The sequence below is a fragment of the Schistocerca americana genome, chromosome X, assembly GCF_021461395.2.
Source record: "Schistocerca americana isolate TAMUIC-IGC-003095 chromosome X, iqSchAmer2.1, whole genome shotgun sequence".
Lineage (NCBI taxonomy): Eukaryota > Metazoa > Arthropoda > Insecta > Orthoptera > Acrididae > Schistocerca > Schistocerca americana.
In genome coordinates, this window is record NC_060130.1 from 432,671,759 (window position 1) to 432,743,847 (window position 72,089).

A 72,089-nucleotide genomic window follows, 5' to 3' on the forward strand; every position below is an offset into this window, starting at 1 on the left:
TTACCCTCTCATGTGGAAATTAAAATGTGCTTCTTCCAATAGTTTATTCGTTATTTCTTTTCTGCATGTCCTTACAAATGAATCCACATCGTTTCATTGTCCTACGAACACTCGTTTTACTCGGGCGCACTTTCAAGTGGCAAAAGTTTAATTATCACCAACCTGTAAATAGGAAACTTGATAAATTTCTTACAAAATGTCTACAGAGGAAGACGATTTCCCAAAAGTGAAATAATGCTGTAACTGTTTTACATCAGAAGAAATGAGTCAGAGAACACATGAAAAATTATAGACCTATGATTTCCGCTCCGTGATGTGCAAGATCATCAAGAGCCAGACCCGAACCGAATATGAGTGGTGCATTAACGTCCGTTGGCTGGTACACCGGTCAGCCTGGGTGTCGTTTTATGATGTTTCCCTCGTTCTTTTGGCCAAACGCTGGGCTGGTCCCCAAATTCTGCCTCAGAAAATACTGTACACGAACAGTTAAAATGGTAGAAGACGCAGAACAAAATTTACACGAGTTACAGACGTATGGCGCACGCGATTCCCTCACTTTGAATACCTTGACGGTTGTGGGGTTAAGAAAGTTAATAAAATTCTTGTGGGTTTCAGGCCGCATTGTCAGCTGTAAAATTCGGACGTTTCGGCGACTGTTGCAAGGCGCCTTCCTCAGTGTGTGTTGTTAACTGCTGATTGAGCACCAGTATCGTTACTTATATGCTATGGGGGAGTGCTGTCATTGGATATGAGGGTGAGGAGGAAGGGTATTAGGAGTTCATTTTATTGGTCTTTGCATTACGTGTTGTCATTGACGCAAATAGGTGTTTTCCATTGGAGTTTCCTTTATTGCTTGCCATTGGTGAAAATCGGCAAATAGGAAACTGAGCGGCGACTGCAGCGTAGTGTCATAGTTGACAATGCGGCCTGAAACCCAGAAGAATTTGATTGACTGTGGCAACGGCCGCGGAAGCCTACGTTTACGTTAAGAAAGTTATCTAGCTACAAAGTTAAATAACAAAATAAAAACTGACAAATTCTGGATAACCTGACTCTACTACAAGGGATAAAAGACAGGGAAAAGAAACAAGAAAAGATGTACAAGATCGCCAACCACATAATTGTTGGATTTTGATCAGCCAAAGGAACAAATTAGAAATAGAAGTGCATACAGAACAATGGGTTACTTGCAGTTGTTGAACGTAATTGAAGAAAGGAAGGAGTATGACTGACCACTTTGTCCGAGATTCATATATCTTGAGAAAACGTTTCACGGTGTATCAACAAAATCTGGACAGACCGTCTTTAAGGAACAAGGCCTTGATTCATGTTGTTTCAAACCTGTAGAATTCATGTGTCAAAGGAACAGCTTTCGAAGGACTTGATAAGAACAGTGCAAAAGTCAGACCTAAAAGAGCAGTCGGCCAACGAGATCCCACAACATCAAATTTATTGTCAGCCACCGAAGAAGAAAGTTATTGTTAAATGTCCTCTTGGTGAAAGACTTGTCTTTTTTCTGTATCAAGTGATACGACACTGTTCAGAGACAGTTGTAAATACTCATGACATTCCTGTGGAAATGGAATTTACAAAGATAAGTAATTCTTCTTATCTATTTTATAACAAAGTGAACTAATATTTTATGTGTTGTACTATCCACTCGGTTTCCTCATACAGCAAAGTAAAAAACGCATCATTTTACCGACGATTGTGTTTTTGTCTGGTACAACAGAAAGCTAATCACCTTCTACTGGTTTTCCTTTCTTCATACCTTGAACGGCTTTATTTACGGTGTCTGATATAACTGCCGGGATTTCATTATTAACTATTTGTTTTCTGAATCTACTCTTTCACTACACAAATATTAGATAATGTTCTAATGTTTACACAATTGTCTTTTTGCTGTTAGTTACTATGTCATCTGCCATTTTACCTAATCAGATGTAAAGTCTAGCAGATGCAAGTTTTAGTTTTGCTTTCTTCAGTCTCTTATTGACTTCAGTTGTTTGTGTTACCAAATTTTGGTTGTGATGCCTCACATTTCTCGAAGAATTTACCAAACATATTTGCTTAATTCAGCATGTTCTATCATGTTTATCTTATGTCTTGCTTGAAACTCTTGTCACCTGTTTAATATTTGCTATCTTCCTTGAGATTGCTTTGTTCGTGCCTGATAAACAATTTTTGCTATTTGATAAGTACCTTTGCTAAATAATTGCCTCTTTCATCTATTTCTGAATAAGTTTTGTTTTCTAAGTATTTGACGTTAATAGCCGACTGTCATAAACTGCTTAAAATATCAAGTTTGGTTACGTAACTATCACTCTTGTGATTTTATTGCGACTGTTACCATTAACAAGAGAAATGCACGTTACATGAAGGCACGTTGATCGATATTGCGCTTTCTATGGGTGTATTGCTACTGACGCCATCTCTGCTTCCATAATTCTTGAAGTATGTCTAATTATTAGCAACTGCTTCATCTTCACACCATTAAAATGGAAGTCTCGTCGATTCAAGCTGGTTTCGAGTTACTCACAGGTGAATGTTTCTGAATTTTATAAAAATTTGAACAACTTTATGGTACCTCAGAACATATTCAAGAATCACTATGCAAATTTTTCCAGGTTCTCGCACCGGGACCGTAAAGTGGCCTCAGTAACAGACAGATTATCTTACAGTTCGACCAAACAATGTTCGCGCTTGACTATGGGGTTATCACTGTGCGCGGGAATGAAACAGAAGTATTCATCTACAAGATGGCTTCAAATGGCTCTGAACACTATGGGACTTAACAGCGGAGGTCATCAGTCCCCTAGAACTTAGAACTAGTTAAACCTACTTAACCTAAGGACATCACACAACACCCAGCCATCATGAGGCAGAGAAAATCCCTGACCCCGCCGGGAATCGAACCCGGGAACCCGGGCGTGGGAACATCTACAAGAGACAATTGAAACATAAAGGGCTAAGTATAATCTTACGAGGCCGGTGTTAACCGCCTTCAGGAGGAGAAGTACGCAAGGATTACTAATGGCGCTTTGCACATGTGGAATCTCACGTAGTCAAAATGAACCGTATGTTTTCAGGCACATACTGCGCTTGGTCGACATATACACTTGAGTCAATCTGAAACAGAGACTCGTATAATTAGTCCGAACAAACAAGGAAATAAATGATAACTAATGGCACTATTGTGCTACAGAAAATTAGGCAACTGACCGACCGGTGATTTCTCTTCTGCCTAAGACCTCACTGAAGTCCGCTTCCGTATCTGAGTGGCCAGCGCAGCTGACTGCCATACGGAGAATCCGGGTTCGATTTCCGATACTTTTGCCTTGCTGGGAGGACAGGTTCAAATGGTTCAAATGGCTCTGAGCACTATGAAACTTAACTTCTGAGGTCGTCAGTCCCCTAGAACTTAGAACTACTTAAACCTAACTAACCTAAGGACATCACACACACCCATGCCCGAGGCAGGATTCGAACCTGCGACCGTAGCGGTCGCGCGGTTCTAGACTGTAGCGCCTAGAACCGTTCGGTCACCCAGGCCGGCGAGAGGACAGGAACGGGGCTCACTCAGCCTTATGAGGCCAACTGAGGTGCTGCTTGACCGAGTAGTAGCGGTTCCAAGGTCAAGAAACACGACAACGACCGGGAAAGCGGTGCGCTGAACATTTGCCCCTCCATATAGCATCCAATGAGGCCATTGACAGAGGATGGCACGGCGGTCTGAAGGAACCGATTGGCCCGTCTAGGACCAGAACGCGGAACTAAGAGTCGCTGAACTGCATTGTTGTAGGATCAAGTGGTCAACATACTGCTCTCTCGGCGGATATGGAGCTGATGCCAGCATTTGGCCTTCAGGGACTTCTTGAGTTATCCTCAGGAGGCCGAGTAGAGCCCTTTCTGTTCCTCCTATCAGGAACATATTTCTGGTGTTACTGGAGTCCAACCAAGGCACTCCTTGCGAGAACACACTGACATCTCAATCACACAAATGGACTAAACATGGAAACAGAAACCTAGACCCTAATATTAAAATATCATATATATTGATATTTTATATTTATGGAAGGTGCAATGTAGAATCAACACCCCCCCCCCCCCTCCCCCCAAAAACTGGGCGCCAAAATGTAACAGTACTGTAAAGCTGGAGAAAACCAGAGTGAAACATGAGTATTTCTTTCTTGTCTGGATGGGTTCGAGTCTTCCTGTGGGCGTAGTAGGGTCCATAAATGGTTTGGGAGACAGAGGAGATGTGTGGGGAAGCGGTAGATAGACCAGCCAGCGGTGGACATAAACACAGTCATTTATTCAATCATTCAACTTGATTCGTCCATGAACATGACCGAGTCTTTAATTGTTCCATCCGGCTAGCACAGTCTTTCAAGTGTATTTCCTTCATCACATAATATTCCGCGCTGAACGGCAGGCGTAGTCACGGCCAGAGGCGCAGATAGTCAAGCTGCTTACTCACGAAGAGAACACGGCATGTGTCAGTACTCGATTTCCCAGTAACTTCGCTCAGTGGAAGAGGGGTCAAAACAAGCGAACATATCTCTAGGGTTATCCATAGATACTCGACGGTTTCTGGGAAACGGCGTTCAAATTGTTCTCCGCAAGTGATATGACATTTAGCACGCTCAATCTTGAGCTGAAGCAGTGGCACAGTTGGTAGCGTCGCAGCTTCGCACTTTTGAGCCCCTTGGTCCAAAACCTGATTCAATTTAATTTTATTTTATTTCATTTATGTACCCATGTTCGTAGAAGGTTACTACACAAATGTTTGATATTAAATCAGGGCATACAAATGCGTTATATTAACTGGGTCCCACAATAAGTGTCTTATATTTGTTGTATAATATTTATGAGTATGATATTTTCAGGAGACACAAGCTTTTTAAATTCTCATACTCTTATATTTAATTCTTGTACCAGTTATTATATTAATTCTTGCATTTTATTTTTATGTTTATTCTTTAGGAAGATTTGGTGCATTCTCTTGGATGATTCCGTTCGTAGGAACATTCGAAACATAGAAATTCCGAATACCATGAGCATCGTGTGAAAGCAAGTTCACCACAGTGATATTTCTCCGTATGAATCTCACTTTCGAAAGAAACGTCAACATTGCCGAAGATTTCGCGCCTTGAAAATAATTTCGCGGCAAACCACACATGACGGATATTTTTTTTCCGATAACTGGCGCTTGCAATTGAGTATGATTCCAGATGAACTACAGAAATTTCACAGATAACAAATTCAAATAATTTTCTTATTCTTTTATTTTTTTTAAATTCATACACCAGACAGACATTTTGTAGAACAATAAGGACAACGTTACTTCAACATAGATTTGAAAACATTCGTGTAGTAATCTTCTAAGGATATCTGTAGATACAAACAAAAACAAAAATGAAAACAATAATCGTATTTCGAGCACAGTGTGCAAAAGTGTAAAGTCGCGTCGCTAGCTACTGTGGTATCACTTCGGTCGAACATGGTCATGCACTAATAGGAGCATAGAAAACCTCGAAACTATGGCCGTCGTTTTCTCAGAAACGGTCGAGTATTTACGGACAAAGCGCGACACGGATTCGGTTTTTTTCACCCCTCTTCCACTGAGCGAAATTTCTGGGAAACCGGGTTATGGCACTTTTCGTGTTCTCCTCGGCAGTGAAGCTTCTACACGGCGCGCTGATTCGGCGACGGTGACGCAAGCGGCGCACGAGTCTTTATAAAGTGAGTCTTGTTGCACGCCGGTAAAGACGCTCGTTACGTCGTTATTACGTGTACTCGCCGTGAGGCCGACAGAGGCAGAGGCCGTGTATCGCCTTTTGTGATCGTTCGAGTCGCTAAACAGCGGTAGACATTTTTGCAGACGAATTAAAGGAGTGACTCATTATATCCTCAGATGGTATACACACTGCAGTTTTGGAAGCTATTGATCTCTTTATGTTCTTTGAAAGTGTAAACTTGCCAACTTTTGGAAAAAAATGACCCCACAACAGTCTGTCTAAATGGTGAAATTGGGCGGATTGAGAGCTAACTGACAGTGGCTCAGTTAGTAGATTGCAGACATTCGATGATAAAGATCCCGTCATCGAAACTATCCAGACTACATCTTTCTTATGCGAAAATTGCCGCCAAGTGGCAGCTTGGTACGAAGTCCACATTAAATTCGACGCAAGTAGGGATTGACCTTCAGAAATGATTCAGTTGTTAAAACCGAAGACTGAAATGTCTAACACCAAACCACAATTTGACAAATACACTCCATATTGTCAATAAATTACACATACCGGTATCACTCAAGAACTGCACCAGTGTGTCTGAAATTGCCCTAGTAGTTTATAACTAAAGGCAAGGATTGCTGAATGTGACCTTCAAGCACACTTTTGAAATTTTTCTGCCTCACCAGGTTCTCGCAGGTGAGACAAAAATTTCAAAAGTGCCAGTCTGACTTATTCGCCATCAGGAAAGTCAATAATTACAAAAAATGTTCAAATGTGTGTGAAATCTTGTGGGACTTAACTGCTAAGTTCATCAATCTCTAAGCTTACACACTACTTAACCTAAATTACCCTAAGGACAAACACAAACACCCATGCCCGAGGGAGGACTCGAACCTCCGCCGGGACCAGCCGCACAGTCCATTAATTAATTACATCTAATGCTAAATTTAACCTTTCATTTAGTTTCTGTGTAATTGATAGGTACAGCATTTTTACTGAAAATAGATGACCAAAGAGCTTTTTTCTGAGATATGAGGTTCACGTGGTTGTACCGGTTGGCTGATTCGGGGGAGGGAACCAAACAGCGAGGTTATCCGTCCCATCGGGTTAGGGAAGGATGGGAAGGGAAGTCGGCCGTGCCCTTTCAAAGGAACCATCCTTCTATTTACCTTAGGCGATTTATGGAAATCACGGAAAACCTAAATCAGGGTGACCGGACGCAGGTTTCAACCGTCGTCCTCGCGAATGTGAGCCCAGCTTGCTAACCACTGCGCTACCTCTCTCGGTTGATTGTACTGAGCTGAGAATATTTACAAATGGTTAGTTATGTCAGTGAAATGCAAAATTATGTCAACATTGCCCATCTGAGACTTACTTTCAACACACTTCAAAATTTACAGCAGTACATTGATTGCAGTTTCAAAATGTTGATGAATATTGAATTGAGGAATTCTGTACAGGTTGACTTTAGAGTAAAATGGGATAAAGATATTAAACTACATGAAAAACTAAACTATAGCATGCTATTATGTCCCTCTACCTCTAATAGGAGCAAGATATTTTTCGTGTGTCAGGGCAGACTACTTTGCTTACGTACGTTGACATTAGTCATGCCCTACGTTCTTAGGATTGTGATGAGTAACTTTTATGTGAGAAAAAAGCTCTTTCGTCACATATTTTCAGCAAAAATGCTGCACCTATCATGTATACAGAAACGAAATGAGAAGTCAAATTTAACATTAGATGTGACTAACAGCTTTCCTGGTGTCTTACAGCAAACACGTCAGACTGGCACCTGTGTTTCTCCTTGGTGAGATTGAAAAGCTCAAAAGTATGGTTCAAATGGCTCTGAGCACTATGGGACTTAACTGCTGTGGTCATCAGTCCCCTAGAACTTAGAACTATTTAGGCCTAACTAACCTAAGGACATCACACACATCCATCCCCGAGGCAGGATTTGAACCTGCGACCGTAGCGGTCGCGCGGTTCCAGACTGAAGCGCCTAGAACCGCTCGGCCACTCCGGCCGGCTCAAAAGTATGTTTGAAGGTAAAGTATGTTTAAAGGTAAAGTATGTTGAAGATAAAGTATGTTTGAAGATCAGATTCACTAGCGATTACCGGCAGTAATAAACTACTAGGACAACTTCAGACACACTGAGGCAGTTCTTCAATGACACCGGTATGTGTAATTGATAGAGAATATGGAGGGTATCTGTCAGATTCTGCTTTGGCGTTAGACATTTCATTCCTCAATTTTAGAAACTATATCATGTTTGAAAGAATTTCCCTACTTGCATCGAGTTTAACGTGGACTCCGTTCCAAGCTGCCACTTGGCGGCAGTTTTCGGATAAGAAAGCTGTAGTTTGGGTAGTTTCGAATACGGGACCTCTGTCACCGAGTTTCTGCCATCTACTGACTGTCTTCAAATACACTACTGGCCATTAAAATTGCTACACCACGATGATGACGTGCTACAGACGTGAAATTTAACTGACAGGAAGAAGATGCTGTGATATGCAAATGATTAGCTTTTCAGAGCATTCACACAAGGTTGGCACCGGTGGTGACACCTACAACGTGCCTCGTGTAAGGAGGAGAAAAGCGTACCATCACGTTTCCGACTTTGATAAAGGTCGGATTGTAGCCTATCGCGATTGCGGTTTGTCGTATCGCGACATTGCTGCTCGCGTTGGTCGAGATCCAATGACTGTTACCAGAATATGGAATCGGTGGGTTCAGGAGGTTAATACGAAACGCCGTGCTGGATCCCAACGGCCTCGTATCACTAGCAGTCAAGATGACAGGCATCTTATCCGCATGACTGTAACGGATCGTGTAGCCACGTCTCGATCCCCGAGTAAACAGATGGAGACGTTTGCAAGACAACAACCATCTGCACGAGCAGTTCGACGACGTTTGCAGCAGCATGTACTATCAGCTCGGAGCCCATGGCTGCGGTTAGCCTTGACGCTGCATCACAGACAGGAGCGCCTGCGATGGTGTACTCAGCGACGAACCTGGGTGCACGAATGGCAAAATGTCATTTTTTCGGATGAATCCAGGTTCTGTTTACAGCATCATGATGGTCGCATCCGTGTTTGGTGACATCGCGGAGAACGCACATTGGAAGCGTGTATTGCCGGCCGAGTGGCCTAGCGGTTCTAGGCGCTACAGTCTGGAACCGCGCGACCACTACTATCGCAGGTTCGAATCCTGCTTCGGGCATGGATGTGAGTGATGTCCTTGGGTTGGTTAGGTTTAAGTAATTTTAAGTTCTAGGGGACTGATGACCTCAGAAGTTAAGTCCCATAGTGCTCAGAGCCACTTGAACCACTAGAAGCGTGTATTCGTCATCGCTATACTGGTGTATGACCCAGCGTGATGGTATGGAGTGCCATTGGTTACACGTCTCGGTCACCTCTTGTTCGCATTGACGGCACTTTGAACAGTGGACGTTACATTTCAGATGTGTTACGACCCGTGGCTCTACTCTTCATTCGATTCCTGCGAAACCCTACATTTCAGCATGATAATGCACGACCGCATGTTGCAGGTCCTGTGCGGGCCTTTCTGGATATAGAAAATGTTCGATTGCTACCCTGGCCAGCACATTCTCCAGATCTCTCACCAATTGAAAACGTCTGGTCAATGGTGGCCGAGCAACTGGCTCGTCACAATACGCCAGTCACTACTCTTGATGAACTGTGGTATCGTGTTGAAGCTGCATGGGCAGCTGTTCCTGTACGCGCCATCCAAGCTCTGTTTGACTCAATGCCCAGGCGCATCAGGGCCGTTATCACGGCCAGAAGTGGTTATTCTGGGTACTGATTTCTCAGGATCTGAGCACCCAAATTGCGTGAAAATGTAATCACATGTCAGTTCTAGTATAATATATTTGTCCAATGAATACCCGTTTATCATCTGCATTTCTTCTTGGTGTAGCAATTTTAATAGCCAGTAGTGTACGACCAATTTTACCATTTAGATAATCTATTGTAGGGTCATTTTTTCCAGAAGTTGGCAAGTTCACACTTCCAAAGAAAATAAAGAGGTCAGTAGCTTCCAAAATTGCAGTGAATATACCAGTTGAGGATATAATGAGCCACTCCCTAAATTCGTTTAAAAAAGTGGCTGCCGCAGTTAAGTGTCTCAAATGATCATAAAAGTCAATACAAGGCTTCTATCGTCTTCCATACAACGTGTGCGTGTCATAACGACGTTACGCGTGCCTTTATCTGCGTGCAACAAGACTTACCCGTATTCTTACGGCTGCGGTGGCCAGCCAGCGGCGTCTTCTGTGTTTACGTCAGGCTGCGACGCTCCCGGCAGCGTTTCTCCAGGTCGATCTGTGGACTCACGACTGAAGCGCAGGGGCTGCCGCGGTGTTGGCTGCCTGGGCTGGGCAGACAGATGGCGGTCGTTGTACGCGACCCGGTGGCGGCAGAGTTAACGGCCACGGCTCCGACTGACACAGTCTGTCACTTACCGCCCAGCTGGTCGAACGATGACGGGCCGGTTAGCGTATTTTCGTATGCTACTTCCCCCTGCTGATACCACGATAACAGCGGCGTTTCTGAGCCGCGTCGAAGCGTCGTCCGGAAGGTGTGGCGCAACTGGCAGCAGGTCCGCAAAGCTGCATCGCTTACGTGACGTCAGGTTATGGCCTGGTCACGGCGCTCGTGGTCCGGCGACACGGGAGCCGATTGCGCAGTCCAGTGACCAGTTCCTGCTGTCTGGCTCTGTCCTCGTTGCAGTTCTGGACTCCGACTTCTGCTGTTAGTTCCATTATACGTTTGTCCGTTACATACTAAAAATTCGATACCTTTTCGGTCAAACGTGTCGCGCCTCTCGTGATGACAATAGGTTACCGGCAGTTTCACTATATGAGATATGTTGGATGAGATGCTGATAGACTAACTATACAGGCTCGTTTCTTTAGAATGATTGTCACTGGACTGCATAAGCTTGAAAATACCATGTCAGAGGAACGTGATAGGATTGGGAAATAGCAGCCAACCAGTTGCAGAAGTAGAGGTTTACTAACCCTTTACCAAGGTTTCCACAAATATAAATTTGTCTCCTTCAGAAGCAAAACGGACCTATTAAACATTTAGTACAAAATATTTACAAATGTCAATCAGAGGAGGAGATTAGTGTTTAACGTCCCGTCGACAACGAGGTCATTAGAGACGGAGCGCAAGCTCGGGTGAGGGAAGGATGGGGAAGGAAATCGGCCGTGCCCTTTCAAAGGAATCATCCCGGCATTTGCCTGAAGCGATTTAGGGAAATCACGGAAAACCTAAGTCAGGATGGCCGGAGACGGGATTGAACCGTCGTCCTCCCGAATGCGAGTCCAGTGTGCTAACCACTGCGCCACCTCGCTCGGTAATGTCAATCAGAGAAGGAACTAAATTCGATAAACAATAATTAAGATTTTTTTTAGAACAGAATACCCACATGTAAAATCACATATTGATATAAACAGATGTTGAGCCCATAAAGCTCTTGCCTAGGTCAATGCGCATGTCACCCACATACGCGGTGGCCGAGCGGTTCTAGGCGCTTCAGTCCGGAACCGCGTGACTGCTACAGTCGCAGGTTCGAATCCTGCCTCGGGCATGGATGTGTGTGATGTCCTTAGGTTGGTTAAGTTTAAGTAGTTCTAAGCTCTGGGGGACTGATGACCTCAGATGTTAAGTCCCATGGTGCTCGGAGCCATTTGAACCATCACCCATATATACCAACAGTTAAAATGTATAATTGAAGGTAGGACTTTGTCGTAAAACTTTAAAATAAAACACACGTGACATTGGCTCCAGTCGACATTTAGTATAGTATGTACGAGACTAGTGTACATGAGATGACTCACTAAGGTGTGCAGGCGCAGGCCATACTTAATCTATGGTAGGTGGCGCTTACCTCGCGAACGATTGTGCGCATAGCAGCACTGAGCAGCCAATGATTGATTCATCAAATAAAATGGTTAACAGCTGAAATTAAAACCGTATAAAACCAATGAAGTTAGGAAAATAGGGAGAAGGATGAGTGGGAAGGGGGGAAGGGGGGAGGGGAAGGGAGGCGTTAAAGTCATATGGCATGTAAAGAGCAAATAGGCTCAGGTAAACATGGCTAATTATTTGCTTATGCATGCATAAAGCAGCGCGAGAAGAACTTGTAAATAAGTGTGTGAAAGTACCAAGTAACAGCATATGAAGACAATACACTCCGTAAAACATGTTAACATAATGTGAGAAAGGTATAAATAAATAGAGCTGTATTAATCAGCAAATAACTGACATGAAACGAAATATACTCATAAAAAGGAGTGTAACAAATTAAAAATACAAGCAAAAAGGCAGGGGGAGGGGAGGGGGGGGGCGAGAGGAGGGTAAATTATAACCTAAGAAGTAACAACTGGAGAACATAGCCGTGAATGATAGAGCGTACTATATACACAAATTAAAATCGGATGGAAGGATCATTCTGAGGAAAGCAAAGCAAATATATCGTAAGCTGTTAGAATTGCGAATGAAAACAGAAATTCGCAAAACCCCACTGAGCAGTACATAGTACGCGTTTATGATTCACAGCTACTTTCTCTAGTCGTTACTTCATGTGTTATAATTCCCCACCCCCACTTCGCCTTTTTGCTTTTATTTTAATGTTACATCTCTTGTTGTAAGTATCTTTTCCTTCATGATAGTTACATGCTGATTAATACGGCTCTACGTATTTATCACATTATGATGCCAACGGCCTTGCCGCAGAGGTAACATCAGTTCCCATCAGAGCACCGAAGTCAAGTGATGTCGGGCTGGGCTAGCTCTTGGATGGGTGACCGTCCAGTCTGTCGAGCGCTGTCGGCAAGCGGGGTGCGTCCAGCCCTTGTGAGGCGAATTGAGGAGCTATTTGACGGAGACGTGGCAACTCCAATCTCGTAAACTGACAACAGTCGGGAGAGGGGGGAGGGGGGGTGCTGTTCACATGTTCTTCCATATCCGCGTTCAGTTGCTCCTATAGACTGAGGATGACGCGGCGGTCGGTCAGTACCATTGGACCTTCCGATGCCTATTCGGACGGAGTTACATGTCTTACGAAGTGTATTGTCTCCATATATTGTTACTTCGCACGTTCCTGTCAGTATTTACAAGTTCTTCCCGTGCTGGTTTATGCATGCTTATGCAAATAATTGGTACTGTTTACCTGAGCCTAATTCTCTTTACATGTCGCATGACTTTTAACGCCTCTTTCTCCCTGCCCCGTCTCACCACACCCCTTTCCCCTCCCCTTCCCTTCCCCCTTTTCCACAATTTCAGTAGTTTTATTCTGTTTTAATTTTAGCTATTGAGCATTTTGTTTGCTGAATCAGGCATTGGTTGCTCAATGCGGCTATACGCACATTCGTTCCCGTTTTAAGCCTCCACCTATCATAGTTTATCTACCGCCAGTGCTTGCACTGAGTCTGAGTCTGTTGGCTCATGTCAGTTGACTTGTACGTGTAATACTAAATGTTGCTGGAGCCAATGTCATGTGCCTTTTACTTTAAAGTCTTAAAAATGGTTCAAATGGCTTTAAGCACTATGGGACTTAACATCTGAGGTCATCAGTCCCCTAGACTTAGAGCTACTTAAACTTAACTAACCTAAAGACATCACATACATCCATGCCCGAGGCAGGATTCGAACCTACGACCGTAGCAGCAGCGCGGTTCGGGACTGAAGCGCCTAGAACCGCTCGGTCACAACGGCCGGCCTTAAAGTCTTACAACAAAGTCCTACAGTATTGGCTACCATACTATCTTAAATTACGCATTTTAATTTTTGATATATGTGGGTGACATGCACATTGTACTAGACAAGAACCTTATGGTTTCAACATCAGTTTATGTCAATATGTGACTTTGCAAGTGAGTATTCTGTTCCAAAAAAATGTTTGAAATTGTCCTTTATCGCATTTGGTTCCTTCTCTGGTTAACGTTTGTAACTGTTTTGTAATAGTTTGTTCAATAGTTTCTGAAGAAGATAAATTTATATTTATCGAAACCTTGGTAAAAGGTTAGTAAACCTATAATTCTGCAACTGGTTGGCTGTTATTTTCCAATCATATCAAGTTTCTACTCGCAAAGTTGCTGCAGCACTGCAATGTTTAAAATTTTGTGTCAGAGGACTTATTTTATACATGCTATTTGCCGTTATAAGCTGGTTATTAGGGTCTTCTGAAAAATAAAGCATTCGGATTTTTTGTGTGAAAACTCTTAAAGCATTTCAAATGATATAAACATTTCCAGAATGAAAGTTTCACTCTGCAGCGGAGTGTGCGTGGATATGAAACTTCCTGGCAGATTAAAACTGTGTGCCGGACCGAGACTCGAACTCGGGACCTTCGCTACCCAAGGAAGATTACGGACTCCTCCTCACAGTTTTACTTACACCAGTACCTCTTCTCCTACCTTCCAAATTACATAGAAGCTTCCTGTCTGGAAGGTAGGAGGCGAGATACTGGCGGAAATGAAGCTATGAGGAGGCGTGCTCAGTCGTGCTCGGGTAGGTCAGTCGGCAGAGCACTTGTCTGTGACGGGCATAAGTACTGAGTTCGAGTCTCGGTGCGGCTCACGGTTTTAATCTGCCACGAAGTTTCAAAACAAACGTTATTAACATTTCACATATTTATTCTTCATGTATACTTATTTATTTCTCAACATAGTCACCCTGACGACGAATAAATTTCTCCTGCTGTTGAAGTCGCTGGTCAATATTTTACTAAGTTTTAGTCTTTAGTTACTCATTTTAAAGTCTATTGGTGTTAATATTTGCTGTAAAAGTAACTTACTAGTGGATTTTCATTAATCCGAGTCTTCCTTCCAGTGTTATTGACTCGAGTAGTTTGTTATTCGTGATGTGCTTACGTCGTTCGTCCAGGCTTCGCGCCTCAGTAGTGTGTTTACATTTTGCGGCGTGCAGTTGCAGCTGAAGCGGTTATTAAGCTAAGTACTGACAAAGTTATTTGTGCACTGTTATAAAGCTATTAAATTTAATTGTTTTAAGCGGCGTTTCGTGCTGTTTATGGCGAAATAACGATTTAATAAACTTTTGGAAACGTTTGCTCGCTGTGTTTTTTATAGTTTTCTGTGCGTTGAACTCGTTTAGTAAACTTCGTGCCTTAGTTTTCAGCTGACGTTTCTTATTTTTTCTAGTGAAATATTTCAGTAAAATTTTCATTTACTGATTTACCTTCGTTGATTGATACAGTGGACGCTTGAATTTTTGATTTTAGCTAATAATTTTGTGAAGTTTTGTTGATGTTGACATTAGTTGTGGTGAAGTAGTATTAATACAAGTAGTTGCTTTCTTAGTAGACACAGAATTTCGAGACCGCTATTGTTACTTCTGTAAGTAGTTAGACTGGTGTAAGTGAACTTAGGTAACGTAGACATATGTATTTTTTTTCAGTAACTGTAAAATTTCACCATGAATGAGAAGTGTGGGCTCTGTCGTAGCTCTGAGAGTAATGTGTGGGGATTAATTCAAAGTATTTTCATTGGGGGGAATGCAGTGGGGAAGCTGGTGGGCATTCTAGTGAGATCCTCTCTTGGGAATGCAGAATCTGTAGTAGAAATAAGTTGATAGAAGAGCAGGAGCGTAAGATCTGTGCCCTTCAGGTGCAGCTACAACGCGCAAAGGAAGAACTGGATAGGTTGAGGAGGGTGAAGGGTGGTGGGGAGTCTGGCAATTGGCAAGAAGGCAGCTAAAAGGAGGAATTCAGTTATACTTCGCGTATATGCACTAGATTTGACCAACTGTCAGAGTTGAATGGAGAGGAGCCTCTTGTAGCCGTAGATGTAAGGAACATGCAGCAGTCTTCAGCAGTTAGGAGGCCTAGGTCAATTGCAAAGAGTAACAGAAAGAAGGTTCTGCTAATAAGTAGTTCGCACGGTAGAGGTGTGGGCTAGCAGTTTCAGGAAGTGTTTGGGAGTAAGTTCCAGGTCACCAGCATTGTGAAGCCTAGTGCAGGGTTGGTTCAGATGACTGACAGCACAGCGGAGTTATGTAAAAAATTTACGGAGGGGGATGAGGTAGTGATAGTGGGTGGAGCATTGAATAGTCTCGATAGGGATGAGGAATATGATGTAGGTGGCGACCTGGTAAAGATAGCTACTCAAACTGCTGCCACTAAAGTGCATTTCGTGCAACTGTTTCAGCGTCATGATCGGCCTCATCTTAATGCGGCTATTAGGCGCGTTAACATGGGGCTGGGGAGGGCACTGACGGCAAATTTCAGTGGTGCCAGTTGGGTCTATCAGTAGATCGGGTTTCACTAGGCATGACCGGCACCTCAAAAGGTATAGGAAGGGGAGGCAGGCAAAGCTTATAGGTGACAGTGTAGTGGGTGCTGGGATCACTCATGGAAAAAATCCTGTGTAGTTGATGTTAGAGCTGCACCTTTCTTAGACTGAAGTCAGCTGATAGGTATACCTGCTTAAAGGAAGTCCATCTAACTAAGGGCTCACCTTCAGAGGACTTCGTTTCCAAGTAGACAAGGAATTAGCATATTTCATCAAAATATAAGAGGTATTAGAGATAAAGTTAGCGAACTTCTTATAGACGTAAACTCTGAAATTATTGGTATGTTGGAGCACCACTTAAATAATTTGACAATTCAGAGGCTTCCTTTATCAGGATACAGATTAGCTGGCTGTTTTTCAAGAAGTTCCTTGCGGGGTGGGGGATTGGCTATGTACATAAAAACAGTATTCCATTTGAGTCCATAGACGTATCACGGCACTATACTGAACAGATATTTGTATGTTGAGCAGGGAAAGTTGAATTTAGTGAAACTAAACTTGTAATTGTTGTTGTTTATAGGTCCCCTAACTCTGACTTCAGAGCATTTCTGCTCAAGCTAGACAGGGTTCTTGATTCATTTTTAGGAAGTACCAGAAATTAGATATGTGATGACTTTAATATAAATTCTGTATAGGATGTTGCAATAAAAAGGATGTTGGTAGATTTCCTAAATTCATATGATCTGATGCACACGGTGTTTCTTCCAACTAGGGTGCGGGGAACAGTAGCGCAGCCATACTAGATGTGCATTCTGTTGGTAAAAGGGTGAACGGCCTCGCACAAATTTTAACGCTAAAAGGCTTTTGTACTCAAACTATGTAGGAAAGTTAATCTAACAGAATTAGCTTTTTTAAACTTTGTCAAGGAACAAGAGTGGCAGGATGTTAATAGTACCGATAACATAGATGACAAATATAATGCTTTCCTTAACCCATTTCTCATGCTCTTTGAGAGCTGCTTTCTATTAGAACTTTCTAAACAGGGTACTAGCAGTAATAGGCAACCCGGGAGGCTGACAAGTGGGATAAGGATATCATATAGAATAAAGCGGGAATTATATCAAAATGTTAAAGTAGTCACAATCAAGCTACAGTAGCCCATTACAGACAGTACCGTAAGGTGCTTAAAAATGTTATTAGGGAGGCAAATAGTATGTGGTATGCAAATGGAATAGCTAATTCACAGGATAAAATTAAAACCATGTGGTCAATTGTCAAGGAATTGTCTGGTCAGCAGCACAAGGTCGACGAGATAAAGTCAGTTCGTAGTAAAAGTATTTGTTACTGATAAATCAGATATATGTACAGTATTTAACAATCATTTTCTGAGCATTCCTGGTGAATTAAATAAAAATTTAGTTTCTATCGGGAATCGTATAACTTTCTTGGCAAATGCTTTTCCAAGATTGATGTCGTAAATACTCGTTTGTGATACAGACAAGGGGAGATTGAGTCAATAATTAAATCACTGATGACTAAGGACTCTCATGGTAACGATGGAGTGGCTAGCAGAATATTAACGTACTGTGCTGCACATCTTAGCCCTGTATTAAGCCATATGTGTAATTTTTCGTTTAGGAACGGTCAGTTTCCTGAAAGATTAAAGTACTCAGTAGTAAACTTGCTTTATAAAAAGGGAGAAAGGGCTAATGAAGATAATTTTAGACCTGTTTCTATGCCATCAGTGTTTGCTAAAATTATTGAAAAGGCTGGCTGTTTATGTAAGGGTAATTGATCATTTTATGTAACACGATTTGCTATCAAATGTACAGTTCGGCTGTAGAAGTCGTTTAACAACTGAAAATGCTATATTGTCTTTTCTCTGTGAGGTACTGGATGGGTTAAACAAAAGGTTTCGAACGCTAGGCTTCTTTTTTGATTTAACTAAGGCTTTTGATTGTGTTGATCACAAAATATTGCTCCAGAAGTTGGAGCATTACGGAATACGGGGTGTAGCTCACAATTGGTTCACCTCGTACTTTAGCAACACACAGCAAAAGATCATTTTCCACGATGTTGAGAATGGCTGTGATGTGGCGTCTGAGTGAGGTACGGTCAAGTGGGGGTGCCCCAGGGATCAGTGTTGGGGCCACTACTGTTCCTTATTTATATAAATGATACGCCCTGTAGTATTACGAGTAACTCTAAAATATTTCTGTTTGCTGATGACACGAGCTTGTTAGTAACGGATGTTGCGTGTAACATTGACTCTTTCAAATAGTGCAGTTCGTGACCTAAGTTCATGGCTTGTAGAAAGTAAACTAACGCCAAATCACAGACTCAGTTTTTACAGTTTCTAACACACAGTTAAATAAAACCTGACGTTTTAATTTCACAGAATGGGTATATGATTAGTGAAACTGAACAGTTCAGATTTTTAGGTGTTCAGATATAGTGAATTGTCGTGGATAGCCCACGATCAGGATATTGTGCAAAGACTTAATGCTGCCATTTTTACTGTTCGAACGGTATCTGAAGTAAGTGATCGTTCGACACGAAGGTTACTCTACTTTGCTTATTTTCATTCGCTTACGCTCTATGGTATTATATTTTGTGGTAACTCTTCTCATTCTAAAAGGGTATTTTTGGCCCAGAAACCGGCGGTTAGGGCAATAAGTGGTGAGAGTTCACGAACCTCTTGTCTACCCCTGTACACGAATCTAGGTATTTTGACATTAGCCTCTCAATATATGTATTCCTTACTGTCATTTCTTGTTAACAGTATTAGTTTATTCCCAAGAATAAGTAGCTTTCACTCTGTTAGTACGTGGCAGAAATGAAACATGTATTTGGATCGGACTTCCTTAACTCTTGTGCAGAAAAGTGTGCAGTATACTGCTGCTCCATCCATTTTCAATAAGCTACCACTCAAATTCAAAAATTTAGCGGTAATCCACGCGCTTTCAAATCGAAACTGGAGTTTTCTCATGGGCCACTCCTTCTATTCTGTCGAGGAGTTCCTTCAAAAATTAAGCTGATTCTTGTTGTATTGTTGATTGCGTTTACTTATGGATTGACTTTTTTCGGATTCATAAACATTTTAATTTTATCTGTCATTACTTTTATGTTGTAATTTCATGTACTGACACGTTCCATGACCTTGGAGATTAGCTCCTCAATTTGGTCCTACGGAACTTGACGTGTAAATAAAAATAAATGTTACAGTGCTCGTTTGTGGTCTGGCATTGTCATTCAGAAGGCCGAACTCTTCGCGTTATGCTACACAGCGGCATGCTAGACATTACAATTAAGAGTCCTGTAACGGCAGAGGGCTTTAAATAAGTAGATATGAAGAATAAAGGTGTAGTATGGTAATACAGTTTGTTTTGCGTAAGAATCTTTAATAGTTTTCGCATACAAACTTAAAAGGCATTACTTTTCAGCACGCCATCGTAGCAACAGTGTGTCCTAACGTCACCACGTGGCAAGAGATCGTCTTGCTATAAGCCTCGCACATGTCGAAATTGTTCAGAGTAAGCTGCAGAAGTTTCGCGGGCAAACCCTTACACAGCCTCCACATAATCGTTATATCCCCCATACGATGCACATATTTTTGGAACCCTAAAGAAAGTCATTTGTGACCGCCGATGTGCTTCGCACGGAGAGGTGCAGACCTGGGTACAATCATGATTCCGTAGGTAACAGCAAACATTTAGCCATGAAGGCATCCGCGGTCTTGTCTCAGAGTGGGATAAATGTATTAAGAGTTGTGACGATTATTTTTAAAGTAATAAACAACTACCTAGATTTCTCCATCAGTCCCGTTTCCATTTGATTGCCCTTTATACAAATAATAACTGCATTCTTTTCTACATCTACATGGGTACTCTGTGAATCACACTTGTGCCTGGAATAGGGTTCTTCGAACCACCTCCACACGAATTTTCTATTATTCCACACAGCACGCAGAAAAAGCGAACGCCTATATCTTTCCGTGCGAGCTCTGATTTCCCTTAGTTTATTATGATGATCGTTTTTCTCTGTGTAGGTCGGCGTCAGCAAAATATTTTCGTATTCGGAGGAGAAAGTTGGTCATTGAAATTTTGTGAGAAGATACCCCCATTACAAAAAACGCGTTTGTTTTAATGTTTTCCGCCCCAAATCCTGTATTATGCCCATGACACTCTCTCCACTATTTCTCGGTAATACAAAACGTGCTACCTTTTTCTGAACTTTCTGGATGTAATCTCTTAATCCTATCTGGTAACGATCCTACACCGCGCAACTTTACTCCGAAAGAGGACGGACACGCGTAGTGTAGGTAGTCGTTTTAGTAGATCTTTTGCATCTTCCAAGTGTTCTGCCAATAAAACCCAGTCCTTGGTTCGCCTTCTCCACAACATAATCTGTGTGTTCTTTCCAATATATAAGTTGTTCGTAATTATAATTCCTAGTAATTTAATTTAAGGCCTTTAGATTTCTGAATTATCGAGTAACCGAAGTTTAACGAATTCCTTTCAGCACTCATGTGGATGACCTCACACTTTTCATTATTTAGCGTCAGTTGCCAATTTTCGCACCACACTGATATCTTATCTAAATCGTCTTTCAATTGGTTTTTATCTTCTGAGGACTTTAGTAGACGATAAACGACAGCATCATCTGAAGACAACCTAAGACGGCTGCTCAGATTATCTCCTAAATCGTGTATATAGATAAGGAACAGCAGAGGGCCTATAACACTACCTTGGAGAACGCCATAAATCACCTCTACTTTACTCGATGTCTTTCCGTCAATGACTACTAACTTTGACCTCTCTGCCAGGAAAACACGAGTCCATTCGCATAACTGAGATGATATTTCATAAGCACGCAATTTGATTACAAGGCGCTTGTGAGGTCCGGTGTCAAAAGCCTCTCGGAAATCTAGAAATACGGAATCAACTTGAAATCTCTTGTTGACAGCACTCAACAATTCGTGAGAGTGAAGAGCTAGTTGCGTTTCACAAGATCGATGTTTTCTAAATCCGTATTGATTGTGTGTGTCAATAGATCTTCCTCTTCGAAGTAATTCATAATGTTCGTACACAACATACGTTCCAAAATCCTACTGCTTATCGACGTTAGTGTATGAGCCTGTAATTCTGTGGATTATCCCTATTGTCTTTCTTGAATATTGTGCGACTTGCGCAACTTCCCAGCCTTTAGTTATGGATCTTCCGTCGAGCGAGCGGTTGTATATGACAGGTAAGTATGGAGATATTGCATCAGCACACTCCGAAAGGAACCTAACTGGTATACAATCTGGACCCCGGTAGACTTGCTTTAATTAAGTGCTTTAAGTTGCTTCACTACTCTGAGGATATCTACTCTGAGTTAGTCGTGTTGGCAGCTGTGTTTGTTTTCTGGAATATTTACTTCGTCCTCTTTGGTGGAGGAATTTCGGATGGCTGTGTTTAATAACTCTCCTTTAGCAGCAACGTCATATACAGATCAAAGAAAATTAAGATAAATTCATTAAAATAAAAGGATTAGTAACACGGACCATATTTATCGTTTACTATATTATGAAAAATTGCTTTTCCTACATTCTTAATTGTGTCTCTGCTATAAGATAGGGATTTATACAGTTGTAGGTCATCTGTCACTAAAAGAGTTTGAATGTTCGCTGATAATGAGTTGCCTGAGAACATCGCACGCCGCAGTATTATCGTAGTTGCGTGGCAACGTCTGTATCAATAGAAGAAAATGAGTTTGACGTCTTCCTCACTGCCGCACTCACATGACGGAGATGGGATCAAGTTGAGGCGGTAGAAACGCAGCTGGATTCTCCTGTCATTGAATCAAAGTGCTATATTAGCACTTTTGGTACGAAGAACATGATGAGAGAATAGGTCTACTGCGGCATGTTGTCTTCCTTTAATTTCATAAGTTTAGTGCACATTTTCGTACCATCGGGCCCTGATTCTATTCATAATGGTATACAGGGTGTTACAAAAAGGTACGGCCAAACTTTCAGGAAACATTCCTCACACACAAAGAAAATATGTTATGTGGACATGTGTCCGGAAACGCTTACTTTCCATGTTAGAGCTCATTTTATTACTTCTCTTCAAATCACATTAACCATGGAATGGAAACACACAGCAACAGAACGTGCCAGTGTGACTTCAAACACTTTGTTACAGGAAATGTTCAAAATGTCCTCCGTTAGCGAGGATACATGCATTCACCCTCCGTCGCATGGAATCCCTGATGCGCTGATGCAGCCCTGGAGAATGGCGTATTATATCACAGCCGTCCACAATACGAGCACGAAGAGTCTCTACATTTGGTACCGGGGTTGCGTAGACAAGAACTTTCAAATGCCCCCATAAATAAAAGTCAAGAGGGTTGAGGTCAGGAGAGCGTGCAGGTCATGGAATTGGTCCGCCTCTACCAATCCATCGGTCACCGAACCTGTTGTTGAGAAGCGTACGAACACTTCGACTGAAATGTGCAGGAGCTCCATCGTGCATGAACCACATGTTGTGTCGTACTTGTAAAGGCACATGTTCTAGCAGCACAGGTAGAGTATCCCGTATGAAATCATGATAACGTGCTCCATTGGGCGTAGGTGGAAGAACATGGGGCCCAATCAAGACATCACCAACAATGCCTGCCCAAACGTTCACCGAAAATCTGTATTGATGACGTGATTGCACAATTACGTGCGGATTCTCGTCAGCCCACACATGTTGATTGTGAAAATTTACAATTTGATCACGTTGGAATGAAGCCTCATCCGTAAAGAGAACATTTGCACTGAAATGAGGATTGACACATTGTTGGATGAGCCATTCGCAGAAGTGTACCCGTGGAGGCCAATCAGCTGCTGATAGTGTCCTCACACGCTGTACATGGTACGGAAACAACTGGTTCTCCTGTAGCACTCTCCATACAGTGACGTGGCCAACGTTACCTTGTACAGCACCAACTTCTCTGACGCTGACATTAGGGTTATCGTCAACTGCACGACTAATTGCCTCGTCCATTGCAGGTGTCCTCGTCGTTCTAGGTCTTCCCCAGTCGCGAGTCATAGGCTGGAATGTTCCGTGCTCCCTAAGACGCCGATCAATTGCTTCGAACGTCTTCCTGTCGGGACACCTTCGTTCTGGAAACCTGTCTCGATACAAACGTACCGCGCCACGGCTATTGCCCCGTGCTAATCCATACATCAAATGGGCATCTGCCAACTCCGCGTTTGTAAACATTGCACTGACTGCAAAACCACGTTCGTGATGAACACTAACCTGTTGATGCTACGTACTGATGTCCTTGATGCTAGTACTGTAGAGCAATGAGTCTCATGTCAGCACAAGCACTGAAGTCAACAATACCTTTCTTCAATTGGGCCAACTGGCGGTGAATCGAGGAAGTACAGTACATACTGACGAAACTAAAATGAGCTCTAACATGAAAATTAAGCGTTTCCGGACACATGTCCACATAACATCTTTTCTTTATTTGTGTGTGAGGAATGTTTCCTGAAAGTTTGGCCGTACCTTTTCGTAACACCCTGTATAGGAGATCGTCAGGTGGCATTTTATTATACACTCCTGGAAATTGAAATAAGAACACCATGAATTCATTGTCCCAGGAAGAAGAAACTTTATTGACACATTCCTGGGGTCAGATACATCACATGATCACACTGACAGAACCACAGGCACATAGACACAGGCAACAGAGCATGCACAATGTCGGCACTAGTACAGTGTATATTCACCTTTCGCAGCAATGCAGGCTGCTATTCTCCCATGGAGACGATCGTAGAGATGCTGGATGTAGTCCTGTGGAACGGCTTGCCATGCCATTTCCACCTGGCGCCTCAGTTGGACCAGCGTTCGTGCTGGACGTGCAGACCGCGTGAGACGACGCTTCATCCAGTCCCAAACATGCTCAATGGGGGACAGATCCGGAGATCTTGCTGGCCAGGGTAGTTGACTTACACCTTCTAGAGCACGTTGGGTGGCACGGGATACATGCGGACGTGCAGTGTCCTGTTGGAACAGCAAGTTCCCTTGCCGGTCTAGGAATGGTAGAACGATGGGTTCGATGGCGGTTTGGATGTACCGTGCACTATTCAGTGTCCCCTCGACGATCACCAGTGGTGTACGGCCAGTGTAGGAGATCGCTCCCCACACCATGATGCCGGGTGTTGGCCCTGTGTGCCTCGGTCGTATGCAGTCCTGATTGTGGCGCTCACCTGCACGGCGCCAAACACGCATACGACCATCATTGGCACCAAGGCAGAAGCGACTCTCATCGCTGAAGACGACACGTCTCCATTCGTCCCTCCATTCACGCCTGTCGCGACACCACTGGAGGCGGGCTGCACGATGTTGGGGCGTGAGCGGAAGACGACCTAACGGTGTGCGGGACCGTAGCCCAGCTTCATGGAGACGGTTGCGAATGGTCCTCGCCGATACCCCAGGAGCAACAGTGTCCCTAATTTGCTGGGAAGTGGCGGTGCGGTCCCCTACGGCACTGCGTAGGATCCTACGGTCTTGGCGTGCATCCGTGCGTCGCTGCGGTCCGGTCCCAGGTCGACGGGCACGTGCACCTTCCGCCGACCACTGGCGACAACATCGATGTACTGTGGAGACCTCACGCCCCACGTGTTGAGCAATTCGGCGGTACGTCCACCCGGCCTCCCGCATGCCCACTATACGCCCTCGCTCAAAGTCCGTCAACTGCACATACGGTTCATGTCCACGCTGTCGCGGCATGCTACCAGTGTTAAAGACTGCGATGGAGCTCCGTATGCCACGGCAAACTGGCTGACACTGACGGCGGCGGTGCACAAATGCTGCGCAGCTAGCGCCATTCGACGGCCAACACCGCGGTTCCTGGTGTGTCCGCTGTGCCGTGCGTGTGATCATTGCTTGTACAGCCCTCTCGCAGTGTCTGGAGCAAGTATGGTGGGTCTGACACACCGGTGTCAATGTGTTCTTTTTTCCATTTCCAGGAGTGTATTTAGCTAAACCAGTCTTCACAGCTTCCTTGGACAGAGTGACAACTTTTTCATTTCCCTTTACTCCTCTGCACGCCTTCACCCAGAATGTAATGGTAGTATTATTTAAGCGAGAAAGCTTATGAACTGCTTCTATGTCACACACAGGACAATTTTTGATACTGTTGACATCATAGCATTTTAATATCGTCAAAGCTGAGAGTGAGTCCGATAAAATAATGGTTGTTTCTTCTTGAAATCCTTTGCCGCACCGAAGTCCCTCTAAAATCGAAGCAAGCTCTACTGTGAGTATGTACAGCATTTCACTTAGGCCTGGAATCTTATTGTCTTAAGTGATGAGTCCCGTTTTCAACTGAGCCTCGTTCGGGGGTTAGAATAGGCCCGTGGTATTCCTGCCTGTCGTAAGAGGCGACTAAAAGGAGTCTCAAACGTTTCGGCCTTATGTGATGGTCCCCTGTCGGGTTTGACCTCCATATCTCAAAATTTTTCCGAAGAGCGAGCCGATTGGGGAAGGGCGCCTTACTTGGTGCATTGTGTCCGTGTTGTGTTGAGAACTTTCGCCATCTTATTCGTCGTTGCATTGCAGTCTTGCCCGCTCTCCATCTCTTGGGCATCGATGCGCCCCTGCGTGCACTTTATGCCAAGCACTGTGCAGGGCCATTTTCTGCACTGACGACGCCCATGGACCACATGTCACCTAACATCCAGCACGGTAGCCAGTCCGTTGTGGTGGGGCCGCCATGTACCCTCTTGGTTGTAGCCCCCCTGACAACACAGGGATCGCTCTACTGATGCCTGCGCCGTTCACTCCCCACGTATGCCAAGGAGTAGATGCCCATCTCCCTGGGGCATCAGGACTCCCGGCAATGGCCATCCTGCCAGGTGGCTATTGCTGTGGCTGGGTGGCGCCCGTGGGGAGGGCCCTTGGTCGGAGTAGGTGGCATCAGGGCGGATGACCCGCAATGAAGCGTGGTACATCATCTCTCGCTGGCGGCCAGCCGCCAGCAGTCTCTAAGCGTTCTCGGGCTCAATTTAATGCTCAGAAGTACGATCCGAAAACGTTCCCCTCCCTGGCCACGCCGTGGGAAGAGCGTAAGTCTCAGGATGGAGGTAACAGTTATTCGCCCCGATTCTTAGTTTGCACGAGAGCTGATGGGGAGTCTTTTCTCTCCACAAAGCCTCAGTTCTTCGTCGAGCATTTAGAGGACAAGTTTGGGGAGGTGGAGGGCTTGTCTAAAATGCGCTCTGGGTCAGTACTGATACAAACGGCATCCTCCGCCCAGTCCCGCAGGTTACTTGCTTGTGACAAGTTGGGGGATGTTAACGTTTCTATTACACCACATAAGAGTTTAAATATGGTCCAGGGTGTTATTTTCCATAGGGATCTCCTTTTGCAGTCTGATGACGAGCTGCGCGCCAACTTAGAACGTAGAGGTGTTCATTTCGTCCGGCGCGTTCATCGGGGTCCGAGGGACAATCAGGTTGCTACCGGTGCCTTCATCTTGGCCTTCGAGGGTGATACGTTACCGGAAAAGGTCAAGGTGATGGTCTACCGATGTGACGTCAAGCCCTATATCCCTCCCCCGATGCGGTGCTTCAAGTGCTGGAAGTTCGGCCATATGTCTTCCCGCTGCACTTCCAGCCTCACATGTCGCGATTGCGGACGCCCATCTCATCCCGATACTCCATGTGCCCCGCCTCCCATCTGCGTCAACTGCGGGGAGCACCATTCACCTTGCTCGCCTGACTGCAAAGTCTTTCAGAAAGAGCGCAAAATCATGGAATATAAGACCCTGGACCGGCTGACCTATACTGAGGCCAAACGGAAATATGACAGACTCCATCCTGTGAGAATGACATCTACTTATGCAGCTGCTACAACAACTGTGCTAGCTCCATCAGTTTCGAGACTTCCAGCCAGCTCGATAAGCAGTACGACTCCTCCTGCCCCCTTGCCCGTGGGGGGCTCTACCCAACCGGTTGCTCCTGCACCACCTACCTCAGGAGCAACCTCCTCCCACCCGTCGGGGACGTCCGTCCCCGCTTCTCAGCCGGAGAAGCGTCTAACTTCTTCGGCTACTCTCGCCCGTAAGAGTTCCCTTGGGACCCTCCCTTCCCAGGGTTCCACCAGCGGGAAGGATGACTGCCACCAGTGGCATAAGTCCTCACCAGCGGCCGGGCGTAGGGCTTCACGATCCTCCTCTGTCCTGGAGACTGCATCGGTGAAGCCTCCCCAGCCGGTGAAACCCAAGGTTCAGCGAGAGAAGTCCAAGAGAAAGACCTCTAAGGCCAAAGAACTTGCGGTGGCACCAACCCCACCGCACCTTTCGCGCTCTGCGTCTGAGGATGAAGTCGAGATTCTAGCGTCCGCTGAGGACCTTGATCTCACTGGTCCCTCAGACGCCATGGATGCCTCTCGTACGGGTACTGAATCGGTGGCAGTGAGTGAACAAGCGGCGTAAATTGCCTTCCCAGTCCTTTCACGCCTTTCTCAGCCATGGACAATACCATCCTCCAGTGGAACTGCGGCGGTTTTTTCCACCATTTAGCTGAGCTCCGCCAACTTCTCAGCCTTCGCCCTTTCTTCTGCATTGCTCTCCAGGAAACTTGGTTTCCAGCGATGCGAACCCCCGCCCTCCGTGGCTATCGGGGTTATTACAAGAACCGAGCAGCTTATGAAAGGGTGTCTGGTGGCGTCTGTATATATGTCCTTCACACTCTGCACAGCGAGTCTGTCCCTCTCCAGACGCCTTTAGAGGCTGTCGCTGTACGCGTATGGACGCCACAGGCTGTTACCGTCTGCAGTCTTTACATTCCACCGGATGGTGATGTCTCGCAGCATGTCCTGGCTGCACTGGTCGCCCAATTGCCGCCACCTTTCTTGCTATTGGGCGACTTCAACGCCATAACCCTCTGTGGGGTGGGTCAGTGGCCACAGGTCGAGGCGCCATCGTTGAACATTTGTTGTCGCAGCTCGATCTCTCGTTGTTAAATGATGGCGCCTTCACACACTTCAGTGTGGCGCATGGCACCTACTCCGCCATTGACCTTTCCATCTGTAGCCATAGCCTCTTACCGTCTGTCCAATGGAGTGTGCATGACGACCTGTGTGGTAGTGACCACTTTCCGCTCTTTTTGTCACTATCACAGCGTCACTCTTCTGGGCGCCCTAGCAGATGGGCTATGAATCAGGCTGACTGGGATTTGTTCTCCTCCACTGCCGCTTTTGAGCCTCTCTCTACTGATGACATTGATGCGGTGGTTCAATCTGTCACCACCGGCATCGTTACTGCCGCCGAATCTGCCATTCCTTGTTCTTCTGGGTCCGCTCGGCGGAAGGCTGTGCCTTGGTGGTCGCCTGAGATCGCTGAAGCGATTAAAGATCGCCGGCGGGCGCTCCAGCGTCACAAGCGACATCCCTCGTTAGTCCACCTTATCGCCTTCAAACGGCTGCGTGCGCGGGCCCGCCTCCTTATCCGCCAAGGCAAGAAGGAGTGCTGGGAGCGGTATGTGTCCACCATTGGCCTCCATGTCACTCCCTCGCAGGTCTGGGCCAAGATTCGACGCGTCTACGGCTATCGGACCCCTGCCAGCGTCCCTGCGCTCTCACTGAATGGAGCCGTTTGTACCGACTCCGACGTCATTGCAAATCGCTTAGCAGAGCATTTTGCTATGAGTTCCGCTTCTGCGAATTAGCCCCAGGCCTTCCGCTCCATTAAAGAGCGGCTGGAACGTCGGAGCCTTTCGTTTCGCACCACCCACCCGGAATCTTACAATGCTCCATTCAGTGAGTGGGAATTTCGCAGTGCCCTAGCTGCTTGCCCTGATACCGCTCCTGGGCCAGATGGCATCCACTGTCAGATGCTGAAACACCTTTCAGTGGACTGCCAGCGGCGCCTTCTCGATCTTTACAACCGTCTTTGGGTCGAGGGGGAGTTTCCGTCGCAATGGCGGGAAGGCGTTGTCATCCCCGTTTTGAAACCTGGGAAGACCCCTCTGGAGGTGGACAGCTACCGTCCCATTAGCCTCACCAACGTTCTTTGTAAGTTGCTTGAACGGATGGTGAGCCGGCGCTTGCATTGGGTACTGGAGTCTCGGGGCCTTCTGGCTCCGTCTCAGGGTGGGTTCTGTAAAGGCCGCTCCGCCACCGACACTCTGGTGAGTCTGGAGTCGGCCATCCGTACTGCTTTTGCCCGCCGTCAGCACCTGGTCGCTGTCTATTTCGACATGCGGAAGGCGTACGATACGACATGGCGTCATCACATTCTTTCTACGCTTCATGGATGGGGTCTTGGGGGTCCTCTGCCGATTTTTATCCGCAATTTTCTGTCGTGTCGTACCTTCCGCGTGCAAGTCGCGGCCTCGTATAGTTCCTCCCACGTCCAGGAGAACGGTGTGCCACAGGGCTCTGTTTTAAGCGTCTGTCTGTTTTTAATAGCCATTAACGGGCTTGCTGCGGCCGTGGGAAATTCTGTCTCCGCTTCCCTGTATGCTGACGACTTCTGCCTTTATTACAGCTCTACTGGCATTGCAGCTGTTGAACGTCAGCTACAGGGCGCTATCCGTAAGGCGCAGTCTTGGGCTGTAGCGCATGGGTTTCAGTTTTCGGCAGCCAAGACCCGCGTTATGCATTTCTGCCGGCGCCGAACAGTCCATCCAGAGCCGCGGCTTTATCTTGCCGACGAACTCCTTGCTGTGGTGGAGACCCACAGGTTTTTGGGGGTGGTTTTCGATGCCCGGTTGACTTGGCTGCCTCATATCCGGCAGCTGAAACAGACGTGTTGGCGGCATCTAAACGCTCTGAGATGCTTGAGCAACACCCGCTGGGGCGCCGACCGCTCTACACTGTTGCGGCTCTACCAGGCGTTAATCCAGTCCCGTCTGGATTATGGGAGCCTGGCTTATGGCTCAGCATCCCCATCTGCGTTACGGGTGCTGGACCCGATTCTCCACAGCGGGATACGCCTTGCCACTGGTGCTTTCCGCACCAGCCCTGTGGACAGCGTACTAGTGGAGGCAGGTGTACCTCCACTGCGGTTCCGACGCCAACGTTTGCTGGCCGCTTATGCTGCCCATGTTCTAAGCTCGCCCGGGCATCCAAACTATCGCCTCCTGTTCCCGCGGTCGGTCGTCCGTATGCCAGAACGTCGGCCCCGGTCTGGTTGTACAATAGCGGTCCGCGTCAAAGAGCTTCTCTCTGGGCTCCAGGGTTTCACTGTTCCACCTCCTTTCCGGGCTACTTTGCATACACCCCCATGGTGTGTTCGTCGCCCTAGCCTTCGGCTCGACTTGGCACAGGGCCCTAAGGACTCAGTCCCTCCAGAGGCCTTCCGCCGCCGCTTTTATTCCATCCTGGCCACGTATCAGGGCTCTGGTGTTGTTTACACTGACGGTTCGATGGTTGCTGGTCGTGTCGGATATGCGCTCACTCTAGGGGACCTTTCCGAACAACGTTCCTTGCCGGATGGCTGCAGCGTTTACACTGCTGAACTGGTCGCCATCTTTCGTGCCCTAGAGTATATCCGCTCCTGCTCAGGTGAGTCCTTCGTTATCTGTAGCGATTCCCTGAGCGGTTTACGAGCTCTCGACCAGTGTTTCCCTCGTTCTCGTCTGGTGATGGCTATCCACGAGTCTCTGCATACTCTCGCCTGTTGCGGCCGCTCTGTGGTCTTTGTGTGGACCCCCGGTCATGTCGGTATCCCGGGTAACGAACATGTTGACCGCCTGGCGAAAGAGGCCACCAGTAAGCCATCTCTGGACCTTGGCCTCCCAGAGACTGATTTGCGGGCAGTCTTCCGCCACAAAATCTTGGCGCTATGGGACGATGAATGGCGCGAACTGACAATGCGCAATAAACTCCGTGCTGTCAAGGAGACGACGGCTGTGTGGCGGTCATCCCTGCGAGCCACTCGCAGGGACTCAGTAGTTCTTCGCCGGCTCCGCATTGGCCACTCCCGGCTGACACACAGTTATTTACTGCGCCGGGAGGACCCTCCTCTATGTCGCTGTGGGGCAGCTTTGACAGTGGCCCACATTTTGCTGGCCTGCCCCCTTTTAGCTGTGGTCAGGCAGACATTTGCGCTGCCTGCTACGCTCCCTGCCCTTTTAACAGACGACTCCACTATGGCTGACTTAGTTTTACGTTTTATTCGGGCAGGGGGATTTTATCATTTACTCTGAGTGTTTCTGTTTTATTTTATTGTTTTGTGTTGATTCTGGCCTTTGGCCTCTGCTTTTACACTGATTTTTTAATGTGTTTCTAAGTGGTTGGCCTTTCCTTTTTTATGTCTATGGTCGGCCAACCACCGTCACACTCTGTGTGGTTTTAGTTTGTTTTGTCTTGTCTTTGTCTCAGTATCTCTTGTTCTGTATCGTCTGTGATCTCTTCTGTTCCTTGTTTTTATTCTCTGTGGGTGTTCTTTGTCTTTGGAAAAAGGGACCGATGACCATAGCAGTCTGGTCCCTTTAATCCCCCAAACCAACCAATCAACTGAGCCTCGTTGACCAACGAAGACGTGTCTGGAGACGCCCTGGACAACGATGGGATACCAACCTTACTGTCGCCCACCATAGGGTCTGTAAACCAGGAGTCATCTTCTGGAGTGACATTTGTTTTTATAGTAGGATCCCTTCAGTTTGCATCCGGGGCACCCTTACAGCACAGTGGTACGTCGATGATATTTTATGCTCCATTTTTTTGTCCTTCATGGCAAACCATCCTGGACTTACATTTCAGCAACCCTTACACGACGAGAGTTTCCACTGCTTGTCTGCGTATTTGCCAGACACCACCTTGGCTAGCAATGTCGTGGGATCTCTCCCCAGTCAAGAATGTTTGAAGTATTATGGGCAGGGTCCTCCAACCAGCTCTCGATTTTGGTGTTCTACCCAACTGGCACGATATCCCTTAAGAGAACATGCAAGAACTCTGTCAATCAATAACAAGCCGAATAACTGCTTGCATAAGGGCCAGTTTGTGAAACTCTTTCTCTTGGATAAATCAACCAGTTTTTCTAAAATTGTAATCATTTGTTTGTCTGTACATGTTCGTCCCATTCGGACAATTTCTTCGTGGTGCGTCGTTTTCTTTGTCTTAGAGGGTACATTGGCTGTATGGAAGGCGCGTCTTATTATTTAGCGAGAGAGGACATTAGGTGCGGCGGTCCCACTGGCGCTATTCGAAAGGTGTGGGCTACGTACCGGTAACGAGTTTCATCCCAGCACCACACAGCTGGTTTGAGCAGAATTAACTGCTCTTTACTGTGAGAACACAACAGTAGCCCTCGGGCACTGCTTGTGTCTATACGCGAGCGCATCTTCATATTATCAGGGGGTTCCCAAACTTTGTGGTACATGACCATGTTCCAACATTTACAAAACAGCAACTTACTCAAGTTTAGGCCACAAATTTTACAAATCATTCAATCTCTTATACATAGCTCCTTATGAGCCCTAATTTCTCTTATCTTATCGTCGTAGTCCATACGCGAAATGTATGTAGGTGGAGTGTGGTATCGCTTTACGGTCAGCGACAAATGTCTGTTCTCTAAACTTTGTCAATATTGTTCCTCACAAAGAACATCACATCTCCTCGCGGGATTCGCATTTGAGTTCACGAAGCATCTCTGTAATACTTGCATGTTGTCAGAAACCACTGGAAACAAATCTAGCAGCCCGCCTCTGAATTGCTTCGATGTCGTCTTTAATCCTGATGCGGATCCCAAACACTCGACCCCCCAAGGGGCTCACGGTTCTTTCGTGTACGTGCGTGACGAGCACGGGGCCCCGAGCTATCGCAGCCTTCCTTCTTTCCCCGGATGCATTTCCTTTCCCTTCCCCTCCATTCCTGTCCTTGCTCCTTCCCCTCTGCCCCCTCCTCTCCATATCTTGGTGTCCTTGTTTATATCAGCCCCGCTATCCTCCTGGTTATGTTGGCTTTGCTATTTGGTTTTGTTGAGTAATTACTTCATCCTTTTAGCATTCTCTGGTCCCCCTCTGGGGTTTGACCTCCATTACTAAATTTCTATTCTGTAGTGTGAGCTATTTGTGGAAGAGCAAGCACCTTACCTAGTGTGTTCGGCGTGTGCCCTCCTAGTTCTTTCCATCTTTTCCTTCACGTCATTGCCTGATGCTTGGGTACATAGCCAGCACGGTAGCAGTTCCTGTGTAGTGGGGTCGTTATGTACCCTTTTGGTTGAGCCCCCCTGGAAACACAAGGATCACAATTCTGATACCTGAGCTGTGACTTCCTCATGTAAGCCTAGGAGTGATTGCTTGTCATCCTGGAGCATCGGAATTCCAGACGGCCCTTTCTGTGGCTGCGTGGTGCCTATGGGGAGAGCCCCTGATTGGAGTAGGTGGTACCAGGGTGGACGATATGCAGATCAAACTCATACGGGTCCAGAACTTTGGCTGTTCTTCTATGGCCGTCTCTTTGAGTGGAAATGATCCTTTTTGTGCTGCTTCTTCTGCCCCTTCAGCCTTCCCTTCCATGGCTACCCCCTGGGAGGAGGGTCAGGCTCATCGGCTAGGGGCGAAACCTTTCCCCCGCTATCTGGTTTGTACCAGGACTGATGGGGATACTTTCGCCATTACCAAACCTTTATTTTTTTGTGGAACACATTGAAGACAATTTTAGCGAAGTGGACTCTCTTCGTGCCTGTTACCATCTTGGCACAATTCCTGTGTCCATTACCCCCCACCAGTCTTTGAATATGGTTCAAGGTGTAATTTTTCACAGGGACCTCACCCTTCAAACTGATGAGGAACTTAGAGACAATCTAGGACGGTGGGGTGTTCACTTTGTTTGGCATGTTCAGAAGGGTCCAAAGTACAATCGCATTGATACTGGTGTCTTTTTCCTGGTCTTTGAAGGGGATACCCTCCCTGAGAAGGTAAAGATTATGGTTTATTGATGTGATGTGAAGCCATACATCCCACCACCTATGAGATGTTTTAAGTGCTTGTGTTTCAGATACGCCTTCCCACTGTTCACAGACCCCTCTTGTGGTGACTGTGGACGTCAACTCCATGAGGGGAGTTCCTGTGTTCCACCTCCTGTGTGTCTTAATTGTCATGGCAATCATTGTCCACATTCACCGGATTGCCCGGTTTATAAGAAGGAAAAGAAGATAAAGGAGTATAAGTCCCTTGATCGTCTAACCTACACTGAGGCTCGTAAGAAGTATGCACATTCTCATCCTGTGTCAATGACATCTAGCTATGCTTTAGTTACCTCTTCACCCCTTCCTTACCCCAGTCCCTTACCCCTCTCCTCCCCCCTTCCCCTGCAGTTCCCACACACTCCCCTCTGGGCGCCACTCCCCCTCCCCAGCTGGAGAAGTGTCACACTTCTTCAGCGTCTGCTGGTCAAGGACGCCCCTCCAGGGAACCCCCTTCCCGGCACCTTCCAGGCCAAAGGTCTGCTGCCACACGACGACCACGAGAAACACGGTCAGTGGGTCCCCAGGTCGCCTGCTCTCTTTTTGTTCCAGATCTTGCTGCAGCTGGCTCCTTTTTTCAGTGCAGCCCTTCTCGGTCTCAAACAGAAAAGAAGAAGAAGAAACGTAAGTCCCAGGACAAGGAGCTTCTGGTGTCGTCAGAGGTCCAGTCCCCACCTTCGCAACCTGACTCTGACTTGCTGGATATCGCCCCATCCCCCCCCCCCCCCCTGCCGGTGACAGGTAGTGACCCAGCAGCATGACTTGGCTTTAGCCTGTTCGCCCCCCACCCCCACCCCCCATTTGAATCATCGTTGTGTCGTTATCCAATGGAATTGTAATGGATGTTACCATCACCTTCTTGAGCTGAAATCCCTTATTTCGTTTTACTCTGCACCTTGTGTGGTTCTACAGGAATCTTTTTACTGATCACTAACCGACCTTCTGTGGGTTCCGTGCTTTCTGTCGAAATCGGGTTGGCCCCCTGTGGGCCTCGGGTGGCGTTTGTACGTTGGTCCGTACAGTCGTTGCTAGCACGTGGATTCCTCTTCAAACTACACTGGAAATGGTTGATGTTAGGGTCCACCTGGACTCTGGGGTCACAGTTAGCAATCCTTATCTCCTTCCTGACAGGACTCTTACACCTGCTGCCTTAACTGCCCTTCTTCAGCAACTTCCTCCTCCCTTCCTCCTTCTCGGGGATTTTATTGCTCATCATCCCATGTAGGGCAATGCATTTCCATCTAGTCGAGGTCTCCTCATAGACCAGTTTCTTGCAGACCACGACTTGTGCATTCTTAATGATGGCTCTCCTACCCATTTCAGTGCTGGTCATGGTACCTTTTCTGTCATTGATCTTTCTCTTTCTTCTCCCTCCCTCCTCGCCGCACGACGACCTTTGCGATAGTGACTACTTCCCGCTGATTCTCTCGCTCCCTTCCGGCTCCCCGATGGACAGGTTACCTCGTTGGTCCTTCCAACGCACCGATTGGCCTCTATATACTGCACAGGTCGTTTTTTCTCTCTCTTTGTCGGATTGTATTGATGATGTCCTACGTGACGCGTCTGATGCGATTGTTCGCGCTGCTAACCTTGCTATCCCAAGCTCATTTGGACCATTTCGCCGCCGGCAAGTCCCGTGGTGGAGTACGGCCATTTCCATTGCCATCCGTGATCGCCGTCGAGCTTTCCATCACCTAAAGAGGCACCCATCCGCTGTCAATGTTATTACCTTTTAACGCTTTCGCTCCAAAGCCCTTTACTTAATAAAATGGAGGAAATGGGTGTGTTGGGAACGCTTTGCTTTTTTCCTCGGTTCTACCGTCCCTATGTCACGGGTATGGGCTACACTTAGCTCTCTCCGAGGTTCCCATCGGCAGCCTACCCTCCCAACTCATTTTGCATCAGCATCAACCTCCTATCCAGCTGCTTTCCTTTACCAGAAACAGCGGGCCGAAGCTTCTGTCTTGTGTTTTACCCCTTGTCAGTCGAATCTTACAACGAACCTTTTACTGAATGGGAACTTCTTTCCGCACTTTCTTCTTCTCATGATACGACCCCTGGCCCAGACTCCATTCATAACAAATTGCTTCAACATCTCAGTGCTCCACAACGGCAACATCTTCTCTTGGTGCTTAACCGTATTTGGCTCCAGGGTGACTTCCCTTCTCAATGGAGGGATAGCATCGTGCTTCACGTCGTTAAGCCTGGTAAGAACCCCCTCTTTGTCGAAAGCTAGCGGCCAATTAGTCTGACAAACGTTGGTTGCAAGTTACTTGAACGGATGGTAGCAAACCGGCACAATTGGGTCCTCGAATCTCGGAATCTATTGTCCCCTTACCAGTGTTACACATAAGACCGTGCACATTTTTCCAGATAAACTTACATATTTTATGAACAATTAGGCAATTCTATCTAGTGACATATTAATTTTGTCAAATTCTCTCTCCATTAAAGTCTTCAACTCTCGCCTCAATCGACTACACAACATACAAGCTGAACACAAAGAAAGTCATTTCTTGTCGTTATACACTCCTGGAAATTGAAATAAGAACACCATGAATTCATTGTCCCAGGAAGGGGAAACTTTATTGACACATTCCTGGGGTCAGATACATCACATGATCACACTGACAGAACCACAGGCACATAGACACAGGCAACAGAGCATGCACAATGTCGGCACTAGTACAGTGTATATCCACCTTTCGCAGCAATGCAGGCTGGTATTCTCCCATGGAGACGATCGTAGAGATGCTGGATGTAGTCCTGTGGAACGGCTTGCCATGCCATTTCCACCTGGCGCCTCAGTTGGACCAGCGTTCGTGCTGGACGTGCAGACCGCGTGAGACGACGCTTCATCCAGTCCCAAACATGCTCAATGGGGGACAGATCCGGAGATCTTGCTGGCCAGGGTAGTTGACTTACACCTTCTAGAGCACGTTGGGTGGCACGGGATACATGCGGACGTGCAGTGTCCTGTTGGAACAGCAAGTTCCCTTGCCGGTCTAGGAATGGTAGAACGATGGGTTCGATGACGGTTTGGATGTACCGTGCACTATTCAGTGTCCCCTCGACGATCACCAGTGGTGTACGGCCAGTGTAGGAGATCGCTCCCCACACCATGATGCCGGGTGTTGGCCCTGTGTGCCTCGGTCGTATGCAGTCCTGATTGTGGCGCTCACCTGCACGGCGCCAAACACGCATACGACCATCATTGGCACCAAGGCAGAAGCGACTCTCATCGCTGAAGACGACACGTCTCCATTCGTCTCTCCATTCACGCCTGTCGCGACACCACTGGAGGCGGGCTGCACGATGTTGGGGCGTGAGCGGAAGACGACCTAACGGTGTGCGGGACCGTAGCCCAGCTTCATGGAGACGGTTGCGAATGGTCCTCGCCGATACCCCAGGAGCAACAGTGTCCCTAATTTGCTGGGAAGTGGCGGTGCGGTCCCCTACGGCACTGCGTAGGATCCTACGGTCTTGGCGTGCATCCGTGCGTCGCTGCGGTCCGGTCCCAGGTCGACGGGCACGTGCACCTTCCGCCGACCACTGGCGACAACATCGATGTACTGTGGAGACCTCACGCCCCACGTGTTGAGCAATTCGGCGGTACGTCCACCCGGCCTCCCGCATGCCCACTATACGCCCTCGCTCAAAGTCCGTCAACTGCACATACGGTTCACGTCCACGCTGTCGCGGCATGCTACCAGTGTTAAAGACTGCGATGGAGCTCCGTATGCCACGGCAAACTGGCTGACACTGACGGCGGCGGTGCACAAACGCTGCGCAGCTAGCGCCATTCGACGGCCAACACCGCGGTTCCTGGTGTGTCCGCTGTGCCGTGCGTGTGATCATTGCTTGTACAGCCCTCTCGCAGTGTCCGTAGCAAGTATGGTGGGTCTGACACACCAGTGTCAATGTGTTCTTTTTTCCATTTCCAGGAGTGTATTTGTCTCTGACTGTTCGGAATCTAACTCACGTACTCTTTGTAAATTACCTAAATTATACTGGCTGTGTGAGTCTGACAAACGTTCGCAAAGTGGCGTATGCTGTGATGTGTTAAAGGCTGAAACATTTTTCATCTCTGTTACTTCTTGTTGTAAAGTTGATAATTTTCTACGTAATGTAATATTGGACGAACCTATCTCACTGATTGTCTGCTGTAAATTTTGGAATTCGGGTGTTTGATTAAACGAAACTAGTGACGTATCGTCTGATTTGGTGTCATTATTATTTTCGATAACGTCAACACGACTGGCCAATTCATCATATTTTTCAGTCAGTGCTTTTACCTGATCATCGTTTTTAGTATCGCAAGCATTAATTTGTTCTTGTATTTTACGTGTGGTTTTGTTTAATATCTTAACGTCTGCTTTGATGGCATCGGGATATCCTGTATTAGTTCTAATTGTTCAAGTCTGTCGGTCACTGTTTGAAAGTCTACTGTGTGTGTGTGTCTGTTTTTGTTTTAAGATCAGAGATTTCATCATGCAATTCGGTGTTCAACTGTTTGATAGCATTAATTTCGTCTGATACTGTAGCAATATTGTTGTCTACGTATGTTTTTGCTTTCGTAAACAATTTACGCTTATCTTCCTGTCTCTGTGCAGTAATTGTTTCCATTACTTGTCGCTTTACTTTATTCTGTTCCTGTATAAATTTACGGTAACGCGTTTCACTGTTTAGTAGGTGGTGATTAAAACGTTCGTCAATTTGGCTGTTCTGTTGGTCAAATTTCGTGTCTTTCGCATTCAGCGTGCGTGAAAGTTCTGCTGACATTAATTTAAACTCGTCGCGTAACTGTGTTGAGTTTTCAGAGCATTGTTTAGCGACTGCACTAATTTCGTCTCTAAGTAATTTAGTAGTGGCTGCATGTGTATTACTTAATTCTTGTGCCACAGATCTAATTTCTTCACTACTGTTCCTAGCACAAGCCTTAATTTCCTCACGTAATTGTTCTTTAGTATCATGACATTCCGCGGCAACGGCTGTAATCTGTTCACTAAGCTGTTTGGAATTGTTGTCTAGTTTTTCATTAAGTTGTTTGTGATTGTTGTCTTGTTCTTTCTTCGACTGTTTGAAATTTTCATTAAATTGTTTGAAATTTTCATTAAATTGTTTGAAATTTTCATTAAATTGTTTGAAATTTTCATTAAATTGTTTGAAATTTTCATTAAATTGTTTGAAATTTTCATTAAATTGTTTGAAATTTTCATTAAATTGTTTGAAATTGTCGTCTTGTTCTTTCTTAGGCTGTAGCAATACTGCCATAATTTGATCCAAGCCAACATTAGCGACTCTTTTCTCTGAGCTATGTGGTGGTGTATCTGAATTTGTCACGTTTTGTGTAACCAATTGGTCATTTTCTGATTCTTGAAAAGGTTCGCCAATTGGATGTGCACTGTTGGTCACTACCTCGGAATCAAATAAATCTGACGTATTTTGACTACATTGATCATCTTCGTGAGAAACATTTATCTGTTCACAATTCAAATTTTGCAAACCGGGTGTGTCAAACTGAGCAGCGTTCATTCAAACGGAACGCGCCGCGTCATCAATTGTTACATTTGCTCTGGACATAATTGGATTTGTTTGCTCATCATTAGGATCAAAATCAATATTAGTGGTCGGTACGCACTGATGATCTGTAATTAGGGGATTATCACTATTACACTGAGTGTCGCAAGTATTATCGGTCAAATTATTCGAGTCGGCTATTTCACTCATTGCACATCGCGGTGTACTGTTAACAGTTTTTCGCGGCATTTTTCACAAATCAAAATTAAGCACAAAATTGAAACAAAGACGAAGCAAAAATGGAACAAACACAATTACAGCAAAGAGCAATAAATTGCCGATGATCTGTGAAAGAAAGAGTGACAAATTAGTAAATGCGTTGCGCCTGATGCAAACTACATTTAAGTAAATAAGAGCAGATATATGACTACTTCTCAGAGATTCACAAAGAAATACGATCCTGGCCGGATGTCGCCAAGTGTAACCTCCCCACACGAAATAATTTAAATATTATTTTGGTTAATGATTCTAATTTTTGTGTAACCTCAGAACAAAACTGGTTCCCATTTAATGTACCCACAAAATTCTTTTCTCATTTAATATAAGCTCGAAACAGAAAAATTCCTAAACCTCGTAATAAAAAAATAAATTCAGTAACCTGGTAAAATTTGGACGACAGCAGTGGTGCGTCATGGCCCTGTAAGATCATTCTGAATAAAAAGCAAAAATTCTCACCTCGATAAAGTCGGCAACTATCTGCTCTTACAATAGCTCTTTTCCGGCACAGCTCTGTGCAATGCTGGCCTATACATTTGTTATTTATGAAAGGAAGTAAATGATTTTTCTACTGCAACAATTGGAATGATCATGCATTAAAAAAATATTAAATTCTTTAAATTGAAATGAATGCTTGTTATTATTAGGACATTTTTTAAAAGATATACATGGGAGTTTACATAAATTACTAGATATGCGCGAGGCTGCTTTTTTTTTTTTTTTTTTTTTACCTTACACAATAATACTCAGGCTCCGGCATCGCTGCACCGCGACCGGCCCAGCCAACATGATACACCAGACAGGACTGACAAGCGTAGACAGGCGACTGCTCGCTAGCAACAACTTACTGCTACTGCTACACAGTTCGTACTGCAGTCAGCACTGCTCTTTGGTCTCAGATTCTCTTATAGCTTACATATCGCAGGCAGCACATACCTCTTACATAGTATAAGAATAATCCACTGCCATAATTATTACCGTAATTTATTCCAGAACAAGTCTGCAGTGCAACTTCGCTGAATAGGTCTGCTAATAATCTGGGCTTTGTAACACTGCAAATTGTATCTGCTTCAGCATTCATATAAGCAAATACCACTACATATTACGATAAAGACCAAACCCAATTACATTTAAGATAGATAATTAGGCTAAAGCGGTAACCCTAATTAAGCCGTTCTACTATAATATGCTGAGTATTACAGTAGGGGAAGATTTATACTGCACTGAATATGGCCACAGAAAAGTGTGTGAATGTCGTTCTAATAGAAAGTCCTGCTTTGTGTGACTCTGGAATAGATAAGGTGTACTGTCTTATTGTAGGAGAACATAACCTTTGTGAAAACGGCGGTAACAAACGCTTTTTAACTAGAAAGACAGCCATGTACATTTCAGAATATTTACCCTATGAAAAAGAACAAAAATAACACTCAAGACTACAATTACAGATCCACTAAAGTGCAACATGTAACAACACTCAGTTGAGTCCAGTTCAGCTCCCGCTTTAAAGTACAGCGTAATATCAAATACTACAGTACAGACCAAACAGAGCATTCATCCTTACTAATGTTGAAAAAGCAATAGTAGTAACTCAAATATGTTCACTCATTATTAAGAGGTACTAAAAGCAATACACTTTAGAAGAAACCAGTGCACCAGAATTGTTCTCCCATTGCAATTAAAATTTGAAAGCCAATAATACACTAAAAAAATATTTCTTCTCACCGCTATCATGTTTTAATCATTGGAAGAACTTGTGAATTCCGTACAACTACAGTTTACAAAATGCAGTAGCATTCAGAAAGGAGAAACCATGTATGTACTATACCGGTCTTATACAATCCCATGCACGAATGTGCACATCAGTGTAGAATATTTTTGCTGTGTGATAGTACCTGGGATAAAAGCTTCTTATTCTGTCACTAAGATTACACTTAGAGGCAATAAACAAAACCATTCAAAGCAGAATTATATACTCAATCCGTGATAAGATGTAATAAAGCTGAATACCAGTCCTGTCAAAAACAGCTAATATGAAGTTCTCTATTAAATGAGAGAAACTACGAAAAATGGGCGCGAACAAAAATCGAGCAGTGTACTTACAGGTGATACATGACATGTATTCACAGTTGCGAATGTGAACAATCCTCAGCTATATAATGGAATAACGATGAAAATTTGTGCCGGACTAGGACTCGAACCCCAATTTCCAGCTTATCGCAAGCGGTCGCCTCACTTTTTTTTCTCTCATGACGCCCGTTCAGGTTCATCGTGGATCCGTTCACTCAGTTTTTTTTTTTTTTTATTACAGAGGGCAGATAACCTTCTGACCGAACGCGCTGAGCTACTGTGCCGCCACATCATTAGGCTATCCGGGCACGCTCCACGGTCAGATACAGATTTCCATATGTTGTCAACTGTGTGTCTACATCCTGCACTCGTACATTCATTGTGAATATTCCCGTAAAGGGGAGACATTTAAATTAGAAAGTCGCTTGCCCAGTGTCGGCGAATAAATACAATACTGCAGTGCCTGCGTCGTTCAGAATTGCGATGCAATGTCCGAAGAAAAGGCAGGTGAGTCCAAACAACACCCTTTCGATGAAACCAGCTTCTGTTTTATAAAAAGTAAAACAAGTAACGGTATTGGAACCATTTACATCACTCAATATAACGTATATGACATAAATCAAGCGTAATATGAGCAACATGCTTACAATGCAATTAAAATAGTGCAGTACACACACGAAGTAGTAACCAGGAACAAATGAACGTAATTATGTAGAATACCAGCCTCTGCTTTGCATGAAACGAAAACAAGCTTGGCAGAATTTATATCAATCAATAACAAAACGACGGTAAAACTCGCAGCACTCAAAGTGGCCTGGCAGCGAACCAAGGTCGAGTTACCGGAAGTCTCCATGCCAGTTTCACTCACCTGCTCGCCTAAGCGGCTGGAGCTCTAGTTTCTACTCGAGGGCTATTTATAATAGTTGTAAAATTCAAACTATAGTGAGGTGACATCGTTAATAGCGGCGTGAAGCTACATTAGAAAGTCAACTCATGTAAATGCTAATGCTCGAAAATATTACTCAAGCTGTCAGAAAACGTTATTTAACGCCAGTCAGCTCAGATAAGCACAGATAATATTCACTTCTGGCTGGGTAGAAGCAAGTGAGACAAACACTAAACTCAGCCGGCCGGTGTGGCCGAGCGGTTCTAGGCGCTTCATTCTGGAACCGCGCTGCTGCTACGGTGGCAGGTTTGAATCCTGCCTCGGGCATGGATGTGTGTTATGTCCTTAGGTTAGTTAGGTTTAAAGTGGTTCTAAGTCTAGGGGACTGATGTTAAGTACCATAGTGCTTAGTCCGCCCGGTTGGCCGTGCGGTCTAACGCACGGCTTTCCGGGCGGGAAGGAGCGCCGGTCGCCGGCACGAATCCGCCCGGCCGATTTGTGTCGAGGTCCAATGAGCCGGCCAGTCTGTGGATGGTTTTTAGGCGGTTTTCCATCTGCCTCGGCGAATGCGGATTGCTTCCCCTTCTTCCGCCTCAGCTACACTATGTCGGCCACTGCTGCGCAAACAAGTTCTCCACGTACACGTACACCATCATTACTCTACCACGCAAACATAGGGATTGCACTCGTCTGATGTGAGACGTTCCCTGGGGGGTCCAACGGGGGCCGAACTGCACAATAACCCTGGGTTCGGTGTGGGGCGGCAGAGGGGTGAAGTGGACTGCGGTAGTCGTCGTGGGATGCAGACCACTGCGGCTGCGGCGGGGACGGAGCCTCTCCGTCGTTTCCAGGTCCTCGGTTAACATAACATAACCATAGTGCTTAGAGCCATTTAAACCATTTGAACTAAACTCAACACTGATGGTTAGGGTTGCCAGGTGTTCGGCTTTAGCTGGACACGTCAGACTTTTTACGACCAAATAAATACAAATCCGCCCTGTCCAGATTTTATTAGGTCTTTAGCGATGTATAGAACGCACTACTGAGGCCCATTGCAAGCGACTGAGTATAAGGAGGAATAAGGAGGAATAAGGAGATATACCATAAAAATATATATACACTGTCCAGTCACTTCCTGTCAGAAGCCTGAATAACCACCTTTAGCTGCGCGAGACATGCAAGAAGAGTAAGTGAGGTTGTGGAAGGTTCAAATGGCTCTGAGTACTTTGGGACTTAACATCTGAGGTCATCAGTCCCTTAGAACTACTTAAACCTAACTAACCTAAGGACATCACACACATCCATGCCCGAGGCAGGATTCGAACCTGCAACCGTAGCGGTCGCGCGGTTCCAGACTGAAGCGCCTTGAACCACTCGGCCACACCGACCGGCTTGTGGAAGGTATTGACAGGGATGTGGAGCCATCCCTCCTCCAGCGCCGTGGCCAGCTGCGCTAGGTTTCTCGGCTGAGGATTCATGGCGCGAACAGGCAGATCGAGGTGGTAACTCGTTTGGGTTCAAATCAGGGGACTTCCGTGCCCAGGGGAGTACGGTAAAATCATCCTGGTACTCTTCGAACCACGTATGTTCACTGCGAGTTGTGTGACACGTCGCATTGTCCTGCTGATAGATACCATCGTGCCGAGGAAAAACAAACAGCATGTAGGGGTTGACATCGTTCCCAAGGATAGATGCATTGTGTTGGTCCATTGTGCCTTCCAGAATAATGAGATCACGGCAGGGAGTGGCAGGGAAAGATTCCCCAGACCATAAAGCTTCCTTTTCCGGCCTATAGGGTGTTTACTTTCAGACGTTTCACGCCGTTTACGCCAACGGCCATCTGTGTGATGAAATGATAATTAAATCGACACCATAGATGCAAACAGGCGTTGATATACATCATTGGGGACACGCTGAAAATGTGTGCCCCCAACTGGCACACGATCCCGGGATCTCCTGCTTACATGGCAGACGCTCTATCCATCTGAGCCACTGAGGGGACAGAGGATAGTGCGCCGGCAGGGACTTGTCCCTTGCACGCTCCCCGTTAGACCCCAATGGCTACCCGGCCATTGACCTTCTTGTGCGAACGCACGCGCTATGCCCCAACTCGTATAAGCTTTGTAGATTAATCTGCCACAAGTAACGGGTGTGATGGGCAAACATCTATTAGGCGCACTACGAATGTAGTTGTTTGGACATGTTGGGAATGTGTGTCTCACGGGGAGCGTGGAAGGGATAAGTCCCTGCAGGCGCACTATCGTTCGTACCCTCAGTGGCTCAGGTGGACAGAGCGTCTGCTACGTAAGTAGGGGCTCCCGGGTTCGAGTCCCGGTCGGGGCACACATTTTCAACATATCCCCAATGATGTATATCAACGCCTGTTTGCATCTAGGGTGTCGATTTAATTATCATTTCCTTCTAGAGAAGCTGCACGGTCGTCAATGGTATCTGTTCTTTGGGGAACAGATACTACCTTAATATATATGTCTGATGGATTTATAGAACGTGCTTCATCTGAAAAAGTCACCTGTCGCCACTCAGTGAAAGTCCAGTTGCGATATTGGCGTGCAAAACCCAGCCTTCGTTGCCGATGAACAGCAATCAGCGTGGGTGCATAAACCAGGCGCCTCCTGCAGAGGCCCATACACAGCACTGTTCGTTGAACAGTCGTTGAAAAGACACTGTTCGTAGCCTCTTGGTTCATCTGGGTAGTCAGTTGCTCAACACTTGCAAATCTACTCGCCCGCACACATCTCCGCAGCCATCTTTCATCCCTGTCATCTATGGCCCGTGGTGCGCCACAACCTTGTCGCCTATTATGGACAGAGCCATTTTGCCATGTGCAGTATACTTGAAAGGAGGATATAAGATGAACATAAACAAAAGTCCGCAGCTCGTGGTCGTGCGGTAGCGTTCTCGCTTCCCACGCCCGGGTTCGATTCCCGGCGGGGTCAGGGATTTTCTCTGCCTCGTGATGACTGGGTGTTGTGTGCTGTCCTTAGGTTAGTTAGGTTTAAGTAGTTCTAAGTTCTAGGGGACTGATGACCATAGACGTTAAGTCCCATAGTGCCCAGAGCCATTTGAACCATAAACAAAAGCAAAACACGGATAATGGAATGTAGTCGAATTAAATCAGGTGATGCTGAGGGGATTAGATTGAGAAATGGGACACTTAAAGTAGTAATGAGTTTTGCTATTTGGGCATCAAAATAACTGATGGTCGAAGCAGAGACGATATAAAATGTAGGCTGGCGATGGCAAGGAAAGCGTTTCTGAAATTTGTTAACATAGAGTATAGATTTATCAGGAAGTCTTTTCTGAAAGTATGTGTATGGAGTGTAACATGGACGATAAATAGCTTAGACAAGAAGAGAATAGAAGCTTTTGAAATGTGGTGCTACAGAAGAATACTGAAGATTACATGGGTAGATCACGTAACTAATGAGAAGGTACTGAATAGAATTGGGGAGAAGAGGAATTTGTGGCACAACTTGATTAGAAGAAGGAATCGGTTGGTAGAACACGTTCTGAGGCATCAAGGGATCACCAATTTAGTTCTGGACGGAAGCGTGCTGCGTAAAAATCGTAGAGGGAAGCCAAGAGATGAATATACTAAGCAGATTCAGAAGGATGTAGGTTGCAGTAGTTACTCGCAGGTGAAGAGGCTTGCACAGGATAGAGCAGCATGGAGAGTTGCAGCCAACCAGTCCTTGGACTGAAGACAACGACAACAACAACAACGGCGACGTTATAAAACTTCCTGGCAGATAAAAACTGTGTGCCGGACCGAGACTCGAACTCGGGACCTTTGCCTTTCGCGGGCAAGTGATCACCAACTGAGCTACCCGAGCACGACTCACGCCCCGTCCTCACAGCTTTACTTCTGCCAGTACCTCGTCTCCTACCTTCCAAACTTTACAGAAGCTCTGCAAGGTTCGCAGGAGAGCTTCTGTAAAGTTTGGAAGGTAGAAGACGAGGTACTGGCAGAAGTAAAGCTGTGAGGACGGGGCGTGAGTCGTGCTCGGGTAGTTCAGTTGGTGAGCACTTGCCCGCGAAAGGCAAAGGTCCCGACTTAGTCTCGGTCCGGCACACAGTTTTAATCTGCCGGGAAGTTTCATATCAGCGCACATTCCACTGCAGAGTGAAAATCTCATTCTGGGAACGACGTTATACTTCAACAACGGCGACACGTGAACAGTTTACAAACTTAACCGTTTCGGAAACGCTTCCATTTGTAACCCAAAGGCTGGGCATCAGACAAATCGCTCCATTTTCGCACTGTTGTCCGCGTCCCGCCGACACGCTTTATGTACCCTCCACTGCTAGTACCACCATCCGCCGTCTGCATGTGGTTATTGCACATTGATGTCGGTGGTGGCCACATTAATATGACTGGACTGCGTAGAAATACCAACCAGTGTTATTCTTATGCTTATGTTTTTCATCGTAGGTCTAACGAACCTAACACACAAAGTAGAACCACACTACGCGCAGAACGAGGGAAAGTAGAATGTGCCTGCAGTACCGATGGTGTCTTCATGGACGGCAGATAGCGTGCTGCACTCCGCTCACGTCTCGGTAAGATACGATACTTTTTGGGTCTCGTGACAGCGCTCCACGGCAAGCTTCGTTCTCACTAAGGCTTGTCATCTACGATGGATGCCGCCAAAGACGCCAGTAGAGGACGTCGTCTTCGCATCACTTACTGCGTTCAGTTCTCTTTAATATGCTGCACACGGAGCTCCGTCCATATCTCGACCAGTAAGAATACAGCGTTGTAGCATAACACTACAAGTACTGAGAGCTAGCCACAATTGTCTTCTACTAGCAAGTGAACCAGTTCGTACAAAGGACAGTTAGGAATTGATATATCACAGCATCCCCGAAGGACTCGTAGCATTACCAAGTTTATGTACTTCTCATGTTTCAACTTGTACATATTGTAAATAAATGTGTTAACATTTTATTCATTCCGTGGATTTCTGATGTGTTAAGCTACCTCATAAACGACGGATACGACGGACACACTTGGCGACAAAGCTGGTTCACTGTGATTCCGTGGCAGCGGTCACCACAGTGAAAAAATAATAGCATTTCCTTTCCTAGAAATAATATGTATTGAAGTATTTTTAATTTGTGTATAAAATGGAAACTTCTTGAGAGCAACCAATACTGCAGTCATTCAGTTTCAGAGCCAACGAATACAAACCTTGCTAGCGAGCATTACCAGTATGGTGGAAGCACAAGAAGCCCAGCAACAAACTACAACTGAAGTACAGAATGCCGGTGTCCAGAGGCCACATCCTCCCTTCCGTTCCTTCGGCGAGAAACCAGAGGAATGGATGGCGAACACGATGCAGCTAGAACAACACTTTGCAGGCTACAAACTCTCAGGTGACTCACACACTGTTCTTTCTTTTTTTTTGTGGGCAGGAGTGCATATTTTCCATTTGTGTATTAAACTGTTTCCTCGGTTAGAATCTCAGCTCCCACCCTACCAGGAAGTTGTTAGAAGGTTAGACGAATATTTTGAAGCGTAGATTCATGTAGCTGCTGTTCGTTTTTCGTACGCGTCGTCGCAGTAACGAATCTTCCAAGAAATTTGTCTCTGGACTCAACGGCATGAGAAGGAACTATAAAGTTCACTTGTGGAGCTTATTTTCAAGTCAAAATGCTTCGTGGCAGAGCAGTTATTCAGAATCATGCAGGCAACAGAATACGGGTTGATATTCTAAAGCATCGCAATCTTACTCAGTGACATACCCGATGGTTATAATTACAGAGCAGCTGCTCACGAGGGTCCACTATGAGATGTAATTATCGTATGGCAGCGGAACTTGGCAGATATGATAAAGCTTTAAATGCCGGCCGGGGTGGCCGAGCGGTTCTAGGCGCTACAGTCTGGAACCGCGCGACCGCTACGGTCGCCAGTTCGAATCTTGCCTCGGGCATGTATGTGAGTGATGTCCTTAGGTTAGTCAGGTTTAAGTAATTCTAAGTTCTGGGGAACTGATGACCTCAGAAGTTACGTCCCATAGTGCTCAGAGCCATTTTAACCATTTTTTTTGAAGCTTTTATCCGGAACCGATTTCCCCTCGAAAAAATTAGTTCAAATTTTGACCATCAGGAGCAAATCTGGCACCGTACAGCATCTGGTTGGCGTCTCTGGTGCTCATATTGCACAAATTGTGAAAGGAGCGGTTAATAATAAAATTAAAAAAAATGGTTCAAATGGCTCTGAGCAGTATGGGACTAAACATCTGAGGCCATCAGTCCCCCAGAACTTCGAGCTACTTAAACCTAACTAACCTAAGGACATCACACACATCCATTCCCGAAGCAGGATTCGAACTTGCGACCGTAGCAGTCGCGCGGTTCCGGACTGAAATGCCCTGAAGCGCTCGGCCACCGTAATAAAATCAACACTACGCCCTTCTCAGTTGTTTGATCTTTCCTGCTAATGTCCCGTTTCTAAGTCATTACATAAGGACTATACGTCTGTCTCCAACTATCAGCGCCAGTTTTGCATCTGGAGCCCACAGCTAGAACTAACTTCTTTCCAACGTAAATCGGTTCCGCATTAAAGCATTATAATACCTTCCAAGTTTTGCTGCCATACGGTAATTACAGCCCACACTGAACCTCTGTGAGTAACTGCATTTTGATTATAACCACCCAGTACTTGAAGGAAGCTCAGGAACTGCGAGACTTCTTGGAACTTGACTTTAACGTGGCTGTTGTTACAACGCTGACATGATATTTCTCAGCGGCCCCGGTCCAGCATGGCACCTGTTGACAGCCTCCACGGGCAGCGGTGTCACAACGGCGCAGGGCGCTCATCTTCTTTCGCTGCAGGTTCAAGCACTCCGACGTCTTTTGTGAAGTGTTACGTAAAACATGACCGCAAACACTGCTTCTTCCCCCACACGGGCTACAGACACTTCCATATATCAGGACACACTAATCAAGTGTGCCTGGAAAAGAAACACAAAGTAAATTTTGTTCCACACAAATCTCGAATTGAGAAAATGGAAATAGATATGAGCTCTCATTCTGAATCTTTCCCGCCCCTCTTGGCAGTCCGCACAGGAACTGTGGACGAAAGCGCACGAATGGCAAAGCGACAAGCACAGTGCAAAACTTGGCACATTCAAATCGTCTCTCCTCAAATAAACAGACAACTCAACGCTCAGTCAATCACAAATCAGACAAATACGGTCTCCCAAAAGTCGGAACTGACAATCGCATTCAGGGGAATACCCGCCAAGTTCATTTCTTAACATATTTGCAATCAATCTGTACTATTTCAGTTAGATTCTGGTGCTTCAGTCACAATGATTAATCAAAATAGTGATGAACAGTTAGGACACCCTCAGCTACAAAATGACGTCTGCATCTCACAGCCTAAAACTTCGACAGCGTATCTGTTTTTGGGATGTGAACTTTGCAAGCAAAATGTAGAACAAAAACATCATCGGTGCCATTCACACCAGTTCAATCACATTAGAATATCATTGTTTCTGTCACGGATGCATCTGACTTGTTTGCTTCAGACATTAAAGACAGTGTGCGTGCTACTGATACACACACATCTCATGTCAGCATTCATGAACTGTGTGAAAATATGGACAATTCTCGCACTCTTAACGTTCAAGGGCAATGCCGAACCAAACTTTTACCGAGCGTGTCTCATACCTCACGCCATTCGTGATGAAGTTGCTTGTGTAATCGACAGGCTGGAACAAATCAGTGTCTTGAAATCTATATGTGTAAATCAGCGGTCATTCTATTTATCACAAGAAAATCGAATGGGGAATTCAGACATGTGCCAACATTAGAACTACGGTTAACCATCAAATGGTTATTCATTCTTTCCTGCTACCACGTGTCGAAGAGCTTGTGGATCGCCTAGCCGGAGGACGAGTATTTTCAAAAATTGGTTTATTCCATGCTTACTTTCAACTTTCCCTGGGCGAGGAAAAAAGATTATAACGGTCAATATGCACATTGGCTTGTATCAATACTAGCACTTTCTCTTCAGAAGCGCATCTGCTTCTGTGCTCTTCTAATGTTTTCTTGAACAATTGACGTCGAAAGTTCCGCCCTCTTCATATTGTTTAGATGACATCATTGTATCCAGACAAACACCCGAACAGCATCTCCAAAATTTAGAATCTCTACTTCAAATTTTAAATGACGCAGGAGTCGAATGTAATATAGAGAAATGTTCATTTTTCAATACCGAAATAGAATATTTGGACATCTCATTGACGCCCAGAGCCTCTGTTCCTTGACTCGGCATTTAGATACCATTCGGAGACAGTCTTCTCCTGAAACTGTAGGGTGACTACAGTTTTTGGAAAGCTGACCTTCTGCATTCTTCATTCCAAACACAGCGCGAATTGCTGCTCCTTTGCATCGTCTCTGGTGTAAAAACGCTCTTTTCTAAGCGACTGGAGAATGCGAGCCATCATTTCATAAGTTGAAAACTGCATTTCTTAGTCACCCACGTCTTACTCATTTCGAACTGCAGAAACCAGTAGTATTTCCAGTTGACGTATCGTCACATGGATTACGGGCAGTTTCATCGATAAGTTTGGAAACACTGAACGCCCCATAACCGTAATGTCTAAGACGTTGAACAAGACGCAAGTCAATAGTCAACTGGAAAAGGCAGCCTTATTCATCACATATGGCATCACGAAGTTTTACCAATATCTGCATGGTAGACATTTTTTTCTTGTGACTGACCATAAGTTGCTAACTGCTCGTTTTCATCCGACGGAAGATGTGCCGGATCATATAGCACAGAAGCTACAACGTTAGTCACTATTTCTTTACAACTACCTGTAATAAATTCCTTATCACCCTACGGCACACCAGTCCAACGCGGACACTCTCTCTCCCTTACATATGGAAAATGATCCCGAACTGGATGTATCAGAAGGTTCTTGTCTTCAAATTGATCAATCTGATTTTTATGCATCACAATCTTTTCATGTTAATTGTCGGCGGATCGCACAAGCTATTGAACAGGACCAATCACTAAGACTGCGGAAGTTCTACATTATGACTTGTTGACGTTCTTAATCCGAAATTGATTTCAGATGAATTAGTGCAAAAATACCATGCATCTCTTCAGGATGGCGTAATTTCATTGCGTTCTCCTAATGAACAAGCACAAGTCATGATTCCCCCATCTTTGCAACGATACGTTTCGAATCGTTTACATAGAGAATATTGGGGAATCCTTAGATCGAAGCAGATAGCGTGTGAACATTGTTCGTGACTCGGGCTGGATAAGCAGATGGAATAGATGGCTACTCGCTGCCACGTACTCACGGACAACGAGGAAGCGCCGCGCGAAGAATTTTTCAAATGGCTTCGACCTGGTGGTCCGTGGCAACGCTTACACATGGATTATGCTGATTTCTGGAGCAAAAGGGGGCAGCTAATCGTCGACACATTGTCCTCTTGTGATTATAAGGGTTGCCACAGACCATCATTTCGGACAATGGTCCGAGATTTTCTTCGCTTTAATTTAACAATTTTGCCAATAAAATGGAATTCAACAAGTCCCAATGGCTCTGTTCTCTCATCAGTCTAACGCTGATGCCGAACGTATCGTTCGCACTTTCAAGGCTCAGATGTTCAAACTTTGCGCTTCGCACTCGAGCGAAAATGCTTTGTTGTTGTTTCGCTTTACCTTTCACACTCTCCCTTTTCACGATGCTTCGGCAGAAGATTTATTATTTGGTCATTGCCACCGCACTCTACTGCATCTAATTCACCCTCGGCACCCAGCTTCAGAAGCCAGTTTTTGTATGACGTTCTGCACAACGGACAAAGTTTTCAATCATAACTACGACAAGCCTCACAGCTGGGAATCTAGCGTTGGCACTCACATGACTGTTCGTGCTCATTGCACCATTCGCAGGAAATCAGGCATCCATCAACACGCCAAAACCAATTTCGTTCTAATCGTACCATAGATTTTCACATTTCACTAACACTGGCTGCAACCCAGCCTGCTGTTCCCGAGCAGCCTTGGGCGGTGTCTGGCATAGAGACGCATACACTGAGGTAACAAAAGTCATGGGATACCTCCTAATATCGTGTTGGGCCTCCTTTTGTCCGCCGTAGTACAGTAACTCAAAGTGGCATGGATTCGACAAGTCTTTGGAAGTCTTTGGAAGTCCAATGAAGAAACAATGAGCCCTGTTGCCATTATAGTCGTCCAAAACTGCGAAAGTGTTGCCAGTGCAGAATTTTGTGCACGAACTGACCTCTCGATTATGTCCTACAAATGTTCTATGGAAATCATGTCGGGCGATCTGGTTGCCAAGATGATTTTCTCCAACTGTCTAGAATGTTCTTCAAACCAATCGCAAACAACTGTGGCCCACGGACATGGAACATTGTGATCCATGAAGATTCCATCGTCGTTAGGGAACATGATGCCCGTGAATAACCATCTCCAGTCAATTATCGGTCCAGTTGGACCAGAGGACCCAGTCCTTTCCATGCAAACACAGTCCACACAATTATGGAACCACGACCAGCTTACACAGTGGCTTCTTAATAACTTGGGTCCATGGCTTCGTGGGATCTGTGCCGCAGTCGAACCCTACTATCAACTCTTACCAACTGAAATTGGGACTCATCTGAACAGGCCACGGTTTCCCAGTCGTCTAGGGTGCAACCGGTATGGTCACGTGCCCCGGTGGCGGGAGGAGGAGGAGGGGGGGGGGGATGGGGGAAGCGCTGGACGCGATGTCATATTGTTAGCAAAGGCACTCGCATCGGTCGTCTGCTGCCATAACCCATTAACGCCAAATTTCGCAGCACTGTCCTAACGGCAACGTTAATCGTACGTTCCGCATTGATTTCTGTGGTTATGTCGCGCAGTGTTGCTTGTCTGTTATCACTGACAACTCTATGCAAATGCCGCTGCTCTCGGTCGTTAAGTGAAGGCATAGGCCACTGCTTTGTCCGTGGTGAAGGGTGATGCCTGAAGTTTTGTATTCTAGGCACAATCTTGACACTGTGGATCTCGGAATATTGAATTCCCTAAGGATATCCTAAATGGAATGTCCTATGCGTCTAGTCCCCAACTACCATTCCGCGTTAAGAGTCTGTTAATACTCTTCGTACGGCCATAATCACGCTGGAACCATTTCACATGGTTTATCTGAGTACAAATGACAGCTTCACCAAAAAAACTGCCCTTTTATACCTTGTGAACGCGATACTACCGCCATCTGTGTATGTGCATATCGCTATCCCATGTATTATGACTCCTCAGTGTAGAACAACAGTCGAGCTGCCATGACTGTCGACCCATGACGAATGAATACGAAAGTGCAAAGGACAACTAATACAAGTAGAGAGCTTTATATGTTCAAATTAGACAGAGATGCAGTAGCGTCTTATCTCAATGATGAACTTGAAATCTTCAGTACAGAAGTATCTAGAGAAACTATGAGTCAAGTTTAAAAGAATAGTTGTCCATGCTCCAAGATGCTACTCCAGGCGGATGTAAAAATGAATGTGCTCAACGGAAAATAATAAATGCTAAATGAAGATTTGGCCCTGTCTGACTACCCCCTGAAGCAGATCTTATGATCTCTTAATGGACTTCAACATATAAATTATAACCTAAACATAAATGAATGATCAATGCAACTAATACTACTAAAGGATAAACGTTGTTCCTGCTTATATATTTGTTGTAGATTAAAAAGAAACCTTTATATTACAAAGTTTACATTTCCTGAGTAAATTACTAATCAATTGCTCAACTCTGCCCCATATTATGACTGCGCGATCTAATATCAATAACGCGAAATGACTGACATCATCTACGTACAAAATGCTAGAAGACACTGTTTTCAAAGATGATCTACGGTGGTGTGGAACCTCAGTGGAAATAAACTAACGTGATCACAGCTGTTTAGCTTTTATAGCCCTAATAAGCCGAAGCAATTTGCGGTATCACCGTATGTACTGCGTCCGGTGCGTCGAAGTGATGGTTCTCGTAGTCGCCTGCAACGATGGAAGAACTCCAGCCACAGATAAACTCTTTCAAACACTAGGACGGCAGAAGGCGGTCCGCTGACTAATGTACTCTAATACTGTCTTCTCCTCTCTGTGTTCTACGGACGAGAAATGCGGACTCCCAGCCACAAGGACGGAGTTCAGATAATGTCTCAACGTAAGTATAGGCAGAGGAAGGGCTCTCAATTACTGAACGTTGCGTACTCAACAACGACTTCCAACGCGGAAGTGAAGTCCAGAATCGTATAGGTTCACAACAGCACAGTGCCTAACTGTTCTAACCATTAACTCTCCTGAGAGCAAAGACAGCAAGTCCGTCTGTACCAGCAAAGCTGATATCGAGCGACCGTCATACACGGGCGCTCACAACGGAAGACTTCGTATCTCCACCGCTGGCTTCCCAGCAAGGCTCAGCTCCCCACCATCGTCATTCCGAAAACGAATCATATTCCCGAAACCACGGAATATTCCCCGTCTCTACAGATTCTTCCGAACGCCGACCAACCATATTTTAGTCTTTTGTCGTCCAGCGCGGAAAGTTTGCAAGGAAATACCTATACTCATACAATGCTATGCTTCTGAGTAAAAATCCGCGGAAATAACCCACCCTGCGTGGTTTCCGAGGTGCCGCTTCTTCGTTTCTCTCACCTGCGTCCAAGATTTGCAGAGTTTGGAAGTATTATCAGGTTGTCCTTCTGGCCCTACTACAATAGCGGCCGGTCGCCCCTGTATTGTGTCTTCGCGCTCAGGTGCCCAGACTGTCCGTCTTGGCACTTCCTGTGTGGAGCTGAACCACCACACCTGTGTGGGCCTTCCACCCAGGGCTTGAGTTCCGCCTGCCGTTTCATTTCCACTGTCATTCCAACCTCTACTAGTACAGGCAATCATTCATTACGCCGTTGTGATAAGACACTCCATCACCTTTCATGCAATAAGCATTAACAATTATTTACAAGGCGTAAATGAAAATGTCAGTCTCCTTTATATATTCATATATACGCTGTACAACCTATCACATGACACCTGATTGTTTGCAGATCACGGCAAAGTATGTGGATGGGTGCTTGTAAGGTGCGAAATTATAGCCGCCTTACAATGCAGTGGATAGATATGTACTCAGAAGAAAAGTTCATTATGGGAGTGATCCTCCATGCTATACATTCTCTGTAAAGGATTTTCTAAAGAAGCAGAGTCTACTGCATAGTAGATATAAAACAAAGCGTAGATAGAAAAGTGGATAGATAGATAGACAGAAAGAGAGAGATACTGAATGAAACGACTTTGACAGTCAAGAGAGCACTGTATGAAGCCTTCAATGACTACCGTAGCCGAATATTGTCGAAAGATCTTTCACAAAACCCAAAGAAATTCTGGTCGTGTTGACATGCTGTTAATGGTACCAAAATTAGGTCCAGTCACCCATGGACAAGCCGGGAACTGAAATTGAGAGTAGCAAAGCAAAATCAGAAATGCTTATCTCTGTTTCAGATGTTCCTGTACAAAGGCAAACCCAGGAGTATTGCCCCAATTTAATTCTCGTATCACTTAAAAGATGAGTGAAACAGGTATTATTGCCAGAGACGTCGGGGAAACAGTTGCAGTCGTTAAAACCGAACGAAGCCCCAGGAACCGATGGAATCCCTGTCAGATTCTATACGAAATCTGTGGCAGAGTTGGTCCCTCTGTTAACTATAATCTATCGTAAGTTCCTCGAACAAAAAACCGTGGCCAGTAGTTGGAAGAAAGCACAGGTCACACCCAGGGGTGTACCAAGATAGTAGTGAGATAGGCCTCCGTCAAGGGCGCAGGCGCAGAGGAAGCGCAAAAGCTAACCGAAAGAACACCAAGAAAGGAAGACGGTTTAAGAATTATTAAACAGGAGACATTCGTGAATTTCCCTGTTCCTCGGGTTCTCATCTTCTGCCTATTAGAAGAAACCTTTCCCTCGACTCGCGACAGTAAACGCAATATGTCATAGTGTCATTTCTACAGTGTCATTTCGCCCATGTAGCATGCTAAAAAATGACTACTATCGTACATACGTCTGTTGCTTATATCGTTTATGTGGCAGCAGTACACTCGGCAAACATTTGTCGTATACAAAGGTCGCTCATGTTCAATAGTGGAGTTCTAGCTGCTACTTCCCTACAGCATCGTAGGGTTTATTGGCGAGTTACTTACGGTGGAGCATGCTAACAAATAGGTGGAAGGGATAAATAATTTACTTATACCTCCAGCCGGTACTTACGCTGCTCCCACGTCTGCTGTGTAAATAAAAAAGAATCACAAATACACTCCTAGAAATTGAAATAAGAACACCGTGAATTCATTGTCCCAGGAAGGGGAAACTTTATTGACACATTCCTGGGGTCAGATACATCACATGATCACACTGACAGAACCACAGGCACATAGACACAGGCACTGCGTAGGATCCTACGGTCTTGGCGTGCATCCGTGCGTCGCTGCGGTCCGGTCCCAGGTCGACGGGCACGTGCACCTTCCGCCGACCACTGGCGACAACATCGATGTACTGTGGAGACCTCACGCCCCACGTGTTGAGCAATACGGCGGTACGTCCACCCGGCCTCCCGCATGCCCACTATACGCCCTCGCTCAAAGTCCGTCAACTGCACATACGGTTCACGTCCACGCTGTCGCGGCATGCTACCAGTGTTAAAGACTGCGATGGAGCTCCGTATGCCACGGCAAACTGGCTGACACTGACGGCGGCGGTGCACAAATGCAGCGCAGCTAGCGCCATTCGACGGCCAACACCGCGGTTCCTGGTGTGTCCGCTGTGCCGTGCGTGTGATCATTGCTTGTACAGCCCTCTCGCAGTGTCCGGAGCAAGTATGGTGGGTCTGACACACCGGTGTCAATGTGTTCTTTTTTCCATTTCCAGGAGTGTAGATCTTTGTGCATGATTTATAATATTACAGTCGTTGAGCTTATAGGTAGCCATACTATACTCTGTTCGTCTACGTTGAACTGTCGAATAAAACACGGAAAGAATGGTAATAGAAGTGATTCACAAAACTACCGCCCAGTGTCACTGACATACATTTGTTATGAAATCTTATAACATATGTTGAGCTCAAACATAATGAGGTACCTCGAACAGAACGGGCTCTACCACGGCAACGAGCATGAATTTCGCAAACGTAGATCACGTGAAACCCAGCTCGCACTTTTCTCACATGACATCTTGAAAGCCACGGATCAAGGCAGTCAGGTAGATGCAGTATTTCTCAATTTCCGATGCGCATTTCGCTCAGTCCCATATCTACGCTTATTGCCGAAAGTACGCTCGTATGGGGAACAAGATGAAATTTGTGACTGGATTTAGGATTTCTTGGCAGAGAGGACACAACATGTTATTTTAGACGGAGTCATCGACAGATATAGAAGTGACTCCGGATATAGCCCAGGGAAGTATGTTGAGTCCCTTGCTGTTGATTTTGTGTATTAATGACCTTGCAGACAACATTACTATTAATCTCAAACTTTTCGCAGGTGATGCAGTTACCTACACAGAAGTACTGTCTAAGCGAAGCAGCACAAATATTCAGTAGGACCTTGATTTCAAAGTGGTGCAAAGAGTGTCAGCTTGCTTTAAAAATGTTCAGAAATGTAAAATTTTGCACTTTACAAAACAAAAAACATAGTGTCCTCTGAATACAGTATCAGTGAGTCATAGTTGGAATAGATAAATTCATACAAATACCTAGGTGTAACACTTTGTAGGCATATGAAATGGAACGATCACATAGGCTCAGTCGGGAGTAACGCAGGTGATAGACTTCGGTTTATTGGTAAATATTAGGGAAATGTAATCACTCTACAAATAATATTACATACAAATCTCTCGTACCAGCCAGCCATCGTAGAATACCGCACAAATATGTGGGACCCAGAGCAAATCAGACTAGAAGAGGATACTGAGCGTTTATAGAGAATAGCAGCATGAATGATAACAGGTTTGTTTCACCCATAAGAAAGCGTCACAGAGATACTGAAAGAACTTAAGTGGCAGACTGTTGATAATGGACAGAAAGTATCCGTAGAAGGTCTGTTAACAAATCTCCAAGTAATAGCTTTAAATGATGATTCTAGGAATATACAACCCCCAATATATCACTCCCGTAGGGATCGTGAGGACCAGGCTAGATAAATTGCAGCATGCTGAGAGGCATTTGCACAGTCATTCTTCTTTTGCTCCATACGCGACTGGAACGGAAAAAAATCCTAACAACTGCTACAGTGGGACGCATCCTCTGCCATGCACTTAACTGTGGTTCGCAGAGTGCAGATATACACCGCCTACGTAGCCGCTGCAGCAGCCACCACTTCCGTCGCCGTTCACAGTGACGTTAGTCCTGGACGCCGCGCCTTCATCAGCTATACTCCATCGGCGTCCACAGCAGCGCCAATGCTGGACCCACCGGTGGTATTGGATGGACGTCTACGTCGGGTTTGTTCGCAGACCAGTCCATTACAGGGATGTTATTGTCGTGTAAACGTTGCGCCACAGGCCGTGCATTATGAACAGGTGTTCGATCGTGTTGAAAGATGCAATCGCCATCCCCGAACTGCTCTTCAACAGTGGGAAGCAAGAAGGTGCTTAAAACATAAATATAGGCCTGTGCTGTGATAGTGCCACGCAAAAGAAGGGGTGTAAGCTCCCTCCATGAGAAACACGACCACACCATAACACCACCGCCTCCGAATTTTACTGTTGGCAATACACACGCTGGCAGATGACGTTCACCGGCCATTCGCCATACCGACACCCTGCCATCGGATCACCACAATGTGTACCGTCATTCGACACTCTACACAACGTTTTTCCACTATTCAATCGTCCAATGTTTACGCTCCTTACACCAAACAAGGCGTCGTTTGGCATTTACCGGCGTGACGTGTGGCTTGTGAGCAGCCGCTCAACCATGAAATCCAAGTTTTCTCAGCTCCCACCTAACTGTCATAGTACTTGCCGTGGATACTGATGCAGTTTGGAATTCCTGTGTGACGGTCTGGATAGATGTCTGCCTGTTACACATTACGACCCTCTTCAACTATCGGCGGTCTGTCAGCCAACAGACGAGGTCGGCCTGTACGCTTTTGTGCTCTACGTGTTCCTTCACATTTCCATTTCACTACCACATCGGAAACAGTAGACCTAGGGATGTTTAGGAGTGTGGAAATCTCGCGTACAGACGTATGACACAACTGACACTCAATCATCTGACCACGTTCGAAGTCCGTGTGTTCCACGGAGCGCCCCATTCTGCTCCCTCACGATGTCTAGTGACTACTGAGGTTGCTGATATGGAGTACCGGTCAGTAGGTGGCAGCACAATGCACCTAATATGGAAAACGTATGTTTTTGGGGGTGTCCGGATACTTTCGATCGCACAATGTATTTCTTCCTCAACACGTAGTTACTCTTCCTCACTCTTCCTCTGTCTCTCGTCTTTACTTCTTCCTCACTTCTTTTACTTGTTTTCGTAAAACAGTCTTACACTAAACAAAAGAGATATACAAAAAATTTCCTGTAAATATAGCAAATGTTGTATTTATAAGATTAGGTGCCACTTGCGCTCTGGTTTAGAACCCAGATGACAGAATAAAACTCTACATCGAATAAATGAACAAACTAACTCCAGAACTTATCTACTGGCGACCAACAGTCTAAAGACATCCGTGAATATGCATCGAAGCGAATGGTATTTTCTATTTTTTGACTTTGTTTTTAATTACCAATTTTTCCTTTTTTTCACCAAGAGTCCCCACAAATTCCGTTTGGTATCCCATGATGCGGGTGATGCGTACTACAAGAAGAGAGATGTGCCAAGGAAAATAAGAACAACAGAACTTTATTTCTGACACAGAGAATAAATTTTAATGTTAGGTTCTCGATAGTAGCTGAACAGCTTCTGAACGAATGCAAGTGAAAAATCGTTCTGATCTGATGAGAAACTCTCCTTTCTCGATAACAGTTCTTGAAGATACAGTTGCGTACACAGTCTGTCACAGTAATGAAGCACTGCCATACGCGAAGTCCGCATCTGCTACATTATCGATGTCTTGGATTCGACTGGCATGCGCAGCGTTCTGACAAATGGCACTCGGTGAACATTGGTATCGAACTCTCGAACCTGAAATGGAACTCTCATACTCATAGATTTATTGGTGAGCTGCTGATCGGTGTCTTATAAATCCATCTGGCGGAGTAATACTGGGAAGTTCTACTTGTATCACGTGGCCTGCGAAGGTATGCTAGTGCCGACAATAGTGGCGCTGTGGCGCCCTCAGATACCCCAGCGGCCGTCGAAGGCAGGATGAGTTGCGGTTGAGTTATGGGCGCCTTGACTGTGCAGCAACCTGCGGCTCTCTGCTGTGTGGCTGGTGGCTGTACTGCAAGGTGCTAGCCACTGATACCACATCCCACATTCCTAAGGAGCAGATAGAGAAGTAATTTCGCTGTGTAATCGACTGTTGTGACAAAGGTGACAGCCACGGATGTATCGCGTCTTCCCTAATGGGGAGAAGACAAAGCCAGTGTGGAGAAGAAGCGCCGCCATCCTGGAGGAAGAAAATATTCTGACATTGGATGGCAGATCCAGGAAACGTGCCTCCAGTGGCGGAGACCTGGACTGGAAGATGGGCCAAAGGCTGGCAGTGCGAAGCAGCCACAAAGAGAGAGACCCGTCCAGCAGAAAACAGAGATGGACAGACCTGGAAAATAAGACATACAGGGTCGACATCAAAAGAAAGGTGACTGGGGCGCCAAAGGCAGTGTGACTTGGCGGGCTAGTCTTGCAGCAAAACTTCCATAACTGGAGAACTGGAGTGCCGAGGAACCCCAACCAAATACTCATGGAAGGTGCCCCAAGGAGAGGGGACAGGTAAACTGCTAAGATGAGGAAACTCTGAAGATCGCGGGAGACAACAGCAGTTGGACTAATAAGAGGGCAACAAAAAGTTCAGAGCGACACAGAGCAGTGTCTTGGAGTAGGCATGTTGTATGCCACCAAATTGCATGGTGAAGGAAAAACCAAATGAGTGAGATGGAGTGGGAAGCACTGGAGCGATAGGCACCGTGCTGCTATAGCCGGAGCCGGTTGAGTCGGAGCCGGTTGAGTCGGAGCCGGTTGAGTCGGAGCCGGTTGAGTCGGAGCCGGTTGAGTCGGACATGACGCTGGGCTCGTGGCGCCAGGACATTGGCGTTGGACCCATGGGTACTGGGGCCAGCGGCGCCAGATCCAGTGCATCCAGAGCTGGTGGAGCCGGAGCTATTGGCGCTGGAGCCGGTGGTGGCTGCTTGGCTGGTGGCGCCAGGGCTGGTGGCTCTGGACCCAGTGGTGCCAGGGCTGGTGAAGCTAGGCCAAGTGGCACCAGGGTTCGTGGCGCTGGACCCAGTGGTGCCAGGGCTGGTGATGCTAGGCCAAGTGGCGCCAGGGCTGGTGGAACAAGAGTGGGAAGCGTCAGAGCTGGTGACACCAGAGCCGTTGGTGCTGGAACCAGTCGCGTTGGAGCCAGTGGTGCTGGAGCTGGTCATGCTGGGGGTGGTGGTGCCAGAGCCAGAAGTGCTGGAGTCTGTGGCACAGGGACTGACAGCGAATGAGCTGGTAGCTCATGAGCAGTGGGTGCCAGCACAGGGTCAGTGGAAGGAGAAATGCAGGTTAGTGTGGTTGAGGCACAGGGGCGAAAGGCCAATGGACTTGAAGAAGCCACTAAAGAAACTTCAGGGAGAGCAGAAATGTGACAGAGGTAGTCCATATGGTAAGGAAGGTGGGCCATGAATCCAATGTATTGTCGAACTCCTGAGGGAGTGGGACCATTGTAGCTGGGTCCTTCGTGGGAAAAGCTTCAGGACAAGTGAGGTGCCATTAAAGTAATTTGGTAGTGTACAGGAAGAGCAGTGCATGATGCAGAAGCTGTGCTATTCTGTTGATGGTATCTGTAGGCAGAGTCACCAAACAACGTTGAGTCACGTGACTGATGTTGTAAGTAGGCTGTTTAGGTTTTTATATTGGTAACGCCACGTAGCGCACTGTATGAAAATCACTGGCTGTGCTGTGTGCAGTCTGTGACTGGGTGGCATTGTTGTAATAGTGAATGACGTTTCGCACATTGCTTTGTATACATTTGCTCATTTCGTTTAATATCTAGTTTCTAGCTGCACTGCGGCATTGGTTAAAATAAAATTTAATAGATGTACTAATATAGATATTTTATGCCTACAGATCCAGTAAATAATAATTTTATGATCTACTTCCAAAAAAACGACGGAGCACAAAAAGGCATTTCCACTTCACAGGAATTGCATACATAATTTTTGTCGGTGACTTGGTAACTTGTCTGCTAGAGTAAGTTATAGTGATGCATCACTCTAGTGTTAAGATGTGACATAGGTATTAGACATGGTCATCTGTAATGTAATATTTTTTCTGCTTGAGCTTTGTCATGTTTAGATATAAGTTATTGCATTTGCTGCTGCTGTTTGCCAGGCATAGTGCTACTGAATTTCACTTTGTATTACTCTGTTAAGCCAGTTTTACTACTGATTTATTTTTCTTGTTGCTGCACATTGGCTCATATTAGTTATAATGTTGCATTTGCTTTGCTAATTTATATTTATTGCTGCTAACTTTGCCAATTTGCATTTTTTTGTCATTGCTGTTTGTGTTAATTATTTTGTACTGCTGCATTGCCTCGTCCTTTAGTAAATATATCTGAGCTCAGTAGATTTAAGTTAGCTTAAGATGGGGTAGGCTATGTAAGAGAACGAGTTGTGATGAATTGGAAGAAATGCATTGAGAAGCTATAAGAAAATGGTTTGGCAAAAAAGTAGTGTTCAGTGGAGGAAAAACTATTTTTGAAAGAGGATGTGAACAGAATACAGAAAGCATGCTTGGATAGGATTTTTTTTGGTGGAAAAAAATGTTGAAATAAGAGGAAAGATCTACGGAATGAAGTTTTGGGTTGGACTGCAGTACCAAATGTCACACTGAAAACAAACCCTGTCCTGTACTTTTGTGTTGTTACGCTATGTGAATTTGTGTTTTTCCTGTCTTTGTATTTAGCTAATAAGCTTTACGTTGTAGAATTTCTCTGATAATATGTTATTTACTTTGTAAAGATATTTAGACATTATTTATTCTGTTTTGTTTTAATGCTCATGTGTGAAATTAATGTTTCGAAAACTATTCTCGTTATTTTATATATTTACTTATGTCATAATTCCTGTAACACTGATGCATATGTCTATTTCTATTCTTTTGTAATGCCCGTATTATTACAAATGTTATCTGTACTATTATGTTCATTAATGATGTATTTTGTACCTTTGTTATTGTATCTTATGTTATAAAATTGTAATTGACACCAGTTCATCAAATTAAGTAACTTTTAAGTTACATTTCACTGCACACGTTTCTGTTGGTCATAGTATATGGACAATATGTGAGAAGTAGGGACTGAAAGTGTTTCCACGTGTGTTAATAATTCAGCAAGGACTGGTTAACAGCATTGCTGGGTCTAAGGAGAATTAAAAAAAACTTTGTGAGTGCACAAGTGGTGGTTTATGGACTTGCTATATTCTCCGCAAGACTCTTCGATGGTGATTGTGCACCTGCACAGTCGCAACGGATGGCTGCTAGCCGTCTCTACAAGGACTACAGTGGGTCTACACCTTTGATGACTCACCAATACCATTATTTCTACAAGGACTGCAGTGGGTCTGCACCTCTGGTGGCCCACCAATACCATAATCTCTACCAGGAATACAGTGGGTCTGCTCTGTGATGACCTACCTACCAATATTCTTCAAAACTTCGACTGACTCTGCTGTGGGTTTGCTCTGTTGTGGCCCATTACCTGTCTGCATGTCAAGAGTCAGCACTGTCTTTCTGTTGGAAGGACAACACTACTTCTTCAAGACTGCATGGAAATCCACTACTTCCACGTGCATTTTCTTTTACTGCTCAGACTTTGAAAAAAATACAAAAAAACACGGCAATTTTACTGTGATGAATGATCAGGACTGTCTTTATGGACTGTGAGAAAATTTTAGCTTTTGACCAACATTGTATCAATAAGTGTGTGCATTTGATTTCTTTGTTATTGTAATTATGAAAATTTTTTTCAAATCTTTATTCGCCACTGCCCAAAACAATTTGTAAAATTTTTTGTGGGGAACATGGGAGCTATGTAAGTAGGCTGTTTAGGTTTTTATATTGGTAACGCCACGTAGCGCACTGTATGAAAATCACTGGCTGTGCTGTGTGCAGTCTGTGGCTGGGTGGCATTGTTGTAATATTCGCTATTGTAGTGTTGGGCTGTTTGCTGTTAACAGCGCGTAGCGTTGCGCAGTTGGAGGTTTCTTTAACTGGTAATAGTGGCGCTCGCTGTATTGCAGTAGTTAGAGTAACGAAGATTTTTGTGAGGTAAGTGATACATGAAAGGTATAGGTTAAAGTTAGTCAGGGCCATTCTTTTGTAGGGATTATTGAAAGTCAGATTGCGTTGCGCTAAAAATATTGTGTGTCAGTCTAGTGTTGATCAGAATAAGTAAAGAGAGTAATGTTTGAGTACGTTCAGTTCTGCTCAGCTGTTTGAAGATCAAATAATGTAAGAGGTTTATCAGCACAATAATTCATTAATTTTTCTAAGGAGACGTTTCAATGTCTTGGGTAAGACACTGCAACTGCTGACCCAGTAACTGGACAAGCAGCAGGAGCGATTGTTCCAGCGAGGGAGCAGCCATGGCAAAATGGCAAGTGAGACCACTTTTTTCACTTTGTCGCCACTTTTATATCCTATGATATCTTATTATGTGGGTAATGCATGCTGCAAAAAGAGATGTGCCGAGGTAACCAGGAACAATAGAACTTTATTACTAACACAAAGGGTGTACACCCTGATGTTGGGTTCTCAACAGCAACTCAACAGCTTCTGAACGAATGCAACCGCAGCGGCTGTCGCAGGCGGGATGAGGAGCAGTTGAGTTGTGGCTACCTTGACAGGGTGGCACCCCGCAGTTCTCTGCTGTGTAGTTGGTCCTGGATCGAAAGATGCCAGCCAAAGATACCACATTATGGGGACCTGGGGCATTCTCCCCGGTTACCCGAGCTTGTTTAAATCCCTAGTCGCAGCCCTTATTCGGCCTATTTACACTGGCTTAAAAGACAATAAACATGAACCTAAGAATGTGGTGAAGGTGCAGTCTTGAACATGCAGTCATTCACTTTACACCATACGATTCATACAGAGTAGATACAGGCTTGCTCCTCAGCACAATATTGTTAAAGAAACTATGTGATGTTCAATAGTTGGAAAAATTAGAACAGAAAATCTCGAACCACAAATATTTAGAATATGTCTACATATGAAGTAATTCCTCACCATCATGTGTGTTCCACAGTGATATTGAAAATGCATGAGACGTTGGTGTGGTTGTCAGCTTGGTGATAATCGTGGACGTCGCACCGAGACAGACGACCGCCGAACACGTCTTGCAACGACTGTGGTACCACAGCTATCCTCCAGTAATGCAACATAAAGACACAATGTAGCGTTAAATATCCCAGGTCTTCCTAGGACCAGTATTAGTATTTGAATAAGCCGTTATTTTCTTGTATATCTGAAGCGATTGTGTAACAGTTGTGCACTTAATTTTTAGAACATTGATAATCACGTGTAACTGGAGTCTCAGCATAGAGTAGCGTAGGAATGGATGAGAACCAAAAGGACAGTATTAGACTCGATAGTCATTCCTAGGCCATACTAAACAGGCAGTTTAAAGCAGGAAAAAGGAGGAAAGATTAGTGCTTAACTTCCCATCGATAACTAGGCCTTAGAGATGGGTTTAATGTGGGGAACCGTTTGAGTGTGTTTGGTGAACGATTCTTGTACTATCTTTTTATTTTTCTCATTCTTTGATTCTCCATCATTTATTTTCTAGTGATCTATTTTGTTTTTAGGTAGAAGATTCCATTTCCTTAGCAGTGAGTTATTTTCAACCTAAGTAGAATTTCGGCCTTTGGTTGTTTATACTGTCAATATTTCATAATCATTGCCAACCACAGTGTACCAAAGCTAAAATATTGTGTTGCTATTATGTTCTTGTCCCATTCTGGCAGGCTGCTATTCAGGCAGTGTATGCTTAATCAAAATTTATCTACATCTACATGACTACTCTGGAATTCACAGATAGATGCTGAGGAGAGGGTTCATCGAACCACCTTCAAGCTATTTCTCTGCTCTTCCACTCTCGAAGAGCGCGTGGGAAAGATGAACACCTAAATTTTTCAGTGCAAGCTCTGATTTCTGTTACTTTATTAGCATAATCATTTCTTACTATGTAGGTGGACGCCAAAAATATATTTTCGCATTCGGAGGAGGAAGTTGGGTGACTGAAATTTAGTGAAAAGGTCTCGACCCAACGAAAAACATCCATTTTTTTAATGATTGACATCCCATCTAGCGTTTCATATCCGTGATACTCTCCCTCCTATCTCTCGGTAATACAAAGCTAGCTGCCCTTCTTTGAATTTCTGTCAACCCTATCTGATACGGATCCTTTACCGCTGAGCAATACTCCAGATGAAGATAGACAAACGTAGTGTAGGCAATCTCTTTAGTAGACCTGCTGCATCTTCTAAGTGTTCTGCCAATAAAAAACAATCCTTTGTTCGCTTTCTCCACAAAATTATCCATGTGAATTAACGTGTTAATAATTGTAATCCCTGAGTGTTTAGTTGAACTGATAGCCATTAGATTTGTACGATTTATCGTGTACCTGAAATTTAACGGATTCCTTTTAATGCTCATGTGGATGAGCCCACACTTTCCATTATTTGGATTTAATTGCCACTTTTCACACAACACAGATGTAATGTTTAAATCATTTTGCAATCGGTTTTGATCATCTGATGACTTTACAAGACGATAAATGACACCATCATCTGCAAATATTCCAAGAAGGCACCCCAGATTGTCTCCTAAATCGTTTATATAGATTACGAACGACAAAGGGCCTATAACACTTTCTTGGGGAGCGCCAGATATTACTTCTGTTTTACTCGATGAGTTTCCACCAATTACTATGTAGTGTGATCTTTCCGACGGGAAATCACAAATCCCGGGCACAACTGACACACACTCCGTAGGCACTTACGTTTTTAGAAGGCGCTTGTGAGGAACGGTGTCGAAAGATTTCTTGAAACCTTGAAATATGTAATCAATTTGAGATCCCGTGTCCATAGAAGTCATTACTTCATGTGAACAAATAGCTAATTGTGTTTCGAAAAGACTATATTTTCTGAATCCGTGCTACCTGAAAACAGATCGTTCTATTAGAGTAATTCATAATGTTGGAACACAATATATATTCCAGATTCTTACTGCAAACTGACGTCATTGATATGAGTCTGTGATTCAGCTAATTACTACTGTTTCCTTGCTTGGATATTGGCGTGACCTGTGCAGTTTTCCAGTATTTAGGTACGGATGTTTCGTCGAGCTACGTCGGTTGCCTATGAGTGTTCAGTTTGGAGATATTGTATCAGTATACTCTGAAAGGAACGTAACTCGTATACAAATCTGCACCGGAGGTCCTGCATTTTTCGGTGATTTAAGCTTTTTCACTACACCCAGGACATCTACTTGTATGTTACTCGTTTTGGGAGCAGTTCGTGATTCGAATGTTGGAATATGTACTTCGCCTTCTTTTGTGAAGAAATTTCGGAAAACCGTCTTTAGTAACTCCGCTTTAGTGGAACTCTTATTGGCAACAATAGTATCGCTGTCGCACAGCGAAGGTATTTATTGTGTCTTACCGCTGGTGTACTTTACATACGAACAGCAACTTCTAGGGTTTACTGCCAGATTTAGAGACAGAATTTCGTTGTGGAAACTATTAAAACTAGCTCACATTGAAGTTCGCGCTAACTTCCAAGCTTCGGTGAAACATCGCCAATCTTGGAAAATTTGTGTTCTTTTAAATTTGCCATGCTTTTTTCGTTGCTTCTGCAACAGTGTTCTTACCTGTCTCGTTTATCATGGGGGATCAATACCATCTCTCATTAATTTATTTGGCATATATCTCTCACTTGCCATTGATACTATTTCTTTAATCTACGCCTACGTTGTCAGTTTGGAAGGTGCTGAGACTGTCTCTTAGGAAGGCTTGAAGCGAAGGTTTATCCGCTTTTTTAAATAGATATATTTTGCGTTTGTGTTTGGTTGATTTGAATGTTAGGGTATTCAGTCTCCGTACAATGACCTCGTGGCACTAATTACAGACCCATATCACTGACCTCAATTTGCAGTAGGATTTTGGAGCATACACTGTACTCGAACATTATGAATCACCTTGAAGAAAATGATTTATTGATACATAACCAACACAGATCCAGGAAATATCGTTCTTGTGCAACACAGCTAGCTCTTTACTCCCATGAAGTAATGAGTGCTGTCGACAAGGGATCTCAGATCGATTCCATATCCCTAGATTTCCGGAAGGCTTTTGATACAGTTCCTCACAAGCGACTATTAATCAAATTGCGTGCATATGGAGTATCGTCTAGTTGTGTGACTGGATTCGTGATTTCCTCTCAGAGAGGTCACAGTTCGTTGTGATAGACGGTAAATCATTGAGTAGAACAGAAGTGATATCTGGCGTTCCGCAAGGTAGTGTCATAGGCGCTCTGCTGTTCCTGATTTACAGTGATAATCTGAGCAACCCCCTTATATTGTTTGCAGATGGTGCGAGTTCTTCCACATGGCTACTAAAATAAATCCGATAAATTTTTGGTATACGATAAATCGCACAAATCTAAGAGCTGTCAATTCGACTAAATACCTTGTTGTTGTTGTTGTTGTTGTTGTTGTGGTGGTGGTGGTGGTGGTGGTGGTGGTGGTGTCCAGTCCTGAGACTAGTTTGATGCAGCTCTCCATGCTACTCTATCCTGTGCAAGCTTCATCTCCCAGTACTTACTGCAACCTATATCCTTCTGAATCTGCTTAGCGCATTCATATCTTGGTCTCCCTCTACTATTTTTACCCTCCACGGTGCCCTCCAATGCTAAATTTGTGATCCCTTGATGCCTCAGAACATGCCCTACCAACCGGTCCCTTCTTCTTGTCAAGTTGTGCCACAAACTCCTCTTCTCCCCTATTCTATTCAATACCTTCTCATTAATTACGTGATCTACCCATCTAATCTTCAGCATTCTTCTGTAGCACCACATTTCGAAAGCTTCTATTATCTTCTTGTCCAAACTATTTATCGTGCATGTTTTACTTCCATACATGGCTACACTCCATACAAATACTTTCAGAAACGACTTCCTGACACTTAAATCTATACTCGATGTTAACAAATTTCTCTTCTTCAGAAACGATTTCCTTGCCATTGCCAGTCTACATTTTATATCCTCTCTACTTCGACCATCATCAGTTATTTTGCTCCCCTAATAGCAAAACTCCTTTACTACTTTCAGTGTCTCATTTCCTTATCTAATTCCCTCAGCATCACCCGACTTAATTCGGCTACACTCCATTATCCTCGTTTTGCTTTTGTTGATGATCATCTTATATCCTCCTCTCAAGACACTGTCCATTCCGTTCAACTGCTCTTCTAAGTCCTTTGCTGTTTCTGACAGAATTACAATGTCATCAGCGAACCTCAAAGTTTTTATTTCTTCTCCATGGCTTTTAATACCTACTCCGAATTCTTCTTTTGTTTCCTTTACTGCTTGCTCAATATACAGATTGAATAACATTGGGGAGAGGCTACAACCCTGTCTCACTCCCTTCCCAACCACTGCTTCCCTTTCATGTCCCTCGACTCTTATAACTGCCATCTGGTTTCTGTACAAATTGTAAATAGCCTTTCGCTCCCTGTATTTTATCCCTGGCACCTTCAGAATTTGAAAGAGAGTATTCCAGTCAACATTGTCAAAAGCTTTCTCTAAGTCTACAAATGCTAGAAACGTAGGTTTGCCTTTCCTTAATCTTTCTTCTAAGATAAGGCGTAAGGTCAGTATTGCCTCACGTGTTTCGACATTACTGCGGAATCCAAACTGATCTTCCCCAAGGTCGGCTTCTACCAGTTTTTCCACTCGTCTGTACAGAATTCGCGTAGTATTTTGCAGCTGTGTCTTATTAAACTGATAGTTCGGTAATTTTCACATCTTTGGGATTGGAATTATATTCTTCTTGAAGTCTGAGGGTATTTCGCCTGTCTCATACATCTTGCTCACTAGATGGTAGAGTTTTGTCACGACTGGCTCTCCCAAGGCCGTCAGTAGTTCTAATTGAATGTTGTCTACTCCCGGGGCCTTGTTTCAACTCAGGTCTTTCAGTGCTCTGTCAAACTCTTCACGCAGTATTCTATCTCCCACTTCATCTTCATCCTCTTCCATTTCCATAATATTGTCCTCAAGTACATTGCACTTGTATAGACCCTCTATATACTCCTTCCACCTTTCTGCTTTCCCTTCTTTGGTTAGAACTGGGTTTCCATCTGAGCTCTTGATATTCATACCAGTGGTTCTCTTTTCTCCAAAGGTCTCTTTAATTTTCCTGTAGGCAGTATCTATCTATCTAAAGATCTCTCTATCTATCTAAATACCTAGGAATTACAATTACGAGCAACTTAAATTGGAAAGACCACATAGATAATATTGTGGGGAAGGCGAAACAAATACTGCGTTCTGTTGGCAGGACTCTTAGAAGATGCGACAAACCCACTAAAGAGAGAGCCTACGTTACATTTGTTCATCCTCTGCTGGAATACTGCTGCGCGGTGTGGGATCCTTACCAGGTACGATTGACGGAGGACATCGAAAAAGTGCAAAGGAGGACAGCTCGTTTCGTGTTATCGCGCAATAGGTGTGTGTGTGTCACTGATATGATGCGCAAGTTGGGGTGTCAGTCACTGAAATAAAGGCGGTTTTCTTTGCGGTGAGATCTGTTTACGAAATTTCAACCACAAACTTTCTCTTCCGAATGCGAAAATATTTCGTTGACTCCCACCTACGTAGGGAGAAATGATCATCATACAAAAAGAACCGAAATCAGAGCTCGAACGGAAAGATTTAGGTGTTCCTTTTTCCCACGCGCCATTCTAGAGTGGAATGGTAGAGAAGTAGTATGAAAATGATTCGATGAACCCTCTGCCAGGCACTTAAATGTGAATTGCAGAATAACCATGTAGATGTAGATCCCTGTATCCGTGGTGGTTCCCCCTGTTTGCTCAGGATTATTTGTTACTTAGAGGTCAGGTAT